At 45.9% G+C, this 71005-nt stretch overlaps 5 protein-coding genes, 1 long non-coding RNA gene and 1 other non-coding gene across 9 annotated transcripts in view; 3 read left to right on the forward strand and 4 right to left on the reverse strand.

Annotated features, from left to right (window-relative positions):
* Nucleotides 1-6432: 6432 nt before the first annotated feature.
* LOC120693105 lies at nucleotides 6433-7929 on the reverse strand. Its single transcript, XR_005682861.1, has 2 exons — nucleotides 6949-7929; nucleotides 6433-6644 (listed from the first exon to the last, which is right to left on the reverse strand). It is a non-coding gene; the product is annotated as an uncharacterized LOC120693105 (long non-coding RNA).
* A 5891-nt stretch (nucleotides 7930-13820) lies between these two features.
* On the reverse strand, nucleotides 13821-17797 carry LOC120693102 (lipase 3-like). Of its 2 annotated transcripts, none has more exons than XM_039976507.1 (5): nucleotides 17033-17785; nucleotides 14931-15023; nucleotides 14746-14813; nucleotides 14534-14672; nucleotides 13821-14360 (listed from the first exon to the last, which is right to left on the reverse strand). In XM_039976507.1, the coding sequence occupies exons 1-5, from the start codon at nucleotides 17705-17707 to the stop codon at nucleotides 14283-14285; spliced, it is 1053 nt and encodes a 350-aa protein (XP_039832441.1). In that variant the 5' UTR covers nucleotides 17708-17785; the 3' UTR covers nucleotides 13821-14282. The 2 variants fall into 2 exon arrangements, with proteins under 2 accessions (XP_039832441.1, XP_039832440.1); XM_039976506.1 differs by having other exon boundaries at nucleotides 13893-14360; nucleotides 17021-17797.
* An 11648-nt stretch (nucleotides 17798-29445) lies between these two features.
* On the forward strand, nucleotides 29446-38962 carry LOC120688990 (monooxygenase 1-like). Its single transcript, XM_039971333.1, has 8 exons — nucleotides 29446-29530; nucleotides 31800-31959; nucleotides 32525-32671; nucleotides 32895-32945; nucleotides 33203-33220; nucleotides 33363-33513; nucleotides 37964-38192; nucleotides 38352-38962. Exons 1-8 carry the CDS (start codon nucleotides 29446-29448, stop codon nucleotides 38897-38899), a joined length of 1389 nt encoding a protein of 462 aa, XP_039827267.1. The 3' UTR covers nucleotides 38900-38962.
* Nucleotides 34849-36543, forward strand: LOC120687748. Its single transcript, XM_039969777.1, has 3 exons — nucleotides 34849-35335; nucleotides 35426-35649; nucleotides 36038-36543. Exons 1-3 carry the CDS (start codon nucleotides 34977-34979, stop codon nucleotides 36244-36246), a joined length of 792 nt encoding a protein of 263 aa, XP_039825711.1. The 5' UTR covers nucleotides 34849-34976; the 3' UTR covers nucleotides 36247-36543.
* Nucleotides 38963-53035: 14073 nt separating the features above from the next.
* Nucleotides 53036-54206, reverse strand: LOC120687649 (aquaporin PIP2-5-like). Its single transcript, XM_039969678.1, has one exon. It carries the CDS (start codon nucleotides 54133-54135, stop codon nucleotides 53287-53289), a length of 849 nt encoding a protein of 282 aa, XP_039825612.1. The 5' UTR covers nucleotides 54136-54206; the 3' UTR covers nucleotides 53036-53286.
* Nucleotides 54207-65313: 11107 nt separating this feature from the next.
* On the reverse strand, nucleotides 65314-65420 carry LOC120693712. Its single transcript, XR_005683166.1, has one exon. It is a non-coding gene; the product is annotated as a small nucleolar RNA R71 (small nucleolar RNA).
* A 2363-nt stretch (nucleotides 65421-67783) lies between these two features.
* Nucleotides 67784-71005, forward strand: part of LOC120693238 — a 9426-nt gene continuing 6204 nt past the window's right edge. For both annotated transcript variants that reach the window (XR_005682937.1, XM_039976648.1), the window contains exon 1: nucleotides 67784-68506. Coding sequence is in view for 1 of the 2 variants with exons in the window: in XM_039976648.1 (XP_039832582.1) it covers nucleotides 68116-68506 (391 nt within the window). In the remaining variant the exon portion in view is untranslated. The remainder of the gene's footprint in view (nucleotides 68507-71005) is intronic.

Below are 71005 nucleotides of genomic sequence, written 5' to 3' on the forward strand. Positions count from 1 at the left end.
CCATCCGCACTTAGAGCAAATCTTATATTCCTTGGATCGTTGTCAAATTGAGGATACTCTCGGTTAAGATTTCTCCACTGGGACCCATCTGCTGGGTGTCTGATCATGTGATCGTCCTTACAGTCTTCTTTGTGCCACCGCATCAACTTAGCGTTATCCTTGTTTTTGAAAAAGCGCTTCAGACGGGGTATTATAGGGAAGTACCACACCAACTTTGCGGGAACTCTCTTCTTTACCGGCTGCCCATCAACATCACCTGGATCATCTCGCCTGATCTTATACCGCAATGCGCTGCAAACAGGACAAGCTTCCAAGTTCTCGTATTCAGCCGCGATACAGGATGCAGTCGTTAGGACATGCGTGAATCTTCTTCACGTCCAATCCAAGAGGGCAAACCATCTTTTTAGCTTCGTATGTTGTTGACGGCAGTTCATTACCCTCAGGAAGCATGTTCTTTACAATCTTTAATAGCTCATCAAATCCCTTATCGGTGACACCATTAGTTGCCTTCCATTTCAGCATCTCCAGCGTGGTACCCAACTTCTTTTGCTCCGGTTTACAACTAGGGAACAACGGCCTTTTGTGATCCTCCAACATCTTCTCGAACTTTAATGCCTCCTTCACAGTCTCACTGTCTTTCTGTGCATCAAGTAACGCCTGACCTAGCTCATCAGGTGGCTCCTCTTGTGCAACATTTGCTTCACCCTCGTCCATTGGTTCATCTTGAAAGCCACCTGCTTCATGAACCCATGCCCAATCTGGAAGGTTGTTATCATCATCGGCATTTTCTTCATTATCTTCCATCATAACTCCAACTTCGCCGTGCTTGGTCCAAAGGGTATAGTTACTCATGAATCCATTCAAGGCCAGGTGATTCCATAGAGTATCTCTTTTCAGGAATTCCTTTTTATTTCCGCAAATACTGCATGGACAACACATTAAACCCTTTGGCGACCTATTTGCCATTGCCGCCTTGAGAAAAGAATCTAAACCCTGAATCCACGCCGAGGTGCTCTGGCTGCCGTGCATCCATTGCCGGTCCATCTGTAATTAATTACCGTATAAAAACAAAAATCAATTCTACATATATCAAAACAAGTTACTATGAAGTAATTCGAAAAAAATTGTAAATGTGTCATAGGCCACCTATCTAGTAAACCTAAAGTAAATAGCAAAATAAATTAACACAATAACATATACACATGTCACCATGAAATAATTCGAAAAAATCATTCTAAATGTGTGATAGTCAAACTATATAGTAAACTTTCTCTAAAAAACAACAAATAATTCTACCTTGCTCAAATTAATGAACAAATTGATAAATCATGTTCATTTTCCCTCATCCTTAAAATCCTTAAAATTTTGCATAATAACATATAGACATGTCCCCGTGAAATAATTCAAAAAAAAATAATCTAAATGTGTCATACTCAAACTATCTAGTAATCCTTCTCTAAAACACAACAAATCAATTCTATTTTGTTCAAATTAATGAACAAATTGAAAAATTATGCTCATTGTTCCTCAACCTTAAAATCAATATTTTCTTTACCTAGAAAGCATGAAACGAAAGAATAAACACCGTGAAAGAAGAGTGGAAGAAGCTGCTAACCTTTGGTGCACTTGGATGGGTGAAATCCTCACAAATTTTGGAGAAAATGGGCAGCACCTCCCCTCTAACACGCCATGGGAGAGAGGAGAAGCTCGGCCAAATGGATGGGTCGGGCTGGGGAAGAAGGGAGGCGCCAGTATATACGGGGCAACTTAGTGCCGGCCAGTAATTTCAGTCGGTACAAACTGTAGACTGTTAGTGCCGGCTGGAACCTTAAGCCGGCACTAACCTGCACCGTGCCAAGTTAGTGCCGGCTGGGAGGTCCAGCCGGCACTAAATTGGCTGCTGACCGTTAGGGGCTTGTCTGCTGACCGTTGGGGGTGACACTTTAGTACCGGCTAACGTGACCGTCGTGTACTGTACAAGCACGTTAGTGCCGGCTCCTATGTGACCAGCACTAAATGGCTGGTACCGATAAGCATTTCTCCAACAGTGATTGGCTTGGCCTCCCCTAAATCCATCATTCCCCCTTTATTTCTCCCCATATTTGCTACTTCATTAAACATGTTGTGATCATTTGTTTTGATCACTTGCTTCGTTTCTCCCCTTTTATCAAAGCCACTTTTTTTATCCATATTTACCTTGTTTTGATCCAAACTTCTTCCCCTTTGGAATCAAATCACCTAAAAAGGCCTTGCAAAACAATATATCTCAAAGGGAAAAGTTAGTAGCCTAGGGAGTTAGTCCCATGAATCATGATCCAATTGTATGATATCAATGAAGATACCAATTGAGTAATTACTAAAGTGGATCACAAAACATGAAACTGCATGATATGAGCTAAGCTTTCCACAAGTGTGTGCACAAAAAGATAATATGAATCAAGTGCACAACTAGATATTTGAACGAGAAAGCTTAGATCATATCATTCACGGAGGTAGCTCTAAAATAATAAAGAATTGACAAAGATACCAAATTAAGAAGTTTTAGACCATGCATACCTCCGAGGGATATAGTTACCTTGCATGTACCAATTTGAAAGCCTTGAAGTGAAGAACACTTGGTACACCAAGGTGAGCAAATGTATGAACACATAGCCTATGAACTTAGATATGGAAATTTAAGTTCAATAGAGCATGGCTCAATATGCATGAACGCACACTACTTTATCTAATCAATCTTGTAGAGTAGTTAATTTACATTGAGAGTGAAGAACATTCTCTTAGAGTGCTAATTCCAGAAAGAGACTACAAAAAATAAACTTGTAAACATGTTAGTGTCCAAAATCACAAACCATAGGATGAACTCCCCCCTAAATATGTGCATTTAGTGTTTGAATCACCAACTAAATGTATGCACATTATTTATGACAATTGAAGTTTACCCTATAGCTTGTGTTCATGGTACAAAAATGAAATACATACCTCTTGAAGTCTATGTACCATGAAAAGTAACTTTGTATAGCTTTCTACACATTTATAAAACCATGTAGCTTGCTCATGGATTAGAGCATGACACAAGCAACCCACCATATATAACACTAGGTGATGCAATGCAAACAACCTAGCAAGGCAATGGAGCTACATGATAATTGAATTGAAATCTAGCTATCATTACCTTATGGGGGACTTGGGCAACAAATGTCCAAAATGTGAGCTTGGCTTCTTTAGCTTGAATCCTTCATCTTCTAGTTAGCCAAGCATCCAAATCCCCCGAAACTATTCTTGGGCATCAAGTCTTCTTTGGAACCCACAATATTTGAGTCCCCTTCATATTGGTGATGACATTCTTGGGAACCCAAATGGAGTGATTCCAACTCCTTTCCTTCTTCCCAACCTTGTGAGCAACCACATTGCCATTGGTTTTCTTCTTGATCACATAGGAGGTGCTATTGCTTTTGTTCCTTCGGTTGGGTTTGGTGTAGATGAGAGAACTTTTGATTGTGAGCTTCTTCTTGTTCTTCTCATTCGAAAGCTTCTTCTTTGGTTGAGAGCACATGTTGGACTTGTGGCCTTTTTTATGGCACTTTGAGCAAGTCACGGTGGACTCTTTCTCAAGCTTCTTCACCATGTCTTCATGGTTATCTTGAGAAGATTGGACATTGCTCCCTATGCTCTTGCCCTTCAATATTGCCAAGTCCTTCATGAGCCTTTCTACTTCTTGTTTGAGCTCATCATTTTCTTTGGCAATGAGGTCATCACATGATTCTACAAAAATATTATCATGGCATTTCTCATTGTAAGGGTTAGAGCAAGATTCATCAATTAGATCAATGCAAGAAGTTGAAGCATCTACTTTAGAAATTGAGTTTGTACTAGGGGTAGATTTCTTAGGTTCCAAAGAGTCATTAATTTTTGTAATGTCCTCAATTTTTAATTTGAGCTCTTCATGCTCCTTGCCAAGCAATTGGAATTTGCACAACAAATTATCATAATTTGTGGCAAGAGTAGCATTAAGATCATTGAGTGCATTACATTTTTGAGATTGTTTTTTAATTACTCTTTGGTGCTCATGAACTAGGTCAAGAAACTCATCATATGAAGGAGAATGGGAGTCATCATCACTTACATCACTTTCCATACCTTGGACCATAAGGCAAGTGTTTGATGATGATCCCATGTTGGTGCGGGTGGTGAATTTCTTGTTTGATTCATCACTTGAGTTTATGCTTGATTCTTCACCACCACTAATCCATTCACCAAAAATGACAAATGACTCATGTTTGGGCTTTTTCTCCGTCTTTTGTTGCTTCTTCTTGAACCTCTTCTCAACCTTCATGTGTTAATGGTGATGCCCATCTTTGAGGAAGACCATATACCCCATTGAGTTGATTTCCTTCAAGCATTTATTCATCTTTTTGACTTGCGTGTAAAGGTTGGGGTCCATTGGCTCTTTTTCATCATTTGAGTAGTTTTGACATGCCTCCTCTTCTTCCTCTTCATTTGAGCTACCTTTGATGGACATCTCCTTCAACTTCTTGATTTGCTTGCATACAAGTGCATTATGTGTTGGTGAAGGAGGTGGCACTCTTGGCTTGATATCATGGCATAGCTCATGGGCGATCATCTTATTGAGGACTTGATTTTGGTGTCAATGTATCTAGTTCCTTCTCATAAAGAACCGTGATCACTAAATCATATTACGGCGTCCGTAATGAGTGAAGGATCTTGCGAATGAGTTCCGTATCATCAATTTGCTTCGCACCTAAAGAATTGATCTCATTCACAAGAGTGTTTAATTGTGAGTACATAGATTCAATGTTTTCATCATCAAGTTGCTTAAAACTATTAAGCCTATCAATGAGAACATGATATCTTTCATTGGCTACATCCTTCGTGCTTTCATGGTTCTCAATGATAGTCTTCTATAGTTTTTTTTAGCATTTTCACAAGAATAAACACAATTGAACACATTTTCATTTAGAGATGACAAGATAATATTTTTGGCGGTGGCGTCATATTATCACTCTTGTTGACTATTGCTTTTAGTTCCTTCACTAACTACTCTCCAAACATTTAGGCCCGTTGCTTGGAGATGAGCTTCCATTAAAACTTTCCAACGTTGGAAGCTCGTGCCATTGAATCATGGAGCAATTCAAAAAGGATCCATCTCTTCCCCAAAGAGCTAACTCACTAGGCGGTGAAGCCTAACCGATCAAATGAGCCAGTAAACACAAATTGCCAATGGAATTTGCTTTCTTTGTGAGAGAAGTGAGTCCCAGCTCTGATACCAATTGAAAGTGATCGGATGTTCTAGCCTAAGAGGGGGAGGGGTGAATTAGGCAACTTAAAACTAAAACCTATGGCTCCAACTAGTTTGCACAAAACTTAAACTAAAACGTGCAATCTAAATGTGCAACTACGGTTTTTATAGTGTGAAACTCCAATCCCAAAAGAGTTTAGCAACCTATAGCCAATCCTATCAAGAAACTACTCTATGAAAGTAAAGGCACGCAAAGATTGCAATACATAAATGCGGAAGTTTAAAGGAGAGATGAGAGGAAGCATACTCTTTGACACGAGGATTTATCCCGTGGTTCGGTTAGCCACAAAGACACACCTACATTCACGTTGTTGAAGCATTCACAAAGAGCATTGCCTCTCGGCAATCAAGTCTCTCCTGGGGACACCGAGTCACCTTGATCCCGATTTCCACTAAACCAAGAAGGGTGGGGGTCTCCACATCGCACAATGATGTTGATACCGCTCCACACCAAATCGGAGGGTCGTTGACGTGCCGGCGAGCCACCAATGCTCCAAGAGACCGACGCACCGAGATACAATGTTGGTTCACTCTAGAACCACAGCACAAGGCACAACACCTTGCTCTCTCACTCACTTAAGAGCTAATCTAGCACTAACACTCACAAAGTTGTGCTAAGGACTAAAGATTTGATCACTATGCACTACAACATACTATTTATTCTGCGACGGAATCATTCTGTCGCAGATCGTTGAAAATCCGTCGCAATTCAGTGTCTGCGACGGTTTCAAATTTCGTTGTTGATTGTGCGTCATTGATTAAATCAATCGACGGATCTTCAAAATCATCGCGGATTGAAGCCATCCATGATGGTTTCTGACCGTCGCAGAATAACCCAAAGCCCAGTTAGCCCAGTCCAAAGCCCAATTTTAGTGATGAAAATAACCATTGTAGATTGCTGCTGACATGGACAATGATGTGGCGCCTACATGGATGACGTCGTGGCACCTACATGGATGACGACATGGCACCTACGTGGATGACGACGTGGCACCTACGTGGATGATGACATCACCATAGTTCTAGCTTACCAGATGTACACAGCCTGTAAAAAAGCAGGCCCACAATTTTTCCAACCCATTTCAAAATTACAATTCAAGAACATGAAGCCCAAATTCCAAAATAGCAATTCCATACATCTTCGTAATTTTGTACACACAACTGAAGTGAACATAAAGGCATCACATCAAATACATTAAGATCATGTAAAGTTTCCCTCCAGCATTACATTAAAACCATAGAAAATAGATCATCTTAGCGTACAACTTCTTCACTGCCAGGCCTAAAGCAACCCCTCTTTGTTCAGTTCTAATTCTCCTAGTTTTTCCTGAAATTAAGAGGCCAAATGTAATATCAGTGTTTATGGCACGAGCTTGAATCTAGTAATTAGCAGTGTATCCATATTGCAAGAACATAGTTTCGGTGTTACAAAAAATATAGTACCTCTGCAATAACCACCAAAAAGCTCATGCATTCAGGATATATAGTTAACTAATCATTCCAAATTTTAAGCACATAGTCCCAAATCAACGAGATAGAATCGAACTATTGGGAAACATTTCTACTCTAGAAACACTAACCAGGCAACCGGAAAAACATACATAGGTATAGGAGGACAATCAAATTTGTACTTGATTGTCACTGAGCTGAACAAGTGTGAAAATGTTGGCCTGCTGCCTCTACTGCTTCCCTGCACAAACATGGAGTCTTTGTCTGCTAGTCTTCTGCATAATCAAATAGGCAGCATACAGATTCATAACCCCAGTTGTATGACCCAATTCCCCGCAGTGTAATTCAGGAAGGAGCTCGAGTGAGAGATGGAAAGAGATAAAGGAAAATAAGATGGCATGTACTCTGAACAGTAGCTATGAGCTGCTTCTGTCTGACGAAATGAAAACAAAGAAAGAGCACAGCTGCTGCTTGAAGTGAACAGAAAGCTTGCAAGCTGAAGCTAGGAGGCGGCTGCTGCTGCTGCAATAATACGGACGAAAGGGCTTCTAAATGCTTGAAGAGACCAGCAGCAAAAGCTCTACAACGCCAGAGACCCGATGCAAGACTCACCGCACGAACAGCAGCGGCCAGCTCTACAAGAATTCTAGGAATACCAACTGAACAACTCAAATCAACAAGAGAATCAAACCGCTACCTCACCACATCATAAGCAAACTGATCCGAGTAGAGGAACCTCAAAAGATTGAGAACTCATCACCAATTTTAGAAATTCGTGGAACCCTAGAAAAGGGGGGAAATTTTGGGGAATCATCAAATCCGTATGTTCAAATGAGGAATTTGCTAATGGATCATCCTAGACTCCATCACAAATGTCCTAGCACCGATTTGCCCCCAGAAATCTGCCCCAAATCGCAATCAAAAGCGACGAACGAAAAATCACCAAAAAACACTCAGAAAATAGAGAAAAAGAAAAAAACGGCCGGCGGGAGGCGGATGACGGCCGGGCTCCGACTGCCGCTGGTGTAGGCACGCCCTATAGGCGCGGCCATGGAGCTGCAGTTACTTCTGCTGGCGGCCGGACGGTCGCGGTGGACTGGGACGGTGGTGGGGAGTGGAGAGGCAGCGCCGCAGCGCAGAGGGAGGGCAGCCGCAGCTGCGCAAGAGGAAGAGGAGGGATATGTGGCTAGGGTTTTGCAGGTGCTGGAAGGATCGAGTATTTATACAGAATGGGTGCAACATCGACCTTCCAATTGCAAATCGACGGGCAGGGATGATTGGGCCGGTTGGGCCGTGTACTCCTTTCGAGAAAACAGCCTAGATGCAAGGTTTTTGGCCCGTTTATTGTTGTTTTTGCATTTTTCAACTAATTAATGCATCATTTGTGAAACAACTTAAACAAATATTTATCTTAAATGCCTAAATACATTTTAACATGTAACATACAACATATAAGTTGTCATCTAGAAGTTTCAAGAATTTCCAAATAGATTTGCTATTTTCTATCATTTAAATGAATTTATGCGTGTTTACCAAAAGTAATTCTGCGTTGACATATATGCACCACCGATAAGATTTGAAAAATTGCAAAAAAAAAACTATATTTAGGCGCCTATGTTCTATTCTAGCCCACTTCTTGGAGATTGATGAAAATTTCAATAGACTTATAGGGAAAATTCAAATTTCTACTAGCCGTCTTATTATAAAATAATGATAATAATACCTAAAACTTCTCCAAAAATTATGTAAATTGGAATAGAATCATTTTATGAATGTACAAGCTTGACATAAAAGGTCCATAAGATTTTATGCAAATTGGAGTATACATTGTTCATAAACTAAATTGTTCTCTCACATTGTTTCATACAACTCAACTCAAACTTTGAAATTTCATACAACTCAAGTCTTATATTGCTCATATACACTTACAAATTGGACACAACCTCACATTTACCCTCATATCAACATATGTGGGTTTTTCATTGCCACTTGTTGTGCAAAAATGTTGTTTTTGTATTACTTAAGAATAACTACTTAATACATCATGGTGAAGTAACTTGCAAACTAATTATCTTATGTACCCAATTCAAAAAAACACTATTAAATGAAAGATCTTAATTTTAGAAAACTTTAGAAAAAATCTCATCAAATTTGAAGTAACTATGATCGACCAATTTCAAATTTTTATTATAGATTAAAAATGAAAATATGAAGTATACACCAAGCTCGACGCGCCACGTGCTCATCGCGCGCGGACCCGCTGGCTTCGAGCCATCACCCTCGGTGCATCCTTTTTATTTTTCCGAATTGAACATGAGACGCTTTGTTAAATAAAATAATAACTAACCACAAACACATACTAAGCTGTAGTGGAGTGGTGAGGCGCCACGACCCTCCTCTGTGGGACCTGGGTTCGAATCTCGCTAGCGCGCATTGCTTTTTTTTTTAATTCTGGTGAGTGCGGGCGCGGGTACGTACTGGTGAGCTGGCAGCCTTGCGCGTCGGCCTGTTGACGACTTTTTCTAATTCTGGTGAGTGCGGGCGCGGGTACGTACTGGTGAGCTGGCAGCCTTGCGCGTCGGCCTGTTGACGACTTGACGTGGCCGAGGCTGCTGGATGATGTGTCACCGGTGAGCTGTATCTGTTTTCAATAAATATATTATGTTACTAATACAACAACCCAATGCATGGTGTAGTTGTTGGGCATTTTATAGTTGAAACCCAAGACCAGGTTCAAACCCCCCTAGTGCAATTTTTTATTTTTTCATATGGGAACACGATAATTTTTAATTTATGTTCGTGACGGGTTTGTGTAAATATTGCAGTGTTCTGGGCCGAACTGTGACAGAATTGATAATCTGTCACGGTTTTCAGGGTGCGGGCGCGGGTACGTATGGGTGAGCTGGCGGCCTTGCACATCGGCCTGTTGACGACTTGATGTGGCCGAGGCTGCTGGATGATGTGTCACCGGTGAGCTGTATCTATTTTCAATAAATATATTCTGTTACTAATACAACAACCCAATGCATGGTGCAGTTGTAGGGCATTTTATAGTTGAAACCCAAGATCAGGTTCAAACCCCCCTAGTGCAATTTTTTATTTTTTTCATATGGGAACACGATAATTTTTAATTTATGTTCGCGACGGGTTTGTATAAATGTTGCAGTGTTCTGGGCCGAACCGTGACAGAATTGATAATCCGTCACGGTTTTCTGGGCTTAATATCCATAAGAGCAAATCCCTAACATTTTCTGAAACCGTCGCCATAGTTCCATCACAGAATAAATAGTATGTTGTAGTGATGCTCTAGGAACTCCATCAACTCCAAAATGGCGGGGGAAGCCATATATATAGCCCACAAATTTGAAGTAGCCATTTGTAGCCGTTGGGGGCATTTCTGCATAAGCACCGGTCCAACCGGTGCCAAGTCACCGGTCTAACCGGTCACTAATAGCTTGAACTAGCCGTTGGCCCTTTCTGACAAGTTCTGCAGCTGAAATATGGTACCACCGGTGTATACAGTGATAGCGTCGGTCTATCCGGTGCTAAAGGAACTTTCTAGACCCAAAAATATGCTCTCTGGTCAATACTACGGTGATTGCACCGGTGCTTTTTTTTTGTTAGCACCGGTCTAACCGGTGCTAAAGGAATCAGCTTCACAGTGCTTCGTATTTTGCTCATAACTCTTTACTCTGAACTCCGATTTCGATGATCTTGTACTCTATGGAAAGCTTGTGAAATTCTCTACAAGATTTTGTTGAAGATCATCTCATTTGACCAAAGTTTGAGCTCCAGTGTAACCGGTGATCATCGGTTGAACCGGTGCTTCCAGAAATCAGCTTTCACATTGCTTCGTATTTTGGTCATAACTCTTTACTCCGAACTCCGATTTTGATGATCTTGTACTCTATGGAAAGCTTGTGAAATGCTCTATAAGATTCTGCTGAAGTTTGAGCACCGGTGTAACCGGTGATAGAGCACTGGTGTAACCGGTGCCACACAGAAAACAGTTTTCCCATGTTTTAGTCATAATTTTTTGCTCTAAACTCCGATTTTGATGATCTTGGACTCTATGGAAAACTTATGAAAATCTCTAAAAGGATATCCAGAAGTCTTTGTCATTAGATCAATTTTTGAGCACCAATTTAATGCATCAATTTAACCGGAGTTACTATTTCATGTGAAACTTCAACCAATTCAGCATTTCTTTGAGTTTTTTCTTTGATTCTTGTTTTGCTAGGGCTTTGTATTCATCTTTGGGACCTAATATGATTCACTTGAAAACTTATTAGTTTCATTGATTATGTTGTCACACAATTACCAAAATCACAAACAATGACCTAATGGGGCCATCTTCCTTACACTCCGTCATTCGATCGGCCTTGTATTTATTTTTTATTTGTGGATGCAGTTTTTTTGTTAGCTTTGCAAATGTTTTCTTGTTGTTTTCTGATAAATACCACCAAACATTATTGTGTTAAGCAATCTGCTGAAATTAAATCCATGCCACATGGAAATAACTTTCTCAAGTAAAATCAATATAATGTTTTAACCAGGAGATATTTATACATAGGCGAATACAGCACGTAAAGTTTGAAGAGATCAATAGTTACTATAATAGTGTCACTATGATCGAGTGCAGAAAGCACGTGCCATCTTGTTTCTAGATCTCAGACCTCTTTGCTCCATGATAACCGGTCGGGGCCACGGCTATGGAGTCGATCTGCACAGCTACATTTCACATGGATTCATTCAGACCATCTGTTTGCTTTTTGGAATCGTTCAGCATTTGTAACAATTATATTATTGATGCGGTGAATGCGCTAATTGACCACCTCGCTTGGCACCTCTTGGCTATGCTTCAGCCGCCTGATTAAAGTCATTAAAGCTGCAATGACTCGTATTTTCGACTTTTTGCATGCAGTTTAATTTTGATAATCCCTTATTTTTGTAACATTATATTATTGATGCGGTGAATACGCTAATTTGTTCTAGCGGCTATTATATTGTACTGACAAACAACCTTTCAATAGTCAATTATTTTTACAAAGTTGCATTTAGCCCTGCAAATGGGTTGGGAATCAAACTATACCCATATCAATCCATTCTCATGAGGAAAATTAATATTATCTACTCCACTCCAGACCACCACCACCACACAGCAACTCAACCCAAATATTTGAGCTCATAATGTAATAAACTATCAGTCAAATTATGGTTACAACCTAATAAGAACATATTTCCCAAAAATAATTATAGTATACGTCTTGCCACACTATTTTGCACAGAATAGCTACCAGTCATACTGAGTCATCTCAAAAAATTTCAATCAATTTCGATAAAATTTTATAATGTGAATGCGAGGTTTTAGTTCCAGGGTCCAGCTCTTTACGTAGCTGCTAGTCATACTGAGTTACCTCCAACAAATTTCAATCAAGTTCGACAAAATTTTATAGTGTGAACGCAATGTTGTATTTCTAGTGTTCGGCTCTTGATGTAGGGTCCACGTGTAGTTCTAGTCACACTGCTTTGCACAGAGTAGCTGCTAGTGATACTAAGTAATCTTTAATAAATTTCAGTCAATATTGATAAAATTTTATAGTGTGAACGCGATGTTTTATTTTTAGGGTCTAGCTCTCACTACTACAGTAAATTTAACAGAGGCGGTCAAAATATATTTTCTGAGGCGGTCATAACAAACACTTCAGACCTATCGTCACTGTTAATCTTGCATTTACTGAGGGTTAGCCAGGTTCTCAAAAATCTCTGCATCTTCGGGCCCAAAAAATCATCCTGCTCATCATCACTAACCCCATCACCATCACTGCCTCCCATGTCTTGGAAAAGATCTTCAATGTTGATGTAATCACGCTGCGCAAAATCGTCGCCCGTTGTTGCTGTTGATGATGAGGGTTCTTGTCCTCTTTCATTCACTGACGAGGGCGTCAAAGAGTTTCGTTCAGATGCACCGGTGACACTCAGATCTGCCTCGCCGTGAAACTTCCACACGGTGTCCATAGCGGATCAAGTGAGATTTCATCACGTCATCTTCGTGGAGAAGTTTGTTCTTGCAGTCACGGGCACGGACAAATGGTCAGCTCCACACCCTGACTAACACGATACTTTTTCGTGATGGCAACAAAATTTGTCACATGATTCACGAAAGACATATCGTTGCCAACCCTCGGATCTTGTACATCCACTCTTCCCTCGGTAACCTGTCCATGAACACAACCTTGCACACACAATGAGAAATTAAAGTGATGTCAGCTCTAGATCCAGTTTTCTCTTTCCTCATTCTAGATCTAGATCTAGAAAAAACACCTAAATCATGGAAAAGAGAGAGGTTGAGAGTTGGAGAGTAAGAAATCAACCTCTAGCAGTGCCCCATTCACCAAATCCAAGAGCGAAACCTCCCAACTATAACGGCAAAATTTCATGTTTTGAGCTCAAAACACGAAATAATGTAGGAGCCGCGGGGAGGAAGAAGAAGACTGTGGGATATTTATAGAGAACTTAACAGAGGCGGGCAATCGTGAGAAAACTGCCTCAATTAATAAACATTAACAGAGGCGGTTGTACGGCCGGCGGCACGGCCACCAATCAGGCAGCGAGCATCTCACATCACATGGTCTGTTGCGCGTGGGTTCAACCAATGGGGGTCACATGGACAAGATTTCAGTTTGATTATGTGTATGTAGCTAAAGCTTTGTTAGACTATTCCAAAACCTTATTGTTTGTTTGTTTGTTTCCCAGGAAAACATTTTGATGTTGGAGGCTCGTATATTGCTGCTACCAAACGATCTTCATTTTGTTAGAAAACGAGATTGCACTATGGAAAACCCTAGGAAAAAAAAGGCTTTGTTAGTTTCTCTGATTTGCCTAAAATTTTAAGACATATTCTTAGAAACACTATTTGTTTCAGGACATTGGATACTTGTGTTCTTGATATTGACATTGTGCTCGCAAAGGCTGAAACATAACGAAATCTCAGTTACATAAGAATAGAAAGAATTCCAGCTGGAATTTGAAGTTCTCACAACTTGCAAACATATTTCCATGGTCTAGTTGCTGCCCACTCGGCCACTTTTCTTTCAGATCAATGTTAATATTTTCTTACTAAGCATTTTTTAACATATCCCAATCGATGCCGAATCAGTACATACTCATGAAAAGAAAATGTCCTAACAAGGGCAGTACAGCTCGGCCTACATGATGTAGCTGTATATACTCCTATACATATGCAAAACCTTAAACAAAGCTAGTGTACATGATACAGAACGGTGAAATGTACACTCCATCAGAATTTCATCTGATCCCATGTAACAATCGGATAATCAAATTAACTTGAATCTCGTGCACCGCTGAAGGCACTTACTCTGTTCGGCTGGCATATCAGCCAACCAGCCAACAATGTTTTTCTACACCAGCCACCAGCCCACTAGCAGTACTTTCTCTCACAATAAATCAGCACCAGCCACCAACCACAACCAACCGAATAGAGTATATTTACATTCTATAGCAGCGGTCGTGAAGAGTCCACCTTTCTTAGGCTCGATCCAGCAAACCTCTTTATTACATTCTTCCAAGATCCCTGCAGACACAAGAGGCATTTTTCTCTGAAATGTCGGTGAAGTAAAAAACAAATGTGACACGTGGGGACCTTGAATTCAGGCAGGTGCAACTCTTCCCTATACTGCTCCAAGGGTTTCAACGTGTACTGGGTCAATATAATAAAAATGGTACAATGATTATATAGTTATGTACCTTGCGGTCTTCCCGATATTTTACTGTGGGATCAATGATGTAGTTCCTTATAAGTCTGCAAAGCTCTGCTGGCTTTTCACGGTTTATGGCATGACCGGCATTCTTGACTATGACTAGTTCTGAAGTATCTCCTAGATGCCTGAATTCGAATACCAAAGCTTAATGGATTATGATAAAGACTCAAATACGATGACAGATGTGAATAGACAAACCTCTTCAGCCATAGGCCAAGTTCCAATGGAAAGACCTGGTCTTGCTCTCCCCAGATTATCAAGGTTTGCTGCAAAATCAATACAATATGCAACAATTATATTCTTAACAGAGAACACGAGCATTTTTGCTTGAGATCTAGAATGCTCTGATTAAAGTCAATCGCTTGTGCATTGCAAATCATTACCTGACTAATTTTAGGAAGATCTGAAAGCTTCCTACCATTGATCAATGCATATAACAGCTCAGTCTTCTCTTTCACATTGTCAGTGCACATAACCTGCAATATGATATAAATAAAATGTATAATCCTATTGTGCATATAACAAAATTAAGCAGCCACTTCCTTTGTAAAAAGCACACAAACCATGTATGAATCTACTCAATTTCCCTCAGGCTGTTTATTACAGAAGATGAGGAACAGCAAGACAATGACCTGTCCAAATCAAATACCACTTCCTCCATGCATAAAATTAATTATTAGGCCCATTTGTCGGTTGTCTCTAGTAAGGAAAAAGACATGATTATAGTAATCACAAAATTGATGGCATTCACCTTCTAATAACAGTCAATGTAATGATGATACAGCCAGAAGAAGACAATGGAGATTGTAGAAACGTTTTCAATGTAAAAATAGATGCTTACTGTTTTTGAGCACTAAATATCAATTTGATTAAATTGCTAGGGAAAGAATGAGGAACTTAAGGGTTCATAACTCCATCAAAATTATATTTTGTTTCCCATTAAAAGCTTCCAACCATTGATCAATGCATATAACAGCTCAGTCTTCTCTTTCACATTGTCAGTACACATAACCTGCAATATGATATAAATAAAATGTATAATCCTATTGTGCATATAACAAAGTTAAGCAGCCACTTCCTTTGTAAAAAGCACAGAAACCATGTATGAATCTACTCAATTTCCCTCAGGCTGTTTATTACAGAAGATGAGGAACAGCCAGACAATGACCTGTCCAAATTAAATACCACTTCCTCCATGCATAAAATTAATTACTAGGCCCATTTGTCGTTTGTGTCTAGTAAGGAAAAGGACATGATTATAGTAATCACAAAATTGATGGCATTCACCTTCTAATATCAGTCAATGTAATGATGATACTGCCAGAAGAAGACAATGGAGATTGTAGAGACGTTTTCAATGTAAAAATAGATGCTTACTGTTTTTGAGCACTAAATATCAATTTGATTAAATTGCTAGGGAAAGAATGAGGAACTTAAGGGTTCATAACTCCATTCTAGCCGGATTGGTTAGGTGGCCTCAGTAGCACTCCTCAGGTCCTGGGTTCGACTCCCGGTGGGAGCGAATTTCAGGCTGAGGTTAAAAAAATCCCCTCGTCTGCCTACACGCCAAAGCACATGGAAATAGGTCCCGGCTCACCCCGGCCCGCTCTCACACGGGTTACGGTATGGGCTACGGCGCCCCTGTGTAAGGGTGGGGTGGGGGTTCGGGGGTTTTCTCGGCCTGCGTGAGAGGTCTTCTTACATTAATGCCCGGGGGGCGGCTTGCCCCTCGCAGGTCGAGTTTTTTTTATATTTTGTTTTCCCATCGACAATCCTTGGGTTAGGTACAGTACAATAGATTAATATTTTGCTATTGCAGGTTCAACCAAACAAGTCAGTATTTAAGCCACCAATTCCTCTTGCCATGTTGAATTTATAATGAAAACAAAATGCATACTGAAGCCATAAGTATCAAATACATCTGCAAGAGTAGTCTTAATAGTTGGAACATCTTGAAGCAGCATATCAATTAATCAATCTATAACAATCAAATTCGAAACATTCTCCAGGATTTTTACGACATTGACCAATTAGGCTTAATCAATCTACAAACCTGAACTGATATTAACCATTACTAAATGCCTTCATCAGGATTTCTTTCATTCACAATATTAACTACAAATGCCTCAGCTATAAATCCTCACTATTGATTGTTTAGATGAACATAGGAATCCTGAATTGCCACCGAATTGACTCTCATATCCTGAACTCCCCTTATATAATCCTATAAGTGGCGTTTGGAACTTTGGATGGGCTTTAGGAATGGGGCTGGAATAAGAGGGAGGTTATATAAACAGGCAAGTTTGGGTTGGATCTCAACAAGTTTGCTGAATTGCTGTAAGCCTGCAACTACTAAGCTATGCACTAACTAACAGCACCTGCAATGCAACGGATGGACCAATCAAGGGAACAATTGTGGATCTAGAAGCTTTTAACAGGTGAAATTAGTTGGCACGACCCTGAATTTACCTACCCTGATGTAGTCCCTGATGAAGCAGGACGGCATGAACCGCGGCGGGCGGCAGAAGGTGAGCCCCACGAGCCTCCTGAGATCCTCCGGCCGCTGCGGCAGCAGCAGGCTGGCGGCCTCGGCGATGTCCTCGACAGCGAAGAGCCCCGCTGCCAGGTCTGCGTCCTCGAGGCACACTCCCGCCGCGACGAGCACGAGCCGCTCCACCGCCGCCGGGAACGCGTGGGCGAGGTGGTATGCGACGAACCCGCCGTAGCTAACGCCGACGACGGCGTACCGCTGCGGTGCCAAGGGGAGCGCCAACATGGCCGTGGCGATGCAGGCGGCCTGGTAGGCCGGGGAGCGGTCGGCCGCGGGGGAGGAGGAGGCGCCGAAGAAGATGAGGTCCGGGACGTATGGGGCCAGGTCGGCGGCGAGGAGCGGGCGGAGGAAGGGGGCCCACTGCCAGGTGGCGCTCGCTCCGAATCCGTGTAGGAGGAGGACCGGGTGCAGGGGGGCGGCCCCAGTAGTCGCGGCCGGCGGGAGCCAGAGGTGCACGACGGCGCCGTCCTGGAGTGGGACGGCGGCCCGGCGGAGCCCCGCGGAGTGGAAGCAGCGCGTGTAGCAGCGATCACGCACGAGCGTAGGGCTGAAGCAGTTCTGCCACCGGCGGCGGGGAACGGCGGCGGGCGGTGGCGGCTGCGCGGGCATCTCGCTCGCCGGATCGCCGGAGGCGGGAGATCCCGAGGGAGGACGAGCGCGTGTGGGTCCAGCCTGCAGCGGCAGGTGTGTTTAGTTGGTGAAATGAAATTTTTTTTGAATGTTTGATCAGATTTTAAGAGGGATTTTCGAACAGTAATTAAAAATTAGTTTCAAAATTCATTTGAAAACCGCGAGACGAATCTTTTGAGGCTTTTGACCGTATTATTAGTACATGTGGGTTATTGTAGCACTTATGGCTAATCATGCACTAATTAGGCTCAAAAGATTTATCTCGATGTGTACATCCAAACTGTACAATTAGTTTTACTTTTCAACTATATTTAATGTTCCATGCATGTGCCAATGTGAGGATCAAAACTTTTTGGATGAAAATTTCTAAACGGGGCTTGTCGAACGAGGCACAAATCACCAGTGTACCATGGCATTGTTGCCGGGTACACAAGATTCGAAAGCATAGCATTAGTTCCTGACGTTTTACCAAATTCTGCCAAATAAAACTTATCTTGTAACCTGCAGGCTGCACCTCTACGTTACAGGCTAGAGGAAGAGGATCAACCACGAACTAAATATATGTGAGAGAATGAGAGATATTTAAATATAGACGCACAACATAGAAACACAAACAAAACTATATGAAAAACTCGTGACTCGGTAGTTCGGCTGGGCTCGGCTTATTAAAAAGTATTAACAAGCCAAACCAACAAGCCAGCTCGAGCTGGCTTGCGAGCAACTCTGGAACTGAAACGAGCCAAAAATTGTCTAACACTTGAGCCCAAATAAATTTGTCTATGTTCTTAGGTCCAGTTCTAACAACTATATAAAAAGTAACTCAATCAACTCCCTATTAAAGATGCAAGTGGTTACCTAATGATGCTGTTTTTTGAGTCTGCTAATTAATTATGATGGCACACTACTCTAGTTTATTTCTCCTGTCAAATTATTTACACAAAATACCATTTTAATTCAGTTTATCAATTTTTTGAGTCAACCTAATAATCCAAAATATGTCTAACTTGCATCCCTACTCCAAATCCAATTCCTTTCCCTCCCATCTACCCCCGGTCCTACCGCCGCACGGCATGGGGAACATGGCCACCACCCGCACCTAGCACCACACGTTGCCCCCACGCCCTGGCTCCGCACCACGACTGGCCGATGCCCTCGCCATCCCCTCCTCCAGGCTCCACACTGCACCACGATAGGTTGCCTCACGCGCCATCCTCGCGCGACACCCCCTCCCACGGGCTCCACACCGTACCGCGCCGGTGGCCTGCATCGCAGCATCGAGGGTCGCTCCCGCCACCAGTTTCCACCGCCCACTCATGTTTGACTCACAAGCTAAACGAGCCGAGCCAAGCCCGAATTCTCATTATCTTAACGAGCTAGCTCAATATCCAGCCTGTCGGATTGCTTATCCGGCAAGTCTACCATGGGGTACCCGGCGGTAGAGTTTTAGAAGGGGAGATCTCGGAGCCAAGAGCTTGATGGTAACACGAAGATGCAAGGGTTAGACAGGTTCGGGCCGCAATGAGCGTAATACCCTACGTCCTGTGTTCGATGCGGAATTAGGGTTTCTGGTGGTGTTTACAATGAGCGTGGAAAAAGAGAGTTCGCCTATGGGTCTACACACATCCCCATTATATAGGTTGGGAGCCATGAGGTACAAGCAAAGATCTAGATCTACTCAGATTGTTACAAGGAAGGAGATCGGATAAGATCCCTAACAATTAGGGTGTTTTGTTGGAGCCTCCGTCCTGATCCATAGAGGACCATTCCGTCATGCAGCCGAGTCCCTGCGTGCCGGATAGTTGATGCAGAGTCACTGAGCAGGATAGTCACCCGGATACGGGGACCCCACTCGGTAGGGAGGCACCTAGATCTACCTCTGTCAAGCCTCCGAGCGCCGGAGGGCCGAGTCGAACCTCGACGTCTTGGACAAGGTGTTTCTGTGCTTTTGAAAATATCTCGAGTCATTATAAGTCTTCAACGGGACGCGCCCCTGAGAGCACCTGTTGGGTGTAGCCCCCGAGCCTCGGAAGGTTTCGAAGAAGCATTTCGAGGGTCAATGAATGAAACCCTTTCTCTCGTTCCTAGGATGCCAAGGCACCCTGCCTTATATACAGAGCTCCTGACCACCTTTGCGAGGCAGTCAGCCGGGCCACAGAGACAATGTCAAGGGCATCACATTGCAAGCTGTGATTCCTCCATGCTTCTGGCAGTTTGGGCATCTCCGTATGAAGTCCTTAGTGTCTTCATACATTGACGGCCAAAAGAATCCACTCTCTCAGATTTTTGCTTGTGTTCGAAAGACACCATAATGTCCTCCATATGGTGCTAGATGGCATTTTTCAATTATCTGTTGTCCTTATACCGTGGGTACACATCTTCGTAGTAACCCATCTACACATACTCGGTATAGGTATGGTACATCCCATGGATGGCATTTGCTCTCATAGGCACGTAACCAGAAACCATAAAGTTAACGATGTTTGCATACCAGGAGTGCGAAGTTTCCACCTCGAGAAGCATGTCGTCTTGAAGGAAATCATTTATTAGTAGTTCCTTTGTTTTAGTGGTGCTCATGCGCGATAAATGATCCACTACCGAATTCTCTACTCCTTTCTTGTCTTTAATTTCCATGTTGAATTCTTGGAGTAAGAGAATCCATCTGCTAAGCGTTAGTTTAGCGTGCTTCTTTGTGAGGAGATACTTCAGTATAACATGGTCTGTATAAACCACGACCTTTGCTCCCACTAGTAGGACCTAAACTTGTCAATAGCAAAGACAGTTGCTAGGAGCTCCTTTTCCGTAGTGGCATAGTTGAGCTGAGCTCCTATAAGTGTCTTGCTAGCGTACGCGATCGCGTGATGATTCTTATCTTTAATCTGCCCAAGTATGGCCCCCACCACATAATCACTAGCATCACACATGATCTCGAACGGGAGCTTTCAATCCGAGGGTTGTATGATTGGCGCTGAGATGAGTGCCTTTTCGAGGTTGTCAAAGGCTTTATGGCACTGATCGTCAAAGTGGAAAGGAAGCTCCTTGGAAAGTAGGTTCGTTAGGGGTCTGGCGATTTGGGAGAAATTTGCAATGAATCACAAATAGAATATGTTATATTGTGATCAAAATTCATTGCACAAGAAAAGGCCTACTTCCAATGGAGCGGAGCGGAGGCCCCGTAAAGCCGAAGGCTGGGCCAGAGTGTAGTGGAGGTAGTATACATACCCTTTAGGGTTTGCTCCTCGCTGTGTTATTCCTCTTGTAAGCCGCCGTTAGGCGTTGTAAACACACACCCGATATAGTGAAGATTTGCTGGCTGGCGCCCGTGGTTTTTACCCTTCATATTGGAGGGGTTTTCCATGTTAAATCCTCGTGTCTTCTGTGGTTTGATTTTGTTGTTCTTCGTCATTTTCCCGCCGTCGCATCAAACAGAATCCTGCGTGTCCTAGGAAGTTTCAGATTCCTTTCACATTGGTGGGAGGCGGAAGTCGCTCAGTGACTTTGATTTTTGCCTTGTCCACCTCTACTCCTCTTTCGGACACTAAGTGTCCTAGAATGATGCCTTCTCGGACCATGAAATGGAACTTCTCCCAGTTGAGTACCAGGTCTTTTTCTTGGCATCTTTGCAAGACTCTATCCAGATTAGCTAGACATTGATCGAAGGTCTTCCCATAAACCGAGAAGTCGTCCATGAAGATTTCCATGATTTCTTCGATCATGTCTGAGAAAATGGACATCATGCACCTTTAGAACGAAGCGGGTGCATTACACAGCCCGAATGACATTCGTCGATAGGCATAAGTTCCATAAGGGCACGTGAACGTTGTCTTGCTTTGATCATCAGGATGGATAGGAATTTGATCGTAACCAGAATAACCATCAAGGAAATAGAAGTAGGAGTGCTTTGCTAGCCGTTCTAACATCTCATTGATGAAAGGCAGTGGAAAGTGATCCTTCTCTTATGGCCTTGTTGAGTTTTCTGTAGTCGATGCACATGCTCCATCCTGTGACGGTTTGTTGTGGAATTAGCTCATTCTTGCTGTTTTCCACTATCGTCATGCCTCCTTTCTTGGGCATAACCCGAACGGGGCTCACCCACTCATTGTGCGGGATAGTATAAATAATCCCAGTATGCAAGAGCTTTAGGACCTCTTTCTTTACCACTTCCCTCATAGCATTGTTTAACCTTCATTGGGGTTCCCTACAAGGTGCTATGTCCGGATCAAAAGGGATTCAGTGTGTGCAAAGACCAGGGCTGATGCCCTTGAGATCCTGAAGAGCGTAACTGAAAACAGGTCGATGCTTCTCTAGAATAACAATGAGTTTAGTTGTCTCCTCTTTCGAAAGTTTGTCATTGATGATCATGGGAGACTCTACATCACTATTTAGGAAGGCAGATCTGAGCCCATAAGGTAAAGGCTTGAGTTCAATTGGAGGTCGTGATGGCTTTTCGAACTCGCGGAGTTCAAGAGTTTCATCTTCAATGTCCTCTCTCTCATCAAAATGTTCAGCATCTCTTTCGAGAGCCAATTCGAGTGAGTCAAACACTGAGACTACCAGGACTTCCTCAAGTGGCTCAATAGCGGGAAATTTTTCTGTCGCACAACTTGCTGACCGAGTAACTGGGACAAAGTGAGATTCTTTCCCGATTTTGATGTTAAGGGTTCCGGAATCCAAGACATCCTTAAGGAGTGCCTTAATGGGACATCCTATGAGGAAATCGAAGTTGAGATCCTCAAAGATATGGAAATCTAGAACGACCTTGATATCATCGTGTCGTAGAGACACATTTTTAATCACCCCATAGCTGCTCGTGTGAGATCCGACGGATCTTTTGAGCTTTCTTTCTGTCAGAGTTAGAATTTGGTCGCCTATAAAGGCTAACAAAAATTCATCTGATATGAGATTTGCTCTAATAGTGGGGTTGTAGAGAACATCCGTTTCCTGATTTTTGATGCAGCAATGGAGGGATGAAGAGGGGGAATTGATTTGAATGGGTTTCAAGGATAACTCTCCTTCTTTCAGCCATTCATTGATCATCATTATCGTCAGCCCCTTTATGGTGTCGTGGAGGTATTCCTTCTCTGAGGGATTCAAGGGAGTGACAGGGACTTATGGTCGTCTCTGATAAGAGTAATTTGAGGCGTTTCTGAAATCTTCAAAGAGATCTTCCTCAAAATTATGGAGAAACTTCAGAGGTTGAGGATCCTCTTTCTCTGGTATCTCGGGTTTAAGTTCAGGAGAGGGTTCAGGAGTCGAATCTACAGATTGGCTTTCTAGTTGTTCAGACTCGATCGTAGGAACTTCCTCTTGATGTACCTTGAGTTCTACTGAGAATGGTTCATGCACACAAACGAAAGAGGTTCAATCCAAGATTTTGTTGAGGATTTCCCTTCCCTTGGTTGGGGTTAAATGTGCAAAAGAACTCTAGAAGTGATATTGAGGTGGTGTGTAGACTCCTTGTCAAGCCCCGTATTGAAATGTTGAAGCAACATATATTTGGGCAAGGACAAGTTAGGACTTGATTGAACCAATAAGGTAAATCTGACCCATGCTACTCCAATTGATTCCTTCTCATTCTGGCAGAAAGTCAAAACTTTCGCCCGCGGAGCACAAATATGGGGAAGCGGGAAGAATACGGAACAAAATTTGTCCCGAAGTTCAATCTAGTTCCCATGTACGCTTCCTGCGATGCGAGAGTACCATTGTTTTGCATCCCCGAAAAGAGAGAATGGGAACAACTTCCAATTAAGAGTCTCGTGTGTCATGCCCGAAATTTTCAGACATGAGCACACTTGGTCAAATTCGCGCAGATGATGGTAGGGATTCTCAGAATCCTTCCCAGAAAAGGAATTTTCCTGAACTAAGGCTATAAAGGCTGAGCTGAGTTCATAGCTGGATGTGCGAATTGGATCAGAAGGTGAAGGTGGCTCATAGAACACGCTCTTGGGTGCAGAGAGCTGATGAAGGGACAACTGCTTCATGGGTAGCATGGGTAGAGATAGAATCAAGGAAAAAGAAAAGAACATGAGGATGGCTGAGTCCGAAGATAAAGTAGCTGCCACTCCCACAGCAACAGTGCTAGAAAGTTTGTTGGCGCTTTTTAATGTCACTAGTAGTTTAACCAGAACAACACCAGGAAGCTGCCTTGGGTATGGTAAATCTCACGAAAGAATCCGCAAGCGTACGGATACCAATGTAGCTTTCACCTCATAGTATTCCAAGGGTTATCGAATCCAAGGGAATGTGAGTATGATATCTAGTAGACAACACTGGTAGGATCAAGGGGTAGAGAGGACTATTCAGATTCAAGGTAAGATCAGACTAAGAATCAGCTATTTACGTCGGGCACCAGTTTTGCCTGGTCATACCAGAAGTTATAGCATAGGCTGCTGTCATGCAACTGAACGTGGAGGATTACGATGGCATAAAACAGGATTGTCACCACATAAGGGCTACCTATACAAACTGTGGGGGCACAACAATCGAATGGTAAAGTCTAGCCTTGGGACCATGCCTACACTATCGTTTACTAACTCTAGTTCTGGCCAAGAACATCTGTCTCTATCGGGAGTCTTAGACTAGAGCTAACCACTAATACTAGTGAACACTCAATGTTGTCATTTCTTAACGTCGCTACTAGGAGGGGTTAATTCTCAGCAACGCCGCCAAGAAATGCCGGTTGGCATTCCATAGCTCCGCCACTATGAACGGGTTAGGTTCATAGCAACGACACCATGAAACGCCGTGCGGTATGTCTTAACGATTACAGAAGGATCCACAAGCGCACAGATATACCATTGTAGCATTTCACCCGAAAGTATTCAGGGTATCATTATTTATATTTTTCCAAGGGATGGCGAGGTTGTGTAAAGATGTTTACTAGTTACATAACCATGACATTATGAAATAAGGTGCAGACTGCTGATTATACAGGGGTAAGTGATAATAAATGATAATCAGGAGTAATGTGACACACACAGAATAGCTAACTCTCATGAATAAAGAATAAACAAGCACACCTAACATTAGCGGGAGCATAGGCAAACAAGGTCCTAGTATACTATTCATGTTAGCAGATAAGTTATGTTAGCCACATGCTTATAGCTGCAGGTGCCGGGAAATTAGGGACATCGGGGAGAATGACCCGCACTGGAGAACATCTAGTCCCGTTTCATCTTTGCATGAACTCCTACGCGATACCCGAACGTCGGGGAGTACGCTAACCAAGAAGCAGCTTCCCGGCGGACCGACAGGGCTGTCACCACCTGCGGTCTACCCTAGTCAAACCATGAAGCACCGTCATATTCGAGGGATCCCGCATACCCGGGCACCATGCCCGCATATGAGGTCACTACCTTAGCACCCCCGGGTCCCCCACCCTTCGGATGGACATGTAAGATGCTAAGGCAAGCCCGAAAGCACAACGAACCGATATCCTTACCCAGATCATCTAGTCTAAGCAAGCAACTAAAACAACTTGATGAAGAATAGAACATGGCTAAGCAAGCTAAGAACATAGCAAGATAACCATGAACGAACTCTTTATAAATAGCATAATGAATGTTGGAATACAAAGCCATACCAGAGGCCGAGAATTGCTCGCCGACCCCGAGGACGACTGGATTCACTAAGAAGATGAAGTACTAGCCTAGCTCCACTACCCTAAGGAGTACAAGTCACAATGAGAGTGAGAGAGAGGCTTCTCCAAGTAGTGTGTGTAGTGTGAGTGGTGGGAGGCCCCTTATATAGTCTCTTGAGGTCGGTTCCTGCCAAGGTTATACATGGAAACGTTTGTAACCGCCTTCAGGAGGATCAGAGCAAGTTTTCCGCCAAAATGCACCTGGACAAATGCCTGTCCAGGTTCGGCCGACCCATGGGGTCGGCCGGCCCCTGAAATGATCTTTGGATGTCGCAAAGAGGGGGGGTGAATAGGTGTTCTAAAATTTCTGCAAAATTCAACACTTCAAACAAAGTCAGTGTACAAACCGGTCAAACCGATCAGACCGGTCTAAGACTTAACTGCAGAACAACGCAGGCAACCGGTAAGACCGGTTGGAGCGACCGGTCAGACCGGTCCTATGCAGAACTTGCACACAATCAGAGTTTCTCCCCTCTTTGACTCTAGCACAATTGCAACTTGGTGTAGTGCCTTTGCAGGTGATAACAGATATATTTCTAATCCCTGCACACATAGAAACAAAACAACCAAGTAGATCGAAGCGGAAGCACAAAGTAATAGCTAGAGAAATGAGTAGTAAGGCAAACCACAAGGAGACACGAGGATTTGTTTCCCGAAGTTCAGATCCACCAATGTGAATCCTACGTCTCCATTGAGGAACTCGTTGGGCTTGAGTCTCTTGCAACTCTATCCCTTGAGTTGGGTCTTTTTCAACCACTCCTCCTTTCCACTATCTTGATTCTTTCCACCAAGGGGGCAACATCACGACCGCACAAACTTACCGCTGCTCACCACACCTTTGGGAGCTAGCCGGTGACGCCTAGCCGTCTAGGAGGCTCACCTCCAAGAGTAACAAATGCAAATTGAATCTTTGATGGAATCAAGAGTGCTCAAACTATGGTTGCTCTCAGCTGCTTGAAATGCAGCTCTCACAATTGTTACTTTGCTCACACACACTCAATCTCTCAACCCAATCAATGGATATACAATCTATTTGGCACAACTCACAAAGAGTGTTGAGGAGAGCTAGCTGGTCAAGAAATCGCCTCAAGAAGCTCAGAAATATTTAAGGAACCAGCCGCCCTCGCAAGAGAGGGCCAAAGGGTATAAATACCCACCACTCAAAAACTAGCCGTTGAAACTGTCAGACTAGACCAGTCAGACCGGTCTGGCTAAACTAGCCCCGTTACTCCCCAGACCGGTCAGACCGGTTCTCCTGACCAGTTAGACCGGTCTGGGCTAGAGAAACCCAAACCCCTGTTTAAGAGACCCTATTTGATCCATCAAGCCAAGACTTGATCATTCAAATATTTCTAAATTAGTTCTCAGAGGTTTTCTCTCAGGATTCTCACTTGGGTGACCTATGAGCACTTTTGACCGAGTCAAATAATTAATATTGCATCCCTCTTGATAGTATGGCATACCTATAGCCAAGATTAAATATAAAACACAATTCTATCACTTGAGCTTTGAATCACTTTAGTCTTGCCATACTTTGACTTTGTCAATCTTGGGATTTCAACATTGCATTCTCTTTTCTTGAGCAAATCCATACTTGAGCTAGTGACTTAGGAATTCCATCTCTTAGGAAAATATGTCCTTGAGTCCAAGTCACTCCATAATAGATTTGATGCATTGCATTGCTTCACCCTACAAGTCTTAGATATGATACTTCAAAAATCCCACAGATACTAGTAACTTCACCCTAGCAATTCGCACATGGTAAGCTGTTGCTTCACCATAGCTTGCTTAGTCCCTCGCACTAATCATCTCGGTTGGTTTTTTCACCACTTGCCATATTGAGTTAAGCTTTGCACATCAACAATGAATTCCATTTAACTTTCTCTTTGATTGCTTGAGCTTGATCTCATGAGTGATATTCCATATCTCAAGCTTCCACCAATTATTAATGTCTTGATTAAGAAATAATCTCATACACATGTCTTGCTTTGCAATCATTCTTTTAATCAAACACTTCTCAATTTATGCCAAGCCATATATAGAAACCACTTGTTGTCATTGCATGAATGCTTGTCTCTTGTTTTTCATCACCACATGCTTGACTTTCAACATTATTTGCCTTTTATTTGATTCAATATCACATGAGCTAATGTCAATAAATGATTTGTAAATAAATCCCTGCTCATGACAACTTCAATAATATCGTTAGTCCTTTAATCAGGTTGTCAATCAACTCACCAAAACCCATTAGGGCCTAGATGCACTTACAGCCCCACATTGGCGGCTCTGGCCACCGACTTTCTCTGGGCCCTGATCTCTGATATGTCGGTGCCGGGGCTTGGTTGGTTAGTTTGCTCTGACTTGTGGGCCTCTTTTGGATATGTTACGTAGGATGCGATCTTTTGTAGTTTTGTCTGTGTATTCTTTCATGTTTTCTTCTTATTCTGGACTTTGTACTCCTGAAAACATAAATCTTCCAAAACAACTATGGAGCTAGGTTAGTGATACAAATATGTGAGTAAGAGGTATGATTTTCCTTCTTTAGTGAGTATAGTTGACGGTCATGTTTTGCACTTAACGACCATCAACACTCAATCCAATAAACAGCACGAAACTACTACTGAACTTGAAATAAAATTATGAATATTGAATAAGTCATGAACACTTACAGACCGATAAGCATCCGTCGAGGTACAAGCGAAGAAGAGTGCCGACAGGCCTGGCACTTCCCCCGGCTTCTCCTCACTCTCTCCTTATTTCTCCTAACCTCCTAGGCTGCCTAAGCACCTAAGGAGAGCTCCCTAGCTCTAAGAGAGGTGAGAGTGGAATGGTGAGTTGATGTGTGTGTCTTTTCTCTAGTCCCCCTCTCATATTTATAAGGAGGTGCAATGGGGTCTTCATCCGGCGTTTGTAGCAGGGGAGGTAGTCCAAACTGACTTAAGGAAGCTCCTTGTAAGCTGCTGGCCAAGGCTGGAGGTCGGTGGAGAAACCTTCTGGTCGGCCGACCAGTGGGCCCCACCTCTAGCCACCGCCTTTGGCCAGGAAGCTTCCTGGTGGGTCCCATTGGTCTTGGCACATGCCTAAACTTCTGACATGTGAGTTTTTTTTGCGTTGGTGGGCCCTTTGATCCATGTGACGACACATGTTGCCTTCGATTCGCTAAACAGTTGTACCTTGGATCATGACCTGCCATCTAGCTCCAAATTTAGTTTAAATTCACCTGCACACAAACTCAAACAAGAATCTGTGGAAATTGTTAGTATTTAATCCAAAGCTATGATTTATTCCACTTTTATGCATGGTTTTTATGCCGGAGTTGAAGATCAAAATGGGTCAAATTAGACCGTCAACAGCACCTCCCCGGACGCGGATGTACTCCGTATGGTTGGAGCGGTCATATATGATGGTCGAGTCTGATCATCGGAGAAACGAGGGCGTGGCCGATTTGGCGGCGCAGATCTCACGGTGTGTGAGCTTCTGCTTGTGCCGGGATTTGTACGTCGATGGACCACCGAAGATCATGAAGCACTCCGGGAGAGGAGAAGGGTCTATCTCCCGGCAGCGAGGGGGCGCGGGCACGCCACTCCTCCTACACGCGAGCTTGCGCACCACCATGAGGCGCTCCCTCCTCAGTCGGTGTAGAGTCTCGCCAACTTTCCTCTTCTGAGCTCTCAGCCAGTCGAGCGGCAGAGCCCGGAGAAGGCCGGCCTGCAGCATGGCCGGACCCTCCCGTCTTGGAGCGGGGCTAGCCGTGTGAGCCATCATGGTGGTGGGCTCGGTGCCCGCAAGCATGGTGACGTCGTTCGCCGTGATGCTCCACCGTGCGTCCTGCGTGACATCACGTAAGAAGAAGGGGAATGCCATGTAGGCGTGCCATGCTACACCCTCTGGTAGTGTCGGCTATCGGGGATAGAGCCCGGTGCTGGCTGTCCTAGGACGGTCGGTTGTCCCAGAGCATGCCGAACGGCGACCGCTACTACAGGCATTGCAGCTCTGCTTCCCCATGATCAGCAAGGGGACACTGGATACGCCTAGGGGCATTAGCCCCAGTGCCCCCAGCCGCAGCACCCGCAAGGTGTCGATGTCGGGGCCGGAGCTGGCGGTGTCGGGGAAGCAGTCAAAGGTGCAGACACGCTCTAGGCCGTCCTCCGTGGTGACGACGAAGCGTAGGTCGCCGAAGCGCACATGCGTGTTCGCTACCCAATCTGCGGAGGCAATGGCTATCCACCACCTGGTGGAAAAAATGAACGAAACGCGCAAAGTACCCTACCTGGCGCCCCAACTGTTAGTATTTTTTAGCGCCGGCTAGTGATTCTCGTGGATGCGCGTTTAGTGGTGGATGGTAATGCAGGAAGACACAAGGATTTATACTGATTCGGGACGCCGGGAGGCGTAGTACCCTACGTCCAGTTCATGCTACTCGTGTATCTTGTACTGGTCTGTAGTAGGGGGTTACAATTGGTTGAGAGAGGGACGGGAATCCCAAGTCTCTAAGATTGGTGGAAGGGAAGAGTGTTCGTGGTTCATGTCTGGTTAGGCAGCTGCCAGCGAGAACTGCCCGAAGTTCCGCCTGCCGCTTTCTCAGCGGCGAGAATGTGCTCGTGTTTTCTGGGGCGTTACCAGTTGTGTGCCTGACCTCCCATAGCTCTCTTGGGTTCAGATCTCATCTCTGGTTTCGTCTATTCGTCTCTTGGTCTGACCCCCTCGCATAGGACCCTGTTCTCTCTCCTTTATACGATAGTCGTAGAGAGAGAGAGAGAGAGTATGTCCTCGTGGCGCCTTCTCCATCGCGCTAGTCGTCGTGGGACCTCCTAACCCTGCCCTCATCTCCCTCCGCCCCCGCGGCCGGGTCTGTCTGACCCCGTGGTCTGCGGAGCGAGATACGCGGCGGCATCTTGGTCTTGGTGCAGCACGCCCGGCCCCTACCGTACGCCCTACAACACTGTAGGACATGACGGGAAGGGGCGCTCCACTATGCACCGTGTCAGTGCAAGTCGTGGCAGAGCACACCCCGTTCCCTGTCTGACTGTGCCGCTGTCACTCCCGCGCGGCGCGGGTCGTGGTGGGCCCTTTCTACAGGACAGGGCAACCCCCTCGTCCATCCGTCGTCTGACGAGGCGGGATCCGCCTGATGGGTCGGGCGAGGTGAGGGCTTTTCCGTTAGGTCAGGCGGAAAGAGCCTTCCCCTTGGGTCGGACAGGACGGAGCCCCCCCCACACACGTAGGTCGGGCTCATTGACGCCGCTATTAGCTCGCCCGACGGAGTGGTTTGGCCCGCTAATCCTCCGTCTTTGGGTATCCAGGACATTTATACCCAACACCTACCTAGGGATACCCTTAGGTAGTATTTAGTTGAGCAAGGGATCGCCAAGATCAGGAACACGATGGTGCAAGCAACCCGAGGGTTTAGACAGGATCAGACCGCGGGAGTTGCGTAATACGCTACGTCCTGTGTGGTTTGTATTGCTCGAGGGAGTCAATCTGTTAGGTATGCTATGTTTTGCCTTAGGCTCTGCTAGGTCCTGCCTTGGATGAGGGGCCCTGCCCACCCTTATAATACAGGCTGGGGGAGCAGAGTTATATGGAACCCTAGGTCGGTGCAACGCCTAGAGTCCTCCCCGAGTACTTCTCGGGTGGTTTCTATCTAAACCAATTGGTACAAGATTAGTATGAGCAGTCACATGGAGTAACTGTACATGACATATCCTACCCTACATCTCGTACAGGACCGTGCCATGTCAGGTATCCTGTAGCTCCGGTCTAACAATATGCCATACGTGTGTTAGTGAACTTAACAAGATATCAAGACTATGTGTCATATATGTTTAAGTTAAAATAAGCATATCATATGTGTTAAGCCAATATAGGTTCTCAGCAAGTGAAAGGTATGTAGCAAGCATGTATCATATAGGTTAATAAGCGAAAATAAGTATCAACAACTACTTTCTTGGGCACCAAACTGAAGGAAATGTGCAATTTTCTTGGCGGGTAGCGAAACAGCTAAGGAAATTACATATTACTTGGCGGCTTAGCCGAACTGGCAAGAAAATTGCATGTTTACTTGGCTACTTAACCGAACGGCCAAGAAAATTGCAGTTTACTTGGCGGCATAGCCGAACTGCCAAGAAAATAACAGGTTTCTCAAATCGTCAAAAAATATAAATTTTCTTGGCTGTTTATTAGTACAGCTAAGAAAAAAAAATTATATTTCTTGGCGGTTCGGATTCAGCCGTCAAGATAATTCTGCTTTGGGTAGTGTGTGAAGACTTCCCGCCTTCCACAATGGTTCACGGCATTCTGAGTTGCGTCGTTCACGGCTGGCTTAGTGATATCGACACCTCTTCAAGTTAAATATATTCAAGCTCCAATTTCAAAGGTGTTGCGTACGTGACCCTGTTACTTCGAGCAGCTGTTACTTTTCAAAGTCAACTGCAGATCTCGACAAATCTCTGCAGAGGCAGCAAGAGACTTGCAGTAGCGTCGTCATACCCAAACGGGCTGGTGCAGTCGGAGAAGAGGACATGGAAGAGATCCATGGCATCGTCATCGTCGGGGGCGGCATCTGCGGCCTCGCCACTGCTCGCGCTCTGCACGGGTGAGGCAGCACTCGATCATCCATTTTCTTTCCTGCCAGTGTCGCATCTAGTTTGTACAATTAACTTGTGGTTGGTTCATCAGTAAAGAGTTCAATGACATTTTCACTTGATGATGTTAGAGTTAGATAATAGATCTTTAAATGAACGAAAAGGGAAAAGTCTGTAGCTAATTCTTAAACCTCTCAGCACTGTTTTAATCTCCACTTAAACCTCTCAGCACTGTTTTAATCTCCACTCAAATGAGGGAAATAAAATTATCTGGTTATCTTAGATTCAAGTTCAGGCATAGGGAACGGAGATAATTAAATCAACAATTATACTTGCGGCTTCCTTAGGGGTGCAAATAGGTGTTCTTAAGGGATCCACCGCCTTTTTAGTTCAAAAGTTTGTACTTATTTTCCAAAGTGAAAACTTATTTTAAGAAACTAGTACAATTTTTGAACCAAAGAGGGGTAATGGGTACCCTAAGGGGCACCCATTTGCACCTCTGGATTCCCTATTCATCATACTATTTGAAATTATTTTTAATTAATCTTGTATTGTCTATTGTCTCTAATAAAGCAGGAAAGGGATAAGCAGTCTTGTGTTGGAGAAGTACGAGACTCTACGAATCGATGGAGTGGCCATTGGTATTCATACCAATGGATGGCGAGCTCTGGAACAGCTTGGTATCGCTGCGGAGCTCAGGGACACTGCGACCTTAATCACCGAGTAACGTTCTCAGCCTTGTGACATTTCAGTGCATCATTTCGTTTCTCTTTGCACTTAACGGTGCGAAATTAAATCTGGTAAACTACATGGAAATTAAATAGGGATATTTTCTGTTGCCAAGGATACCTTAATTAAATTTTCTCGAATCAAAGGTTGGACTTTTTTTGAGATTACAGAAACCACTTCAGACTCCGTCATGTTTGTTATACGCTGGAATTTCTAGGTACCACAACGTGTGGCAGAAGGACAACAAGTCCACCCATATACCTGTAAGGTTAGTACATACTGACATACATATGTATCCGTACTCCTCCGTGTTGTTACTGCAAAAAGTAAATTGTTGAACATTGGACATTGTATTATAGTAATAACGTAAATAAATATGTACTATCAAAGAAAATAAAGTAAATAAATATGTCCAGATAAAATCGTTGCAGTATTATTATGATACTTTCTCAAATGTATTTTATATTAAAAAGATACGAAAAGATACTTGGGAAAGCACAAATTTGAGCATCCATCATTCACTAGGAAGGAGCTGCGATGCGTAAAAAGAAAGGGAAAATTCGATTCATGCCACCACAACTCCGTGAAATTGAGTTTCACGTTGAAAATCATGCCACTCAATGGCATGGATTTCAACATGAAATCCAACTTCGTGAAATTGTAGTGGCATGGATCCAACTGACCCAAAAAGAAAGGATCTTGTGGAGGCACTGGCGAAGAATCTGCCTGCTGGAACAATCCGCTTCGGCTGTGGCATTGAAGCAATTGTGGCGGACTCCGCCGACGGCCACTGCACCGTTCTTAGCACAGCGGACAGCAATACCATCAAGGCCAAGGTAAGTAACTATTTAAGTATATTTTTTTTGAACAAATCAGGATTATTAAAAAGAACATGAGGTTTAGATTGGGCGAAACAATAAATAAAAGGGAAACAACCAAAACAACTTTGGAGGTGGGATTAGAATATCAACACACGTCAAACTCAAACTTAAGAAAGAAATATAGTTTTGGTCTGTTGTATTGAGACATCGACACAAGCAACACAAAGCCGAAGCTCAACTCAGAACACCGAACACCGGTCGGTCACCAAACTGCACCGCCAACTCTTGTAGAACAAAAACATCAAGACGAAAACACCATCCCGCCGCTGTCGCCGTAGTTGCTTATGAAGTCCCACACCAAGGTAGCTCGCTGCCAAGCAGGGCTAGCCACCGTAGTCCACTGCAAGCCGTATAGTTCTCCTGCAGTCGGATCCGGTGGCGCCACTTCTGAAGACGTTGTCATACACCGCGGAGTCTAACGTTGCTAAACGGGGCTACCCGCTACAGTCTGCTGCAAGGTGCTAAACCAAAGCGTGAGCAACTTCCTCTGGCAGTCACAAAGCCAACCTTATTATCTACTGAGATTCACTCACGCACATTGTAGCTTCTAGCAACCAAGCTATCTTATCAAAGGTAGAAGTGTCACACGCCTTCTCCAGCCGGTAACATAATGTTGACAGCCAAAATTGGCAGGATCAGCAGCCAATTTTCCATGAGCTGTCATCCGCCTACCCAAGCAAGCTATACCACTGACCATACCACCATGGCACCACCGCGTTGCGGCATCGCTAGCACAGTGCAGACCAGGCCACATAGCTTGGCCATTGTCAGCGCCACTCCTTTTCTATCATCAACACCTCCAAAGCCGACCATCCCCCGGCGGCGGCCGTGGCCGCCATTGGCACACGGACTCCAGAGAAGCACCCTTGCGACGCACAGATTGCAGTGCGGGAGCCCCGGATCCGTCCACCGGGCACCTGACTCCCCAAGCACCACCGCCATCTCCCATGCCCAGCGCAACCACCGGTGAGGACGACATCGGCCAAAGATATGCCTTGTTGCCATGCCACGCATGGCCACCATCTCCTCCGACACGCCTCTACGCTGATCCCGCCGCGGCCACGCGGAGCCTGGGAGCTCCAGGAGGAAGGCCTCGCCGTGCCATCCTAGGGGGCAGTGCGCCAGTGCCATCCTCCAGTCCTGGCGGCCCCCTCCAGCAGCACTGAGGTGGAGGAATGGACGGCTGGTTGCGAGTGTTTGTCTAGCGTTCGATGCACTACTTATTGGGGGCCGAAAAGCATGTAACTATGTATTTGGTATTTTAACTACTATGCATCAGCACTATAAAAATCACTGTGTTTCAGATAAAAAAAGATTCGGTGTAATAGCCATCCTGAATGTCTCACTGCACCTGCTACAACTACATCCTCCCTCCGGATCTAAATATTTGTCGCCATTGACTGTTGGCACCATATCCTATGGAAACCAAAGACCTTGTGCAAACTTTGAAAACTCCAATGGAGGCCATTGGATCTCCATCCGAGGGCACGGAACAAAACCGGGGGATTTTTTCATTTAGCCGCCCGCCTCTCACCCCACCGTTCCCTGCGCCTTTTGCATTTGGCCCCTCCGTTCCGTTCCGTCGCCCCTCCGTTCCCCTCCATTCCGTCCCGAGCGGATCCGTTCCGCCCACAACGCCGCCGCTTCCTTCCCTACCACCGCCCACCAGATCGTCCAGCGCCGCCGCCCTCCAGCTCTTTCGGGTCGCCGCCGCCCTCCAGCTGGTCCACCGCTGTCGCCCTTCATGGAGCGGCCTCCAGCGCCGACGCCCTCGTTGGTAGGATCGCCGCTGCCCTCGTCACCGCATAATTTTATCTGTACAGAGTTTGCTGCGTCTGAAACAGCCATCTGTGCTTCTCCGCTGCAGGAAGGAGAATCTTGAGCTTGTTGATTCAGTTTTGGACTCGGCAAGGAATGAGTATGTCTATCTGCCATCTGCATTTGTATGTCCTCCTGAGATAGTTGTATGTCCTATATGCAGGATGTCGTGCGTGGGTTTGTCATCAGTTGACTTCACCCGTTTATTCAGACTAGGAGGCAAGCAGCTCTGCCATCTGCTCCCAGTCATTATCAGGCACTTGATCCCTCTTGGTAAGGCCTGCAACCTTTCATGAGACCAAATCTCTTTTGATGATATCCACTGCCGATTGTTCATACTCTACATTGCATGCTACTAAAGTTTTTCATTTTAGTGCTATCTGAAGTTTCTGTCTTAATACATTTAGCTTGCAAGCACATGTTTGGTGGATTAGAGCTTAATTTTGTTGTGTTACTATTGGACTAAGACTAAATAAACTTTAGAGTTAAACACCCGATTTTAGTTTTCTTGTTGATGCATAGGACAAAAAAAAAACAAGACATGTAATGTGCAGAGCTGAAACATGTGGAATTAGTTCCTTTTCATGGTTGCATTTGTGGGTTTGATTATAGTTCGAGTGTGTCATCATGAGTTACTGAGAAATCTTTACTTGTGGAGCAGCGGTACCTGTTGAAGAAGAGATTTGGACTTCTGCCAACCCAGAAGCCAGCACCAAAGTACTGAAGTTTCAACTATCCAACCATATGGATGTTCAGGAGAAAATCATCTGTTTCGAAGAAGAGATTTGGACCACTGCCAACCCAGAAGGCAGCACCCAAGTACTGAAGTTTAAACTTTCAACTATCCAACCATATGGATGTTCAGGATAAAATCATCTGTTTCACAGCTTGTTGGTTGTAATGTAGATTAGCTATCTGAGAAAAGAAATCAAACACTACTATGCTGACAGAGTGACCATGTACAAGAAATATACTTATTCATATTTTGATATATGCAATAGAATGGGAATTTAATTGTACACTGGAACTTGTAATCCAGCCATCATGTGGGTGTATATTGACTATGATGATTGTTTCATTGAGGTAGCTCCACATCACTGAGAGCAAACCAGTTTCATGTATTTACTCAATCTGAAAATATGTAATGTAATTGTGTTCTGTTTTTTGATGATGAGATTGACTCAAGTGCAAACCAGTTTCATGTATTGCATGTTTTCAGATTCTGTACTGGAACATTGCAGGTTTCAGAAAATGGAAAAAATTTGCTGTCTGGACCATCAGTTGGCTGTACTACCAAACTACCTTGAATATTGACCACATGTACTGAATACCATTGCATATTACATCTTAGAAGATTAGAAAACATGGGACCAGGGTGCCCAACATCTCATCAAAGCATCCACCAAGATGCCAGCATCTGATCCATGGGTGAAATTATTTCTTCATGCAAATATGAGACCACAGACTGAACATGTTAAGCCTGAATATCTCATCCACAGACTGAAATACAAATATGGTTCACAACTCACATTCAAATAATTATTACAGATTGGCTCACTTAGTAGCAATAAGCTTACTGAAACTTGAAATATCAGCTAAGCGACATTGTTTGGGCAATTGCGTCGACTCCCGATGATGCAGCTCCCAACTCCATGGCGTCGCGGGCGGCCGCCGGCTCCATGGCGGACGGCAGGACCACGAGGCGTGCGACGAGGGCGGCGGCGACATGTGCGATGAGGGCGGCAGGACCACGACACTGTTGCACGGGTCGAGGCCGGCGGTGCTCCACGGGTCGAGGCCGGCGGGCGGTGCTGCACGGGTCGAGGCCGGTGGTGCTCGTACGTTCTGGTGGCCGTGCGATGAGGCCAGTAGCGGCGCCTAGGGCAGGCACGTTCTGTGACTCTGCCGCCCTTCTCGCCACGGACGACGCCTATCGCGGCTTCGTTCTTCCTGGCCAGTTCTTGCCGACATCCGGGGTGAGTCGTGCTGGGGCCGTGCTGGGGATCGAGGCCAGCGGCGCCAAGGGCAGGAAGCGGCGGTGCCTAGGGAAGGAAGCGGCGGCGCTGTGGGCGGACGAAGAAACGACGCTGCGGGGAGGGCATCGCACAGATCCGCTCGGGACGGAATGGAGGGGAACGGAGGGGCGACAGAACGGAACGGAGGGGCCAAATGCAAAAGGCGCAGGGAACGGTGGGGTGAGTGGCAGGCGGCTAAATGAAAAAATCCCCCGGCTCTGTTCTGTGCCCTCGGATGGAGATCCAGTGGCCTCCGTTGGAGTTTCCAAAGTTTGCACAAGGTCTTTGGTTTCTATAGGATATGGTGCCTTGACTGTTAGTCATAAGTTTGACCCTTCATCTTATTAAAAAAAGGAGGTTTCATTTATCTTATGTATAACTCATTTCATCATCTAAGATAATTCAAATATGGACTATCTTTTTTAATGTCTGCAGAAAATTATGAATAAGATAAGTGATAACAATCAAACTTGTGACAAAAAGCGAACGGCGATAAATATTTAAATTCGGAGGGAGTATGCTTGGGGAGTCTGCTTTTAATTGGCTGATGCCAATATATACACGTATTGCAGGTCCTGATTGGTTGTGATGGGGCGAACTCCGTGGTAGCCAGATACCTGGGACTAGGTAATCCATCATATCTTCCTCGTTTGGTTACCCTGGGCTTGACGAGCTACCCGAACGGGCATCCATTTGGACCGCAGTTTCTGCGCTTTGCAGGCGACGATTTCGCCATCGGACGCTTGCCTGTCAGTGAAAATCTTGTTCATTTCTTCGTGAGTAGGCCAAGTCCATCCACAGGTATTTGTATCATCCATCGGTTCATCTACTCATCATTGCTCAGCTATATATACTTCTCATTAATTACCATGTTTGCTAACTTATCATTTTAGACTTTAGAGCAACATATGATATAACTTAACGTTGTTGATTTTGGAAGAATAATATATATATGTACAGCAGGCTTCCACGACGAGGGTGCTGCGCAGGAGTACGTGCTGGAGAAGCTCCCGGAGTTCCCCGCCGAGATCGCGGAGATGGTGCGGCGCTGCGAGCCAGGGAGGGAATCGCTCAAGACCCTGACCAGGGTGTGGTACCGGCCTCCCTGGCAGATGCTGCTCGGCCGGTTCCAGCGCGGCGCGGTAACGGTCGCCGGCGACGCCATGCACGTCATGGGGCCCTTCGTCGGCCAGGGCGGCTCGGCGGCGCTGGAGGACGCCGTCGTGCTCGCCAGGGCGCTGTCGCGGGCTGTGCCGCCGGGTTGGGGCGGCACCGGTGACGCAGCTGGGACAAGTGGCGACCACGATAAGAGGAGGATCAGCGTGGCGTTGGGGAGATACGTCGGGGAGAGGAGGGCCCGGCTGGTGATGCTGTCTCTCGAGTCCTTCCTCATCGGCACCTGGGTCACCACAAAGTCGCTTGTGAAGAGGCTTGTGTGCGTGGCCATTTTGGCGCTTCTGGGCAGCCACTCACGCCGCAACGCCAACTACGACTGTGGCCGCCTGTAGCAATACAGGTTGTTAATTTGGAGCTGCATCAAGCTCTTCCTTTGCTTCATTGTTGCATCCAAACCAAAAGATAGGACACCACGACTACGGCACAACAGATGAAATGGATTTGGTCGGTTTCAATTTAAAGCAAAGGGTAGCATATATCAAAGACATACGAAGATTTATAATACTCCCCCATCTAAATATTGAATTCATCGCAGTTGACTATTGATTATGACTATGACTTTTTGCCTTATAAAAAATTGTAAGTTTCATTTATCTTATGGGTGGCTCATTTCTTTATCTAGGCCCTCTTTGGTATAGCTTATTTTGCAGCTTCAGCTCCAGCTTCTTGAGGAGCTGTACCAAACGGCACACCACCTTCGGCTCCAAGGAAGGAGCCCAGTAAAACACACAGACTGAGCAATTGGAGGGGGAGGTATAGTTTTCCATTAGGCCCGAGACCCGTGGGCCGGCACGAGGCACGAGTTTTTGGCCCGATACAAGGCCCGGCCCGGCACGGGCATCGTGCCGTGCTTGGGCCGCGCCTCAGGCACGTGGGCCGGCCCGGCCCGGCACGAATATGTATTCAGCCCACATAAAAATACAAAGTCCATGTCTCAAACCCTAAATCTAGCAGGCCATAGCCCACATATGCCACAGTGCCACCCCACCGGCCCACCCCTCCCTCCCTCACGCGGCTCACGGCCTCACGCCGCCCGCCCCCCACCCCTGTCCTCCCTCACGCCCCCTCCCCTCTCTCCCTCCGTTGGGCGACGGCGCCGCCGCCCCTCCTCCTCCGGCCGGCGATGCAGCAGATCTAGGCCGCGGCCGCCTCCTCCTCCTCCTCCAGGCTGCGGCCGCCGGCTTTGCATCCTCCTCCTCCAGGCCGCGCCACCTCCTCCCCCGCACTGCAGCCGGCGGGCCACCTCCTCTCCTCCGCATCGTGGCTCCTCCGCGTCGGCAGCTCCTCACTCTCTCCCTCCGCTGGGCGACGGCGCCGCCCCCCCTCCTCCTCCGGCCGGCGATGCAGCAGATCCAGGCCGCGGCCGCCGCCTCCTCCAGGGCGCGGCCGCCGGCTTTGCATCCTCCTCTAGTCCTCCTCCAGGCCGCGCCACCTCCTCCCCCGCACTGCGGCCGGCGGGCCACCTCCTCTCCTCCGCGCGGCGTGGCGGCCGGCAGCTCCTTCGCGCGGCGGCGGCTCCGCGCCGGCTGCTCGGGCCGTGGAGCGCTTAACGGGCCGGTCGGGCCGGCCCGGCACGCTAAATTGGCCTCGGGCCGTGCTCGTGCGCAGTGCCTCGGCACGTGGGCCGGCCCGGCCCGGCACGATTAGTTATCCGGGCTAATCGGGCCGGGCCTAATCGGGCCCGTGCCGGGTCGGGCCGGGCTGGGCCCGTTGGACAACTATAGGGGGAGGAAGCCTGTGAAATCGGCTCCACGCGACTTCCTTCCCATCCTGCCCTCTGTAGGTCCCATGGTGGGATGGGGACAAGATAGAGGGGCGGCATTGAGAGCTAGGTGATGATGGGAGCCGGGCGGCAGTGGGAGTCGGGTGGCCGGCGTAGGGTGGTCGATGCAAGGGTGGCACCAGTAATTGGGAGTTGGGAGGCGGAATCGGGGGAGCTGCTGGACGGGGGCATCTCGAGTGGAGGGCGGCCGAGCCGGCGACCGGGTGGTGGGTCTCACCAGCAGGGCGAAGGTGTTGTCGGGAGCGGGAGCTGCTAGACGGCGGGTGGCGTTGTGGAAGTGGGCGGTGGAGGCGGACCTGGCGGGTTGTGCCAAGAGCAACAGGGCCAGCGTGGTGGAGGAGGGCGGTGGAGGCGCCGAGGAAGAAAGGAGACGTGGTGGAGGTCGGCGGCGTTCAAATGAGCAGGGGAAAATGCGAAGAAAGAAAGAATAAAGGAGGAAAAGAAAAAGAAGAAGAAAGAAAACAAAAGGAGAAAAATATATGAAAGGAAAAATAGGTAAAAGTAGGTAAAGGTAGTTTAGAGAATAATCTATTATTATTAATAATTATATCTAAATTATCAAATAAGAATAAACATGCAATTTGTCTTTTTAAACAAATCCTATAATCATGGGCATAAAAGATTATTTGACACACACATTCATTCTTTAAGATACAAAGAAACCACGACTGGAGCCATTTGCTAAACGCTTTCTCTAAATAACTTTAGCTCTATCAGAAAAGCTGCTTCACCAAAGAAGCTATAACAGAGCCACTTCTGCTATAGCCATAGCCCCACCAAACATGTCCCTACTACGTTCGTCGTCCCGCTAAGATTGTGATTCTAGAAAATTTAGGACACATCAGCTATGAGTAAAAATGACTAAGATGCACCTACTTATTTCAAACACGTGGCCATCCAGAGCCATCCCTTGGCATGCTTGAGTCCTATATTAAATCGGCATGCTTCGGTACTATGTTCGTCAGGAGGCACTGTTGGAGAAACGCTTATCGGTACCAGCAGTTTAGTGCCGGTCACGCAGGAGCCGGCACTAACGTGCATGCACAGTACACGATGGTCACGTTAGTGCCGGCTCGAATATCCAGCCGGCACTAAAGTGTCACCCCCCAACGGTCAGCAACCCACTCCTAACGGTCAGCAGCCAATTTAGTGCCGGCTGGACTCCCCGGCCGGCACTAACTTGGCACGGTGCAGGTTAATGCCGGCTTAAGGTTTCAGCCGGCACTAACCATCGACAGTTTGTGCCGGCTCAAATTACTGGCCGGCACTAAGTTGCCCCGTATATACTGGCTCCCCTCTTCTTCCCCAGCTCGACCCATCCATTTGGCCGAGCTTCTCCTCTCTCCCATGGCGTGTTAGAAGGGAGGTGCTGCCCATTTTCTTTAAAATTTGTGAGGATTTCACCCATCTAAGTGCACCAAAGGTTAGCAGTTTCTTCCACTCTTCTTTCACGTTGTTTATTCTTTCGTTTCATGCTTTCTAGGTAAAGAAAATAGTGATTTTAAGGTTGAGGAACAATGAGCATAATTTTTCAATTTGTTCATTAATTTGAGCAAAATAGAATTGATTTGTTGTGTTTTAGAGAAGGATTACTAGATAGTTTGAGTATGACACATTTAGATTAATTTTTTTTGAATTATTTCACGGGGACATGTCTATATGTTATTATGCAAAATTGTAAGGATTTTAAGGATAAGGGAAAATGAACATGATTTATCAATTTGTTCATTAATTTGAGCAAGGTAGAATTATTTGTTGTTTTTTAGAGAAGGTTTACTATATAGTTTGACTATCAAACATTTAGAATGATTTTTTCGAATTATTTCATGGTGACATGCGTATATATTATTGTGCCAATTTATTTTGCTATTTACTTTAGGTTTACTAGATAGGTGGCCTATGACACATTTACAATTTTTTTTCGAATTACTTCATAGTAACTTGTTTTGAGATATGTAGAATTGATTTTTGTTTTTATACGGTAATTAATTACAGATGGACCGGCAATGGATGCACGGCAGCCGGAGCACCTCGGCGTGGATTCAGGGTTTAGATTCTTTTCTCAAGGCGGCAATGGCAAATAGGTCGCCAAAGGGTTTAATGTGTTGTCCATGCAGTGTTTGCGAAAATAAAAAGGAATTCCGGAAAAGAGATACTCTATGGAATCACCTGGCCTTGAATGGATTCATGAGTAACTATACCCTTTGGACCAAGCACAGCGAAGTTGGAGTTATGATGAAAAATAATGAAGAAGATGCCGATGATGATAACAACCTTTCAGATTGGGCATGAGTTCATGAAGTAGGTGGCTTTCAAGATGAACCAATGGACGAGGGTGAAGCAAATGTTGCACAAGAGGAGCCACCTAACGAGCTAGGTCAGGCGTTGCTTGATGCACAGAAAGACAGTGAGACTGTGAAGGAGGCATTAAAGTTCAAGAAGATGTTGGAGGATCACAAAAAGCCGTTGTTCCCTAGTTGCAAACCGGAGCAAAAGAAGTTGGGTACCACGCTGGAGATGCTGAAATGGAAGGCAACTAATGGTGTCACCGATAAGGGATTTGGTGAGCTATTAAAGATTGTAAAGAACATGCTTCCTGAAGGTAATGAACTGCCGTCAACAACATACGAAGCTAAAAAGATGGTTTGCCCTCTTGGATTGGACGTGCAAAAGATTCACGCATGTCCTAACGACTGCATCCTGTATCATGGCGAATACGAGAATTTGGAAGCTTGTCCTGTTTGCAGCGCATTGCGGTATAAGATCAGGCGAGATGATCCAGGTGATGTTGATGGGCAGCCGGTAAAGAATAGAGTTCCCACAAAGTTGGTGTGGTACTTCCCTATAATACCATGTCTGAAACGCTTTTTCAAAAACAAGGATAACGCTAAGTTGATGCGGTGGCACAAAGAAGACCGTAAGGAGGATCACATGATCAGACACCCAGCAGATGGGTCCCAGTGGAGAAATCTTAACTGAGAGTATCCTCAATTTGACAACGACCCAAGGGATATAAGATTTGCTCTAAGTTCTAGCCAAAAAACAAACTTCCATAAACTTGGGCCTGGAGGTTATAAGGTTGCTATTCCGAAATGGGAAAAGATGGAAAATGATTTAATTGCAAAAGGAATCGTACCGCAGACCTTGAGTTGGCCCAAACGAGCAAGGTATTACTTCTATGCTCATGGAGGCACACTAGACCCCGAAACTGGAATGTTTGTGACTAGTGACGTACTAAGAGAGGCTACCCAAAGACTCGACGACGCAATGAGGCGTACGGAAGAAGGAACCTTCCAGCCCAACAGAGAGAATGACGAGCTAACTTACGCTCTTGGGAATGCGGAACACACTGGACGGACCCGAGGTGTGGGCGTAGTTCCATGGAAATATGGCTTTTCCGGAGATCTCGAAACCTACCGAAGCCGATGCAGAAGCAAGGCAGTAGTGGCAGAGAAGATTCGTAGCCTAGAAAACCGGATAATGTCACTTGAGGCAACAGTTGGGCAACGCTTGGACCAACCAGCTGCCAATGTGGAGATCAGCCCCCCTTCTCAGTGTCGTAGCAGTGTTGCTTCCACGGAGCACCCTAATTTGGGTGCCGACAGGCCGAGGGACCCCATTGACGACATCACCGTTAGGATCCAATGTGAGCTTCTGGTTCTTTATGGGAAAAAACTCAAAGTTTGTGCTGAGGGTCATGCGGAAGTCAAAGAAGAAGGCGAGACAATACATTGCCAGCCAATTCCTAAAGGATTCACCAAAGTCTTTGTTGACCGAATTACTGAAGAACGCTGGGAAGACATGGACCTCCCGATCCCTATAGGTCCTGAAGAAACAGAACTACAACATACCGCACACACATGGATCGCGTGGCCAAAGCGCGACATAAGATTGGTGCAAGCAGCCACAGATTCCGCTCGGTGCTCAAGGCAAAGATCACCAACGCCAGCTGACAGGAATCCTAGTGTTGGCCCACCTTCTCCACCACCTGCACGGGGACCCAACATGGATCCGCCATCACCAGCCGTACAAAGCGAGCCAATTCCGGCATCATCACCAGCCGCACAACAGAATCAGAGTCAACGACAGAAGGCATACACGGTACCTTCGGTCCAGTCATCTCATAAGCAGCAAAGAAAGAAGAAAGCGAAGGCTCCAGAAGAGGAAGAGGCAGAAGAATCGTTTCAAACCTTCTTGCTGAAGCGCAAGCTACTGAGGGAGGCTGCGAACAAGAAGCCAGAAATAGATCCGGTTGCAAAGTCACACTTCATTAAACACTTCATTAAAGATCCCACCATGGAGAAATAAAGGGAGTCGGATTATGATCGGCATATCAGAAAGTGCTACAGCAACCCCAAGAATCGGCGGATTAATGCAAAGACCGTTCCCCAGCTCGGAGAGTAGTCCAAACAATCGATCCCTCCGTTGATAGTGCCGCGTGAAGAATGTCCTGATGAATCAAGAGATCCATTGACCATGGCTGGGATGATATTGCGAACTGATCTAACAAGGGCTCAATTGATTGGGGAGGCCCTACAAAATGCACGCGGCAAGAAAAAGTTTGTATTTGGTGAACCTTTGATATGGCCAGAGTTGCTACCATTCCTACCAACGAGAATGGCCGAGTTACATAAATGGTATTCCGTGCAATCTAAAGCTAATGAATTAGAGATGTTCCCAGCTCGGATTAAAGATGAGCATTTCTGGCGGGGGGCGGGGGGGGGGGGGGGGCAGATGATGTATATATCGAGTTTGCAGCACTTTACGATTTATACCATCAAGATGCCCTTCACAAGTCCCTCATGAGTGTATGGTGCATATAAGTATTGTCTCTCGTTTCGTTATTTTTAGCCTTGTGTGTTTACTGATCCCCGTTTTTCTTGTGTCCCATAGGTCAAAAATTCAAATTTGCCGAAAGAAGAACTTCCATAACGTCGGGTTCTTCGACCCCGATATTATACATGAGAAATCGGTAGCGCAAAAGCCTGAAGAAATAGTCGATGTTATATACAGGGGGTTGCGTAAGAATAGCATGTGTCCCTTCATTCTCTTGCCATACAACCATAAGTGAGTCGTTCTTTGTTAGCCTCTTTTTTCAATCCCTTCGTATTAATAATACTATTTAATAACTATTATAATCAACATTAATTGGTTATGCGTATGTATATGCACAGCTTTCATTGGATATTGCTTTGTATTCGGATTGAGGAGCACAAGGTCTTGGTGTACGACTCGTTAAGGCAAGATAAATCAAAGTACCAAGATCTCATCGAGGTGGTAAATACTCCACGGAGTCGCTACCTCCGCAAACACATAGGCTTGCCCATAGGTCAAATCGAGCCTCTTCGTTGGGTGACTGATTTTCCGGTATGAATATACTCTCGCTACTAATGTCATTCGCAATAAACATCAGAAAAATTCTATATCGTAACCCACATTTGTCCATAGTGTTGGAGACATGAACAAGGAAACAACTTATGTGGATACTACGTATGCGAGTGGATCAACTCTTTTGCAAGTGAAAAAGGGCAAATGACAGTGGAGGCATTCAATGTACGTGAGCACAATCACATCTGCTCATTATTTTAATTCATTATTTTTTATTCTCATGTTTTTATCGAAAAATGTGACAGTGTTGGTGGATGAAAGAAGAACTCATTGAAATGGCTCGGATCAGGGCAATTCAAGAAGCTATATGCGGATTCCTGCTCGATGAAGTCATAAATCCTAAGGGCGAATTTCATGGCGATCTCCGTACAAGCGTCGCCAAAGAAGATCCGACGACGGGGAAGCTGATAAATTACTATAGTTGATGTGCTTAATAATTTGTAATATCTCAAGTACTTTTGAACTCCTAAGTGTTCCATACATGACGAATATATATATATATATATATATATATATATATATATATATATATATATATATATATATATATATATATATATATATATATATATATATATATATTAGTGTAATATGTTGTCCTAATATTACTGTGCAATGCAAAGAGTACGACTATGTAATCACATACGGTAGAAATATGCATAGCCATACGTATAAAAACGAAAAAGAAAAGAAACATAAAGAAGAAAAAACCTTGCTGCCAGGAGACAGGCGGGGTCGGGCACGTTAGTGCCGGCTGGTATTTAGGATCGGCACTAACATGCGCATGTTAGTGACGGTCAGAGTAGCCGGCACTAACGACTGTCACGTTAGTGCCGGCCATTTAGTGCCGGCCACAGGGACCGGCACTAAGCCGTCCTGTGACCGGCACTGATGTGCCTTTCTCCAGCAGTGAGGACTCCATCGCTTGGCCGCAATTCGCCATGAGAAAGCGACCAAGGCTGCACGCAGTCGAGAGACAGACTTGACACCCAATGTTTTGCTTTATTTTAAAATTCACTAAAAATGTGAACTTTTCAAATTTTATAACAAATTACCACTAACCTCACAAAACTTTCAAAATTTCGAAATATGCATCAAATGTCAACATATATATTTCGAATCTTCCTCGGAATTTGAGCGTGTGTTCAAATTTGAATCTCATTTAACTTGAACTTTGAACCCGTTTCTTTCTTCCAAATGTTTGGCCCAAAATATCTTCAAAAACCACAGCTCCGTCCTCTTCCCCTTCTTCCTTTCTTTTTTGGTCCAGCAGTCCACCATGCAGCCTGTCAGGCCCAGCGGCCCAGCCCAACCTGCCTCCTGTTAGACTTGCCAGATTAAAGTTTGAACAGCCATGACTTAATTGACTGCATGAGATTTGAAAGTCTAACCAATAGATGTTTATACAAACTATAAGTGCTCAAGCGACCAAAGACTCTTTGTTAACCAGCTAATACAATGTTTTTGTCAAGACCATGAAGATTATAGATTCTGATGATAATCATGTTTTTTCTCCTATTATTGTATTGAAATTTCTTGACACGGGCCGTGGGTAGAACAGTTTTTGCTAGGTTCTACCTGCTGTAAGCTGAACTCATCTAGCACCTTTTTGATTTAGTTGTCTTTGGTTTATGGTTGTGTAATTCATATGCGCTTTTTTAATCTTCTTAGATGAATGTGAGTATTTTTACCCTGATAACTGGGCGCGCGAATCAATGATACACTGAATCATTCTCAACTGGATATTCTTACTGATAAACAGATAAAACCACCCTGATTAATGTTGAATATCTTATCTGTTATCATGTTTACTTGTATCCAATTATAGGATGAAATGTAGCTTTATGTATTACTCATGCTCTGTGTATTGCACAAAAACTTTTATCACCCTGGGCTTTTTGTTTAGTTCCTGATTTGCCAGCTGTGAGGGAAATGTCTATTGCACTAATATCATTTTTTCTTATGTACTGACATAGGATTAAGATATTTTTGTAGATGCCTTTTGCGCACACAAGGTCCCTAAGCAGGGTGAATTTGTTCCATATAAACTGGGAGTGTAGCGCTTCAGATAGTTTTTAATATCGTATACACACATGTAATCAAAAGTTACATTTGGCCATACATATTTGTGTTCAATCTTCTACAATGTATCGTCTGAGCAAACATTTAACGATATATACGATGAGTATTGTTATTTTTTGGCAGATTTGCATCCTTTTACACTTTATTTTTAACTCCCGTAGCAACGCACGGGCATTCAACTAGTATTTATAAAGAACTAAGATTTTCTTTAAAATTGTTTTAAAAATAACTGGTTACATATAGGTGTTCCACTGCATATAAAATTGTCTCTCCGCCAAAATTAAGCCCATAGCCTTCCCTTGAAATTACCCCTAAGCATTTAATGAAGCTTGGACAGTGTTGAGGCTTGCTGAGTACGTTTGTACTAAAATCTTTTCTCTATCTTTTTCAGATGAAGCTCCTAAAGTATGAATGCATCGACTGTGTGGCGTCGGATAAGGAAGCGCGGGCTGCGTCCGAACCCCAAGTCGCCCTGTGGCATGGAAGCTGACTGTGTCTTTTCCACTATGTTTTCGCTGGTGTTCTTTCTCTGTGTGTAGGCCTCCAGGCCCAACTCTGTAAGAATCCAGTGTTGTAAGACTATATATGTTTGTATCGTGCAATGTTATATGGTTTCTGTTACCATTCGGTAAAATTATGCATATCAGCTACTAATTCAGGGACCAATAGAATGAGCAGTTGAGCACAAAAGACCCTGAAAGTCGGGGCCTCACACAGCCAGACAGCATAGTGCATCTCTTCGGGCCATCGTCTTCTCCGAATCCAGATCCACGGTCACAGCAGCTGAGGGCTGATGAGGACGGCGGCCAGCAATAGCGATGGAGAACGAAGCGGTGGGGCCTACGTTGGGAGCCTGGAGCAATGAATCCTGTCTTCATTCTAGTGCTCAGCCTATCCCATATGGTTCCTAACGCTGGGCTCACCGAGTTCTTCCTCCAAAGTATCGTTCATTGTCTTCATCCCCTGGTATTGGATTGGCATTCATTCGAAGATACACTCCCTCGCAGCGACAATGGGGAAGTGGATGGCGGAGGACTTGAGATAATCTAGATTATTTTTTGTGTACAGTTTGAGAATTTTTTTCTAAATTTTCTTCGAAAGAAAAATGATAAATCCGATAAATTTCCAAAAAATTCAATAACATGTTTATCGGCTACCTTTAGTTTTTTCCCTTACTGGTAAAGTAAACCCTGCATATTTGCCACCCGTAGAGGATGGATGCGCGCCTACAATGCTGCCGCACTCCACTTTCACGGTAGCCACGCCAAGCTCAACTTCCCCCGGACGTTGCCGCACACCGCTTGCCGAGGTGGTCGCCGCCACCAGCGCACAGGGCTGCCCCGCCGAGCTGCTGCAGCCACAGGCTGATGGTGACTCCAAGGCCGGCTTTCTCGAGTACTTCCAGGACCCTAGAAGAGGCCGTTGACCTTGGACATAAAACGTGACCACTCATCTCACGAAAAAAGTTAGTGTATAAAGCATTAAAAATAAAGTTATACTTAAAATATATTTAATAATAAAATAAGTTATAAATTAATGATAATTATTTTTTAATAAAATGAATGGTCAAACGTTAAGTTAGAAGTCAACACCGTTATACAATTAAATATGGAACAAGTACTTTTAGAGCTTGTGTGACATTGCCACAACACCATATGGAATTCTTGCATCGGCATGGATAAACCTGTGGAACTATGGTCAATTTTGTGATGAGTGATTCTTCAACACAAGGGCATTCCGGTAGTTTGGTTGGTGAATGAGCACTCTGTGGTTAAGCGTGATTAATCTGGAGCAATTTCGGAATCGGTGACCAACCGGGAAATTCTTTCCTGGTGCGCACGAGTGAGGACAAAGTGTGAAGAAAAAGCTTCGGCAGCATCAGAAAAGGACTCAGAAAGGGATGAGAAGGAAGTTCAACGGCAGTCGGCAACTACCGCTATGAAAGCAACTAAACGTGGTGGACTATGAAGGACGGACAAGACTGTCACCACTTGTCATCTACAACTGCGGTACCGTGAGGTGGAACACACTTTCTAACTAACACTAAGCCAGACACCACGTTTGCACTCGGTGTTAGGATTTCTCTTTAGACCTTCAAGAGAAATCCCTCTAAACCTAGAGCCAGGTGAGAAAACCCGCAAGGAAAGATCCCGATAAACAAGATAGATAACTCAGCTTGAACTAGAGGACTTACTTCCACACACAAGTACTCGTAAAATAAATAAACGCGATAAGTAAAGCTGACTCAAAAAGGTAGAAGACAACTAATATTAATAAAGTCAAAGGAAAAGATATAAAAGCTTATACCGAACTCCAATAAGGACTCCGGAATTCTGAGACAAGCTCGACTCGACTCTAACTCCCAAACTACTAACCTACTATAGAAAGTGAAAAGTGAAGAGCTCCTTGGTGTGTTTACAAGTGAGGATGGAATGACTATTTGTACTAGTTGGAGGTCGGTACATGGCCGGTGCAATAGTCCCAAGCAGGTAAATCCGTTGGCGTAGCTTCCATGCAAAGGAGGTGACCAGGAGGACGACTTGTGGGGTCGACCGGCCTCCCCTAGGCCGGCCGGCCTAGGGATGCTGGCCATGTGCCACCGACCTTTGGTGGACGTCTTGAATCAGCCCTGGAGGCGATTGGACGTCACGTTGGTCTGAAGCTGTGCAGTTGATAGGCTGGTCGGTCTGGCTTCTGGTCCATCTCGTCCTCTGTTTTTCCGACGTTGCACATCAATGCTTGAGATTTGTTCAGGGTAGTGGATCACTAGTTTTTGCTCGGATTTTTGCTGACTTGTGGGTCAATTGATCCATGGCTGATGCCTTTCTCCATTCGATCAAACCGACCTTCAATCCACGGTTCAGAGGCAATGTCAGGGTGTCACTTTGCTCTTGTATTGAAGAAGTGGCATGGTATGTTGAGGTGCCTGGCCGGCCGGCCGGCCTATGGGAGGCTGGACGGCTAGACATTTTCCCAATTTTACCTATTTTAGGTACATTTGTTCCTGTAATCAAGGCTCATCCAAAACTTGTAGAACTCTTTAGAAATAAATAAAATATGTATGGAACATAGTACAAAGCTCAATTTATTCCGAGAAGTTGACGCTCAAGATGTGAAAATAATGGCTGTCAACAACCCATCTCTAAAAATACATTTTTTACCCGTCTCTAAAGTCTTTTTCTTTGTTGTAATGAGAGAGATATCTAGCTTCGCTGTCGCCTTCTTTGTGACCCCGCGGACTTCCAGCAACGCGTTCAGGTGCTGTTGAGGGAGAGAGGAGGATAAGAGGGCCCGTGGCCTGCGGCTAGGGGTTCTGCTCGAGGCGCCTCCGAGGGCCACATGGGAACGTGGGGGCTGCCAATCATGGGCAAATGGAAAAGCAATTTTTGCTGTGTCCCAAGTTTTGGTATTTGGAACCCATAGCCCTTTGCTATATTGCGCCGTGTTGGTCACTAGCTGTATGGATCACCCTTTAGGCTTTGTTCACTTAATCCCCTCCAGAAGGGGGATCCATCAAGGTTGGAAGGGATTGAGAGGGATTTTAACTTGTTTGAGATTTAATCCCTCCCAACACCGTATAATCCGCTTAAATTCCCTTGCAACCGAACAATCATCAGTGGTTTCTCCCAGCCAGCTTATGACAGGAATACCACCACAACCCATGGTTTCTCTGATCAATTGAAGTCTATAAACGTTTTGCCAGGGAATGTTATCCTTGGGACGTTTCCCAGGTAGCTTCGTTCTCACGGTCTCTCCCAAGCTTTTTTTTTTGAAAGCACCCAGGAGCCACCAGGCCAAAAACGATTTGTGGTGGCGGCCAAATCGTATTTGTGCTGGCGGATACGGCATCCGCCAGCACTCATGTGCCAGGACAAATGGCCATCTGTGCTAGCGGGCGTCTACCCGCCAACATAGATGGTGCTGTGCTGGCGGGCGGCTTAAGCAGCCGCCGCCACAGATGGGTTTTGCGCTGCCGGGTCAATAACGACGTCCGCCAGTACAGTTCGTTGTACGCAGAAAAAAAACCTGCACGGCCCGCCGCTCGCCGCATCGCCGTTCCTCTGCTCCTTCGGAATCCGACCGGGTCAGGAAGCTGCGAGAACAGATCTGCAAGCCCGAGGCCAGTTCTGGGAGACCCGAGGTCGGATCCAGCCTCCCGCGGCCGCCGGGGGCCTTGCACTCGCATGGACGACCTTGTCGTCCTCCATGTCCACCGATGGGGAGGGGCGCGGCCGCCGGAGCCTCCCGCCGCCGGGTTCCTCCCACCATCGGGGAGGGGCGCGGCCGCCGGGGGCCTCCTGGCGGAGAGGGGCGCAACTGCCGGTGCCTCCCGCCGTCGGGGAGGGCGTGGCCGCCAGGGGCCTCCCGGTGCCGGGGAGAGGCGCGGCCACCGCGGAGGGGCTCCTGGACGGGGTGGGGCGCGGCCGCCCGGGGGGGGGGGGCTCCCGGCGAGCAGAGGCACGACCGCCGGGGGAGCTGTTGTCGGGGAGGGGCGTGCGCTCGGCCGTCGGCCTCATGCCGCCTGGGCCCTGCCCTCTCCGGCCGGCCGCGCCGCTCCTTGCTGCCACGCAAGGCCTAGCCCCGCCGGCCACCAGGGAGAACAGAGAGAGAGACTGAGTGGAGAGAGAGAGGCGATGGGGAGATGAGAGGGCAAGATAGATAATAAAGAGGCAGAGGGAGCTGGTGGCGGGTGATGAAATTGTTGGGACATTGTGTGTGCTCTCCATGAAATTTTTGGGACACTGGCGGGTGCTGACATGGCCCGCCAGCACAAATGAAGGCTATTTGTGCTGGCGGGTGCTTCTGTCGTAGTCCCATATTCATTTATGCTGACGGGTGACAACAATGTCCGCCAGCATGGTAAATAGCTGGCGTCAGCACTAATCGTTTGTGGCCTAGTGAGCACTGGAGAGTCATTTAAGATTTTGGACGCCCACGCTGACCGGACTCAACACAGACGAGGTTGTTCGAGAAGTCTCGAAACACGCCATACTGAGGCACTCACACCACACGCACGCGCACACACACTCACGCACGCCTCAGCATCCGGTGGGAAAATCCCGCGCTGAGCAGAGCTCGAACGCGGGACCGGCGGCCTCCACACCTGGAGCGCGCGCCAACCGAGCTAGGCTCGGTCCCCTCTCCCAAGCTGACAACGAGATCATGAAACAACTAGCATCTCCCGTTTGTACAGGAGCATTCTAAAAGCAGTGTACATTGTTTCACATAGTAAATTTAGATCAGTACATGGGTGCAGTAGTGTAGTAGTAGAATTTAACGTACGGAAACAAAAGAGGCACTCTTTTTGTGACGACACGAAGGGCACAGTGGAATGGGAGTGGCCGTAATGCGTAATGGGCACGGATGCACATAACCTAGATATCGGAGACAGAATACAATACACGCGCGCCTAGAATTGGAACAATCCAAGTATCATCGTTATGTCGACTGAAAGATCGATCAGATTCAGATGTGGTTGCTGTTGCGCCAGGATACGAAGGCCTTGGCTGCGCCAGCGCGGAGGACCAGCTGGTGGTAGACCATGGCGGCTGCGGCGCCGATTAGTGGGCCGACCCAGAAAATCCAGTGATCCTCCCATGCCTTCCGCTGGTTGTACACCACGGCTGGTCCCAGGCTCCTGGCCGGGTTGATGCCCGTGCCAGTGACGGGGATGGTGGCCAGGTGCACCATGAACACCGCGAACCCGATGGGCAGCGGCGCCAGGACCGGGACGTGCGTGTCTCTGACCTTGCGCTTGGGGTCGGTGGCCGAGAAGACGGTGTAGACGAGCACGAAGGTGCCGACGATCTCGGCGGCCAGCCCGGCTCCCTTGGAGTAGCCGGCGGAGAGCTCGTTGGCACCGCCGCCGTAGCGCAGGTAGTTGGGGCCGCCGTGGAAGGCCCTGACGAGCCCGGCGCCGCAGATGGCGCCCAGGCACTGCGCGACCACATAGAGCACGGCGCGCACTAGCGAGACCTTGAGCGCGAGCAGCAGGCCGAAGGTGACCGCCGGGTTGACGTGGCCGCCGGAGACGCCGGCGGTGCAGTAGACGAGCACGAAGATCATGCCGCCGAAGGACCAGGCGATGCCCAGCGCGCCGACGCCGCCGCACGTCTGGGCCTCATCCTGGCGCTTGTGGCCGATGACGGTGGCCAGCGCGACGTAGACGAACAGCAGCGTGGCGACGAACTCGGCGATGACGGCGCGGTAGAGTGACCACTTGCCCAGCTCGCCGGCGTTCACCAGCGGTGCCGGGGCAGGGTCTTTGTAATCCTTCTTGGCTCCCACGGTCTCCATCGATTGGCTAGAATTCATCTTGCGGACTACTGAAAGCAAGGAAGCCTATAGCTACTGTACATGTGCTGGCGGTTGGCGCCTGTTGTGTAGTGTTGATCGATGGAGCACCTCTGTCCACCTAATACAGTGTATATATATAGGATGCGTCGTGGAAAAACAAAATCCTAGCTAGCGCATCACTCATTGCACTGGTTTTTTTACTCTTTTGTTCGACCATACACTACTAAAAAAATGTCCTTGGGTACCAGTTGAAAGTGCCCTTTGGTACCGGGTAAAACAATCGGCACCTATGGCTAAAATATCCTTTGGCTAGGATTTGAACCCGCGACCTCTAGCCTCGCGCGTTGCTACTTTACCATCTCACCTACGCAGCAGTTCTGATTGAGAAGGAGATATTTTTCTTTTGAAGTAACCCATGGAGAGCCTTAGATACCGGTTGGTAGGCTCCTAAGGTACCGGTTGGTGTTAACAACTGGTACCTAAGGCTCGTCTATAGGTACCGGTTGGTGGTACCACCCGGTACTAATATAAAAATTACCACCCGGTACCTATGGAGAGCCTTAGGTACCGGTTAATAATACTAACAGGTACCTAAGACTTATTCATAGATTATATCCACCCTAAGGTACTGGTTCATCTCTATACTGGTACTTTTGGTGGACCTAAGACTTGTTTTCTAGTAGTGATACCCTGCTTGCTATGCATGCTATAGCTAGTTACCGTCTGCTCCCATATTCCAAATTTTGGTCTATTAACACTACTAGAAAACGTGCTATGGGAATCGGTTGGAAACGGCCTTAGGTACCAGTTTTCCAATCGGTTCCCCCAAACCGAGACCAATGGCGTCACCCTAAGACCTCGGGTTTTTCACCCGGTGCCTTAGGCTTCCATTGGTACCGGTTGGAAAGACCAACCGGTACCACAGAGGCTGCCACGCTGATGCAAGCTGGCAGCCCCTTTGGTACCGGTTGGACCAACCGGTACCAATGACCTTTCCCCTTATTTTCCCAAATCCAATTTTGTTTATTACTATTTATTCTTTTATAATTGCTAAGCGCACTCGAGCTTTACAGTACTATACGTTCATTGGTTGTACGTTCACAGAATATTTGAAACTAATTAAAAATCAAATGCGAGCATATAATTAAGCTAATTAGATAAACTAATATATTTACAAATATACAAAGATCAAGGCATTACATTTAGAAATATTTACAAATGTACAAGTTATGTTTGTAGTTAACTACTGGGCCCCTCAGAAGCTCGATGGAAGTCCTCTATGGATGTGACCGTCGTGGTAGAACTCGCCTCTAGGATCCAGGATCTCGTTCAAAATGAATCCGGCCAGCTGCTCGCACACGGCGTTGATCCGATCGGTAGAGTAACATTCATCCCTCATTCGAGACATCTATCATTTATGAAAAAAGGATTAACATCATGTGCGTTAGTATAATTATGAAAATGTACTAGTGAATGGTTTGTACGTACTCTTAAGTCCTCCGTAGTAGGCTTCCCGCATGGAGTCATGATGTGCAACTAGTCGCATATGTAGTACCCGCACCAATCAGTTCCTTATTTTTGTCTTGCACACTTAAGGAGAAACAAATAAATTACTCAATTTAGAACAATTTGGGATTACTTAACTAGACAAATCTTTGTGAATCAACATACCAGATAATCCATTTTAACGTTCAGTTCGGGCCTCCATTGACCACATCTTTTGTTCGTTTTCACATATTTTTTCCAAACCCTGTGCTCAAAGTTAAGTTTGATATTCAGGAATTGTTATTAACAGAAAAAGGATTTGATTGTGCAAACTGAACTTATTTGTTCAAGGGGTCTATGATATGTTGGATTGCGGACTTTGGATTTCTCATTTTGTCAAAGACTACAAGATTTTCGGTCTCTACGGAAAGTATGAGTAAAATTCAATAATAACTGCAGATATAGATAGGATATATACATACAAGTATTAGACGACTTAGTATTTATTTAGTAATATAACAGAGGATTGAGTCGACCAAGACTTACCCAAAGTTGTATGGTATGTATATATAGGATTTCTAATTTTGACTAGTCAACGAATCGTACATATTTTGGCACGTGTCCTTGTAATTTTCGTTGAGCATTTTCTGGTTGATTAGCAACGGAGACATGAAGCCGATCTGATGGTGCCATCCATGTTTTCGGCTTCTTTGAATCTCCTGTCTAAATGATACAATAGAAATTATATAATGCACACAGGTAATTACGTTCTTGTTAACAAAAAGTATTAATGTAGAGGTAAGTGATACTTACAGAACCCAAATGGTGATGATAGAGGCGTCGAGGGCTTGTCGATGGTAAATGTGATATAAATCTTCGAAGTACATCCAGAAGTCGTCCTCCCCACGGAAGAAATCGTGGTCACGATACTTGACTCCAAACATCTTCCCTTCATTATTCGACATTCGCAGGTACCATCTATGCAAATTGAACATCTGCGTGCCTAGACTTTTCTCCTCTTCCTCAGTGACAAAAGGTTTTCCATGCTCGAATGGAGTAAGAACGGGAGCAACAGGGATATCTGCCTCCTCTTGCCCCGTTGCCTGCTCTAACGTTAATCCAGTTTCAGAAAGAAATATCGCCGCCTGTAGGTCCGCCTGGAATTGTACGTCCGTCGGGTGTAGGAGTGGCAACCCTGACACCCGGAGGGGCTTGAGTTCTTTTTGTTGTGTGCCAAGCTGAGGAATGGTCTTGCACATTTTTTCTTCACATTTCTCACCTTGTGTGCCTTTGTCAGAGTATGATCATAGTCCGAGGGTAAGCTTTTCGGTTTTAGTGGGTTGTCTAGGTTCGCGAGAAGCTTTTTCCCTAATTCTAGAGGTACATTTTCCCTCGGCGGGGGGACTTTAGGCTTCAACAGTTCTTTTATATATCGAGCAGTCTCCTCTTCCAACTCCTCAGCGGTCTTCTCGTAGGTCAATTTTCTTTCGACCGTTTTCTGCTTCTTCTTTGAGGGTCCAGCCGCTGGGAGGGATGATGTCTTTTTCTTTCCTTTTTTTGGAGCAGGGGGAGTTGGAGTACTCATGGCCCTTTGCCCCGGCGGAGGCGGTGGTGAGGGAGGTGGTTGTGGGGATGTCGGTGAGGGAGGCCGCGGAGACGGGCCATCCGTACTTAAGCCGAACCTTATATTCCTCGCATCATTTGTAAATGTTGGAAATGTTCTGTCCACCTTTCTCCACTGCGACCCATCAGTGGGGTGTCTCAATATATTATCTTGCTTACATTTTTCTTTGTGCCATTGCATAAATTTAGCATTTGTTTTGTTCATGAACAAATATTTCAGACGTGGTATTAGAGGGAAATACCACATCACCTTGGCAGGCACCCTCTTCTTCACACGCATCCCCTCAACGTCGCCTGGATCATTTCGAGGGATCTTATACCGCATGCGTTGCATACAGGGCATGGATCCAAATTTTCATACTCACCTCGATATAGGATGCAGTCATTAGGACAAGCATGTATCTTCTGTGCCTCTAATCCTAAAGGACAAGCAATCTTTTTTTGTCTCGTATGTTGTCTCCGGCAAGGTGTTACCCTCAGGGAGCAAGGTTTTTTATAAGTTTCAGCAACTCCTCGAATCCCTTGTCAGACAAACCATTTGATGCTTCCATTGCAACAATTCCAATGTGATACCCAACTTCTTTTGGCTTTGTTTGCAATCTGGGTACAACAATGTTCTGTAGTCCTCCAACATACGCTTCAGATCTCTCGATTCCTTTTCTGTTTTGCAAACTTCCTCAGCTTCGCGCAGCATCTGACCAAGATCATCTTCTACATCATGTCCTTCAGCATCTTCTTCAGGCTCATCCATTGCAGTGTCATCAAAAAAGGCACCGTAATTGCCTGCAAAGTCAGAAATCCTGTCATCTTCTTCTTCATTATTATCCAGCATTATTCCTCTTTCTCCATGCTTGGTCCAAACATAGTATTTCGGCATGAAACCACTACTGAACAAGTGACTGTAGATGGTTCTTGATGATGAGTAATCCTTCTCATTCTTGCAGTTTTTGTATGGATAGCGAACGAAACCACCGTACTTGTGGTTCTCAGCAACTTTTATGAATTCATGCACACCATCGATGAACTCTATTGAACGTTGGTCCGTCATGTACATTCAATGCCGACTCATCTGGGTTCACATTTCATTTATTAACATCAAACGAGTGTCAACATAAACCATTTTTAAATAAACATTGGAAGTAATAATAATAAATTGAATGAATCAATGATTGATTACGAAACAAATTAAATTGGAGTGTCATCAAAATTATATACTATAAATATATATATTTTGCATGCCTAATATAAAATTAAAATAATCCAAATCCTAACTATATATAAATAAATAGTTATCTTATGCCTAATAATTTATATAACAATAATATAATACCATAAAACTAAATCGGGTCCAAAATACATCTACAAATATTGATCATGTGTATAAAATAAATCAAATGCTAACTACATCCTCAAAATTAATTTGCTAAAGTATTGAAAACAATATTACTAACCTTTTAAAAAAATTGAAAAAATTCGCCCCCCTCCCCTCACTCAGCTGCCAGGAACAGTGAGTTCACGACAGCTTGGAGGGGGGAAGGGGGTGGGGTATTTATAGTGGCCGCACAAAGGCACCGGTTGGTGCCTTACAACCAGTGCTAAAAGTAATTGATCAGCACCGGTTGAATTTACCAACCGGTGCCTATGTCCAAGGCCAGCACTGGCACCAGGTCATAGCATGACCCGGTGCTAATGTCTGCTCCATAAGCACCGGGTCGTGCCTCCACCCGGTGCCATTGATGCATGGTCCATTTGGTACCGGCTCATGGAATCAACTGGTGCCTTTGTTTGTGCATTGGCACCGGTTTGTGCCGTGCCGCGCCTTGCCAGCGCTCGGCGCAGGCCAAGAGTACCGGCTATTGTTACAACCGGTATAGATGCTTTGTATCATTATCGGTTGGTGCAGTGGCTGGTACTTTTGGCCTGGATCTTTGGCTCATTTTTTACTAGTGCAAGGCACCAAAAAATACCGGTATGAAGTATGAACTAGCATTACCACTACCGGTATCTTTAGGGTGGATGGAAGTTACTCAGAACTTGAGTCCGATGGAAGCCTACGGAGACCTTTAGCACCGGTTGGTAACACGGTTATCAACTGATACTTAAAGGTCCACATTAGTACTGTTTGGTAACACCATCCGGTACAATATTTTAGTACTAGATGGTAACAACACCAGGCTCTCTAAAATTACTTCAAAAAAAAGGAAAGCATCTCTTCAAATCACAACTGTCGTGTAAGTGAGTTGATAAGGGAGGTACATCCGAGGCAAGAGGTTATGAGTTTGAATCTCATCCACCGCAAAGAGTGCGTATTTCGCACGAACAAATCACACGAGCGTGGACCTTATATATCCTGAATTTGATCTTCATGATCCTACTAAAAGAACCTTTAGTACTAATAACCGAGACTTACTAGTCGACTTGCTAGTCTCGGTTAGTACTTAATAGTACAAGTCGTATGACCCATGCTAAAGGGCGTTTTTCAACCGGTATTGAACGCCCATTTTCTACTAGTGCTAGTTTGAACTCGTTATATCAAAGTATTCCTTGGGTGGGCGTAGTAACGGTAACTGCTTTATACTGCGAATCAATACAAATTTCTGGATATTGATCAATAAAGTTTAAATTATTTGACCAACATGGTTGTAGCTCGCATATGAGTTGTTCATGCCGATGTGTATAGTGAGGTGATATGTTTTCTATGTCAACTCAAACTGTTGGATGATGGATTGAAGGTGTGATGCGTTTGTCGTTTCAATTCGTATATGAAAATATGGCATACCATCCGTATCTTGGTACTTTATATTCTCCTATTTGTTTGCTGGAGAGGTTGAATGGTTTAGTATAAAGTACCATTATACGCAGAACAGAAGGAAAAGAAAGAAAGATGTATATGTACGTGTGTGAATGGGCCGCATGGGTATAACATATATTTATATAAGTATACTGGCACGTAACATGTTTGCTTATGGGTTAAGCAATGGGACTTATATAGGTTATATATCAATCAATCGATCCAGCCCTGCTCTGCTGCTCATGTGAAAAGATAACTGACACAATTATAATACAGAGCATGCATGCAACGGGTAGTACTATTATATAGCATGTACGTCGTATGTGCCACTACTTTGTCATCATGTATAGATTAGTGGAAGTGCTTGAAATATATTGCTAGTATAAATCTGCGCCCAAAGTTTCACAAGCATCCAAGGAGAGGCATTGGTATTTAGGAATCAAATAAGCTTTGGTAGTGTCCTTTTGCATCACCGGTTAGGAATAAAGTGATTTTTTCTCATTCGACTTTAGTCCTTTTCCCCATCATCATATGCATCCTTTTTTTCTACACTACTACAAAACTTATCATTGCAAACACCTTATCACCACCAGTTTGAATGAAACCGGTGGTGATAGTCTACCACTGCCAGGTTCAAATGGAACCGGCGGTGATAGCGGACATCACTGTCGGGTCGTAATGCAATTAGCCCCCATTTTCTTTGTTGGTGTAAGATACTCTTCGGAGCGAAGGCGTATCACAACAGCTCAGGTTTCGGAGGGCGAAGCCTCCGAAGTGAACAGCGCCAAGGACAGCGGCACGAAATCAAAGCACGAGCAATGACTGTCTGTATCCAATGTCCCATCAAACACAGTTACACGGGTATTTATAGCCGGCGACTTAACTACCCGCCGGTGTAAATTCTCCGTAATGCCCTCTAAGTTGGGCAAAGCCCTTTGTGATCGAATTGCGTCTCATACCTGTGCAATTAATTTATGTGCGAAGCGCCGCCCCCCTTTTGTACCTTGTGTTTGGCGATATTTTGGGGGTGCCCGACTAAGGAAGTACGCACTACTCATATTCGCGAAGCACCACCTCCATATCCCTTTGCATACTTGGAGGGCGTGGCGCACCAAAAATCGTCTTCTTGGGGGTTGTTCCCCAGAATTTTGAGATGCGACGTGAGTATATCAAAAAGGTAATGTGCCTTCGGCGTTTCGCTCAGAAGGACTTCTCTTTAGGGGGACCTTCGGCTCTTTAGCGCGCATAGGTGGGCCCTAGCCTTCGTCTTTCGCGCAATAGGACTTTCCATGCCTCCGGCAATTTTGCCCGAAAGGACTTTTCTTTAGGGGGGACCTTCGGCTCTTTAGCGCTCATAGGTGGGCCCTAGCCTTCGGCTTTCGCGCTATTGGACTTTCCATGCCTCCGACTCTTGACGCAAAAGGGCTTTTATGATTAGTGTTGTGTGAGGCCCCTCAGAGAGAGGACGAGGGCTTTGACCATGCAGATGGCACCTCCTCCGGTGGCTTCGACTGCAGCTTCGTACTTGAGAAGGAACTCACGCGGGTCGGAGTCTCCGTCGTACTGTGGGAGGATGGCCAGGTTGAAGCGCGGCGGCCATTGGAGCTCTTCGAATTCCACGGAGAGAGGTGTGCTCGGGCCTCCGCGGTTTTGCCGATGCTACTTTTGCATCATTCTATACTCGCCTGGCAGGCTGGTGGGCGAGCTGTATGACAGGTACTGGCTCAGGGCGAGGGGCCTGGTCTTGCTGTAGCATCGCCATGGGCTCGCGGATTTGCTGTCGCATCGCGTTGCAGTGAAGCTCTTCCTCTCTGAGCTTGTTAAGTTGCTCCTCCAACTCTTCAGTGGTGAGTGCCTTTTGCTTTCCTTCGCCTTTGTCGTCATTGCTGCGGTCGATTGGTCGGCCTGGGTTGCTGCTTGCCTGGCTTGGCACGACCACTGTGCGAGGCATGCGAGGCACGCGTCGATTCGTCGCATGGCTTGGATGTCTTTGGTCAAGATGCCCATGTCGAGGAGCTTGACCTCGACCTCCCCATCGGTGAGGTCATCGACCGAAGTGTCTTCGCTGTTGTCTTCACAATTGTTGTTGCCGGTGTTGGTTGGGATGATGGCGTTGTTCACCGTAGCAGGGCCCTCCACCAAAGTGGGGGGCTCCATCGAAGTGTTGCTCTTCTTCTTCACTACCATGTGGTCGTGTCGGAACGAACTGCGGGTGGGCGCCAAAACTGTTGGTGTAAGATACTCTTCGGAGTAAAGGCGTATCACAACAGCTCAGGTTTCGGAGGGCGAAGCCTCCGAAGTGAACAGCGCCAAGGATAGCGGCACGAAAATCAAAGCACGAGCAATGACTACTATTGACGGTCATTATCTCACATCCTGACCGTCAACTTCTCGGGAATAAATTGAGTTTTGCACCATGTTCCATGCATATTTTATTTGATTCTAATAAAGTTGCACAAGTTTTGGATGAGTTGTGCTTGCAGGAATCCACTATCCAAAGATGGTCGAAATCAGAGAAAATCCCGGCCGCCCGGCACATTCCGTGCTGACCGGCCTGAGACCTCCACATACATGGGTCCAATATTTTCACTGGAGCATTGTGACATGTTCATGAGGTTCCAGAACAAGACGAACATTTCATATCCTGTCGGTGGACCCGGAAGGCACAAGGTTTAACTCAAAAGCCCACATACCAGTGCCAAGATCGTCAAATGGGGAAACCACCCATTCCAGAAGCAAAAAGTGGAGTGATGTTGCACAATGTCGGCGAAGCGGAGGGCCGAGGGGCTCTGGAGGCAGGCCGCCCGGCCTACCTCAGGCTGCCCGGCCCATGATGAAGGCATCCGAGGAAACCACCTAGAGAATCGACGTTCTGGAGAGATCAGGAGCCGTCCACGGGAGGTCGGTGGCCAGATGGCACACCCCTAGGCCGGCCGGACTAGGGAGGGCCGCCCGGCCCCACCTTGCAGAGATACAGCTCCCGGCTTCGCGTGGAAGTTAAGCACCGCCTCTACAGTTGCGTGCACCTGGCGCTAATGGAATTACCGGCCTTCTACCGACCTTGGAAGCCTATAAATAGCACTCTCCCCCTCACTTGTAAACACATACTCAAAGGAGCAATTCTCTCTTCTCAAGTCTAGAGTAGGTTAGTAGTTGGGAGTTAGAGTCGAGTCAAGCTTGTCTCGGGGATCCGGAGTGGCATCTGAGCTAGGTAAAGATCTTGTATCTTTTCCTTTGACTATTTTCAATATAGGTTATCTTCTGTATTTACTTGAGTCAGCTTTACTTTCCGCAAGTATTTACCTTCCCAAGTACTTGTACTTGTCTGCGGGAGTAGGTTTTACCTCTAGTTCAGTTTAAGTCCTCTTTCTTACTTGTCGGAGTTTGTCTTACGGGTTTTCTCGCCCGTACTAGTGTAACTCAAGTTAGTTCACTAGGTTAAGGGGGATTTCTCTTGAAGGCCTCAAGAGAAATCCTAGTACCGAGAGCAGACATGGTGTCTTACTCAATGCTAGATAGAAAGTGTGTTCCACTCCACGGTACCGCAGTGGTAGGCGGCAAGTGGTGACAGTCTTGTCCGTCCTTCGTAGTCCACCACGTTCGGATGTTTTCATAGTAGTAGGATTGCCAAAAGTATATTGGGCCCCCTCTCACCCCTGTCTGCGCCCTTCGCTTAGGCCGCCGAAGTAAGCTCCTAGTTTCAATATCAAGTTAGAAGCTTAGATTAGTTCTAGTGAGGCTAGCTCAGTAGTTTAGAAGTGTTTCAGGAGTCCTTTCTCGCTCGTTGTCCTCCCAGCTGCTACTATTCTAAGGTATAGAATCTCCTGTGCATCACACGGTCATAGCTTGGCCATTTATCTCATCAGTTATCTGGCTTACCCTTTCTGAATTAGTCAGTCGATAACTTTAGTAAAGGTTGTCACTACAATTTATGATACACTTTACTATCACTGCTAGAAAAAGAGTCATTCGCCCACCTCCAATTAGTATCGATTGCTTTAAACCCGGTACTAATGCCAATTTAGTACCGGTTCTATAACACAGTGCCTTCCGGAGCCATTTAGTACCGGGCCATAACACCACCCGGTACTAAATGCTATCATTTAGTACCGGTTGGTGTTATGACCCGGTATTAAATGGCTCCCGGGGCCTCCCAACCATTTAATATCGGGCTGTAACACCACCCGGTACTAAATGCCACCATTTTAGTACCGGGTGGTGTTACGGCCCGGTACTAAATGGTTATGGCCCGGTACTAAATGGTTCGTCCTGGTTACATCAAAAGGATAGCATCTTCTATCCACTCACATGTGCTGTGTGGGTGGGATGGTAGAGGAGACTACACGCGAGGCCACAGATCACAAGTTCGAACCCCAGTGCACGCACAGTTATCCCGATATATTTTTTCTAAAGATTGGTACATTTAGTACTGGATGCTGCTACTAAACGGTTGTCCATTTAGTACCGGCCAGCCGGTACCGGCTGTCCCAGCCGGTACTAACGGCGGCATGCGCCCGGTACTAATGGAGCTTTTTCTTGTAGTGTATAGTGCTTCCCTGAGGATTTCACGATACCCTGGAATACTACAAGGTGAAGTGCTACACTGGTGAATTCTATGCGCTTGCAGAATACCTATCAGATTGAGCATAAGAGACACCAACAACCATTTCTGGCGCCGTTACCGGGGAAGCAATTGGCTAAAGTTATCATATAATTGAGTGGAAAACCTTACTGTTTTATCACTGCTAGTTTTAGTGGGATTATCATTGCTCGCTCTCTCGTTTATTCGATGCAGAGCAGTGCATGACCGGTTTTGATCTACCATCCAACTTTGATCCGAATCCTCAGAGAATTGGGCGAATTGTGAGACGCCGCGTCGTCCCACCCCAGAAGAAACCCACTTGGAACACTCGTTTGTCAGTCTCAGCACCACCTATGGCCAAGACCCTCAGGCAGTACTCGGCCCCGTCCAGCAGCCACATTCCTACTGGACTGAACAATGACCAAGCAATGATGGCTTTGAGCTCAAGTCAGGACTGGTGAACATGGTTCAAGCGAGTCCATTCTGTGGCAAGGCATCAGAGGATGCCAACGCTCACCTCCAAAACTTCTTGGAAGTGAGCAGCACTATCAACCCTAGAGGTACCACGATGGATAATGTTTGTCTTCGACTGTTCCCATTCTCCTTGCTAGGCAAGACGAAGACGTGGTTCTACACCAACAAAGCAGACTTCACTACATGGGAAGCTTGCTCCAATGCATTCCTGACAAAGTATTTTCCGGTGGGCAAAACCAATGCCCTCCGAGGCAAGATCTCTGGATTTCAACAGCTCCCCGATGAAGCTATTCCGGAAGCTTGGGAGAGATTCCAGGAATACATCGCAGCATGCCCCTACCACGGCATGGAGGAATGGCTGATTATTCAGAGTTTCTTCAACGGCCTGAACACACCAGCTCAGAACCACATCGATGCAGCATCAGGTGGTTCCTTCCTTTTGCTCAGCGTGGCTGCAGCAAAGGTGTTGGTAGAGAAGATTGCTTCCAACTAGAGTTGAAAAGGTGAAAGGTAGCAACAGCCCCGCAAGGGAGTTCATCAGATCGACAACATTGATATGCTTGCTGCCAAGATGGACCTTCTCATGAAGAGACTGGAGTCTCCGCACCAGGAGGCCAACCAAGTTATGGATTCTCGCATGACATGCGAGGTTTGTGGAGAAACTGGACACATGGGCAACTCTTGCCCGATCACTCAGGAGGAAGCTCATTTCGTTGGAGCGAACAACTCCAACAACTCAGGCTTTCGTCCTCAGCAGGGTTGGAATTCCAAACCCAACCTCCCCTTCAGTCAGCAGCAAGGTATGAACTTTAATAACAATTTTCAGCCTTCTTTAAAGGACCTTGCTAATGATAAAATTTTGGAGTCTTTGGCCGGACAACTAGAGGGCATAAATTCAGTTATTAAAAACCAGTTGAGCTTCAACAAAATGATAGAAACTCAGGTTGCTCAATTAGCCTCATCTTGTCATAACAATAATTCGGGAAAACTTCCTGGGCAACCGGAAGTTCCACCAAAGGAAAATGTTAGTACGGTAACTACGCGGACAGGTAAGTCCACGCAAGAACCACCATACCCTACAGATGCAGGATCTCGGCGGGAAGCCGTACCTGCCAGCAATACCTCTGCTGCAGACGAAGACCAGGAGGAGGCAGAAGAGTCCAACACAACTGCTGCCCAGGAGGAAACCGTGGAACCCCCTAGAACTTAACGGGAGTTTCACGGCACTACTGCCTTACCGTTTCTGGAACGGTTAAGGAAGCCGGTGGCCGACGAGCAATTCGGCAAGTTTGTCGAGGTAATACGGAAGTTGTATGTCAATATACTGCTTCTTGATGCTATGCAGGTCCCAAACTATGCGAAGTACATCAAGGATATACTTGGTAACAAGAGAAGCCTGCCCACCACCGAGGTCGTGCAACTCACAGAGGAGTGCAGCGCAGCTATACTCGATCCTCTCCTGGAGAAGAAGAAAGATCCAGGATGCCCCACGATCACATGTTCAATCGGGAGTCAACATTTCTCACACGCTCTGTGTGATCTGGGAGCAAGCGTCAGCATCATGCCCAAGGTAGTTTACGATAAACTAAACTATCATAAGCTTGCCCTACTGCTATGTGCTTGCAGCTAGCGGACCAGACGGTCCGTTACCCCGCGGGAATTGTAGAGAACGTTCTGGTTAAAATTCGGAACTTCTTTATTCCCGTTGATTTCATAGTCCTCGACATGGAGGTCGACGCCAAGACGCCTCTCATTTTGGGAAGGCCGTTCTTGAGTAATGCAAATGCACACATTGATGTCGGAGCCGGAGAAATTCAGCTCAACATCAATGGGCAGACAGAGAGGTTCGCCTTCCGACCAAAGGTTGAACAATGTTCCCAGGTCAAAGCATTCAACCGGAAGAAATCCGAGAAAGAGCAGGAGAAGCCATCAACACCCATGATCGATATCCTTGCCGAGCTCTTGGAACGACTAAGAATCGATAGGGAAATCAGAGTGCATAACTACAGGAACGCAAGACGACGAATCCTTCACAGAGAATTTGAGGAATCGGAGGTGAAAGCGATCAAAACGAAACCCGTCACCAAGAAAGAATGGCGGAGAAAAGTGTCTTCGTCTGGAACTCCATCAGGCGACGACAACAGAACCCGAGGTATGGAGAGTCCCGCTCCGGACTCAAAACCCAAGCTATCGCCATGAGAACCATGGTACGTATCCATTCTTGCATTTGCATATAGGATAGTTTAATTCCTTGCATAATCTTTCTTTTCTAAAGTCATGGCATGTTTACAATTCTAAACCAAAATTTAAATTTTTGATTTGCATCAAATTTTGTTACATTGCATGTAAAAAAAATCAGCCAAAGTTTAGGCCGGCCGGCCCCACATGCTCTCATTTGGCCAGGGGGCAGCAGGGAACCAAAGCTTTGAGTGTTCAGGGAGCAAGGCAAAGTGGCCACGATCATTGTGTAGAGGGGGGGGGGGGGCAGGACGGCCGACCTAATCACGGCCGCCCGGCGCCTCTCCACCGCTCCCGTCGCGTCGTCACCCACCGGAGCATCATCACCAACAGGTCTACGAGCTAGGCGACGACGTGGAGCAAGGAAGGCCGCGGGAGGTGCCGGCCGGCGCCATGCAGGCCGCCCACCCTGGCCCCTGCGCCCCTCTATAAAAGGCCACCACGACGTCGTCGATCGTCGCACCACCACTCCGAGCACGCAGGTCACTTCCCCGTACTCAAGTTCTCTCTTCCCTCTTCTGAGTTTTCTTGCTTAATGAAGCTCTTAGGAGTTAATTAAGTTAAGAAACTCAAGTGCTAAGCCCCACAAGAATAGTAGTGCTGAGATTAGCTCAGTACTAATCCAATAAAATTAGTAGTAACCCTCTCCTAAAAATGAAAACCACAAAAATATATCTCCAGTAGAATAATCAAGCTCTGAGCGAAGAAACTTTGTGGTGGACTGATCCCCACAAGAACGACTAACCACTGACCCCTCCAATTATTTTTTCCTGCATATTCTCTGTACTAATCTTTTGCAGGAGTTATGTCGCTGTGGGGGAGCATCAAAGGCAAGGTGAAGAAGCTAGGCTCGTCATCTCGATCCCGTAGTTCGCGAGCATCATCAGGCTCCCAGGATGACATGTCGGTGGACTCTATCCGCCGACCATCACGATCCCTGGAAGAAGAGGAGGAAGCCCCTGCCTCTCCAGCAGTCCTGAGGCCCCGTCTCAAAATTAGAGTTCTGACGTCGGTCGATCAGATTGTCGTCCGGACTGATTATGAGCGGGATGCCCTCGAGCTGTTGAAGAAGCAGTCGTACGGCCACGCCAAGCGGTTCGATACAAAGTTCCTCATGATGACGGGACTCCGCCAGGACATGAACTGCGCGTTCACAACTGTGGGATGGTCACGCTTCGCCGTCGTCACCGAACCAGGTTCGCACCTTCTCACCATGGATTTTTTATCAACACTTCATGTCGAAACCGTTGGGAAAGAAACTAAAATCCACTTCTACTTTTTCAACGAGTTCTTTGAAATGCTACCCAGAGACTTTAGTAATGCACTAGTCTTCAGTAAGAAATGCCTATTAGAAGCTAATGCATTAATAGATGATCTTGAATATGATCGTAGTGCTTGGTGGAATGAAATCTCAGATGAACCAGTGAGTAGTAAAAATAGCATAGTCTCCATCCATAATCCAACTCTGAGAGTTCTAGCTAAGTACCTGGCTATGGTAATATTTTCCCGAGCAGACCTCAGGCTATGTAGCTCCTCGGAGCTCATGTGCCTTTATGCTATGGCAAAGAAGATTCGCTACTCACCCGTCATGGGCATGATCGCACATTGGTAGAAAATGATCACGTGCAAATCTCCCATCGACATAACCTCACTAGTCACCCGCATTGCGCGGTATGTCGGTGTTCTGGAGAATGCACAAGTCACATATCTGCCCGCGACAGATGAGTACCGAACCTTCATTGGTCTGGACCACTTTGTTCACACGCACATAATGCGTGAAGGTCCCGGGAACTCAGTTTTCATGTGCTATTCGAGGTATGAGAGGGAGTTCGAGCTGCCATGCCCGAAACTCTCGCTCTACTCCGTGAAATGTCTAACCCTCCAGATGGAAAAGAAGGAGCCTGCATGCCACAGCACAGCTGGACCTATGACACGTGGGAGAATTCGGCGTGATGCACAGTTGGCCGAGGGTGGCACATCACGGCAGGCAGGAGTTTCCCGTCAGGCAGGCACATCCCGCCAGGGGACTTCTCGCCAGCTAGGAGCTTCACAGCAGGCCCGTGCTTCTCAGGAAGCTGGACCATCACACGCTGCACCCTCGCCAGATGCCTCAGCATAGCCTCACCCAGAAACCATTCACATGAGCTTCGAGGAGGCCTACGGGTTTTACGACCATGGTGGCCAGCCCTCGTACCAGCCTGATGGTAGCACGGGGTATGGGCACTGCCAGGGATTTTACTATCCCTCAGGTATGGGGACCTACCATGGCCCGCAAGTTGGCCCATCTGCATCAGCACGCTTCGAGTACGACAACCCACTCACACGGGAGCTGTCGGGCCTCACTGCCCGAATAGGCACCTTAGAGTTACGTCAGGAGGAGTTGGGACACAGCCTCGATCACAACACCAGTCTCACACAGGAGAGTTGGGGGATGATATCCTCCATGTCCTACGATTGGCACCACGGTGCGTACTACCCCCCGCCATAGCCAGACCAGTAGCCCTGAGCTTCGTTGAAGCTTAGGGGGAGAGATCGTCAGTACCCAGGTAAGTCGTCATACCCGCTCATTCAGCCTAGTTAAAAAAAAAGAAAAAAAGAAAGAGAATTGCCATGCTTAGAATAAATGTGTGGAAATCCGTGCAAACTCTTATCTTGGAAATGATGAATAGTTACTCTCTTTGAGCTTTGCATGTGCCCCATTTAAAGCTTTTTACTCATCTAGTACCAGAGCTAGTTGGCATATAATAGACACAATTAATCTGTTTGTGTGGGAGCATTAACATGATTTCTATGTCTAAGTTGTTGTGGGATTCGAGATGGCCTACATTGGAATCAAAACTATTTACCTCAGTAAGGGAAATTCTCGGAGTAATATTAAAATATGGTTAAAGGTTTCCCTGTTGGTTTACATATCCCATCCAGAGCCATAATGACATTTCTTACATGAGCTACTATAGGCTATCTTGATTTACTTTGAGCTTTGTCGAATGGTGAGTTCACTTGAGGAAAGGTACTTGTCATCTGCCGGTCTTTCTCCTTTGCGTACCCATTTCTTTGCTAGCCTCAAAATGTCTGGTAAGACAATTACCTACTCTGGGCATTGTCATCCACTTTCACCAGACAATTCCACCACAGTGTGCCTATCCACTTCCAAAAGGGCCAGGAAAATTCTTCAAAAGCTCCCTCTGAAAATACTAAACTCAGGAAGGACATGGGGTTATCTTCTTTAAAAAAAGAGAAAGAAACAAAGAAGAATTACCCATGATCCTTGGCAAAAATAGTCCAAAAGAGGAGTTCAATAAAATGACCCAAAAACATTTCCAAAAGTGTGAGTCCATTTCTCCCTCTCCCCTGAACATTTGTGATTCCATAAGATCGGAATTTGATCAAGTACCTACCGCTTGCGAACCACTCTTCGGCTCGGCAACACAGGTAAACAAGGTATGCCACACTCTTCCTACCCATAGCTCCAGATATAAGCCTTAGATTAGGAAGAAGTTGGTCAAGTTTTTTGTGGCAGAACCGTCAAAATTAATCCAGATCAAATGCTTTAACCATCATTAATACTGATAAAATGGTTAATACACACTTAAAATAGAATAATTTGAAAGTCTGTCGGGTAAAATCCCGATAAAACTACTGTATTACGGATCGAAACAACATACCTCACGTGAAGGTGAGTTCAGAGATTATGA

This window comes from Panicum virgatum, chromosome 9N (assembly GCF_016808335.1).
Source record: "Panicum virgatum strain AP13 chromosome 9N, P.virgatum_v5, whole genome shotgun sequence".
Classification (NCBI taxonomy): Eukaryota; Viridiplantae; Streptophyta; class Magnoliopsida; order Poales; family Poaceae; genus Panicum; species Panicum virgatum.

Coding starts and splice junctions, on each gene's coding strand:
- LOC120693102 (XM_039976506.1), bottom strand. CDS start 17,707: ATGCCCGCGCAGCCGCCACCGCCCGCCGCCGTTCCCCGCCGCCGGTGG. Junction 14,814..14,930: donor ATCTTCCTAAAATTAGTCAG/GTAATGATTTGC, acceptor TTGATTTTGCAG/CAAACCTTGATAATCTGGGG. Junction 14,673..14,745: donor CTTGGCCTATGGCTGAAGAG/GTTTGTCTATTC, acceptor ATTCGAATTCAG/GCATCTAGGAGATACTTCAG.
- LOC120688990 (XM_039971333.1), top strand. CDS start 29,446: ATGTCGGGGCCGGAGCTGGCGGTGTCGGGGAAGCAGTCAAAGGTGCAG. Junction 29,531..31,799: donor CTCCGTGGTGACGACGAAGC/GTAGGTCGCCGA, acceptor AGTCAACTGCAG/ATCTCGACAAATCTCTGCAG. Junction 32,672..32,894: donor ACTGCGACCTTAATCACCGA/GTAACGTTCTCA, acceptor TGGAATTTCTAG/GTACCACAACGTGTGGCAGA.
- LOC120687748 (XM_039969777.1), top strand. CDS start 34,977: ATGGAAACCAAAGACCTTGTGCAAACTTTGAAAACTCCAATGGAGGCC. Junction 35,336..35,425: donor CAGCGCCGACGCCCTCGTTG/GTAGGATCGCCG, acceptor TCTCCGCTGCAG/GAAGGAGAATCTTGAGCTTG. Junction 35,650..36,037: donor CAGGCACTTGATCCCTCTTG/GTAAGGCCTGCA, acceptor CTTGTGGAGCAG/CGGTACCTGTTGAAGAAGAG.
- LOC120687649 (XM_039969678.1), bottom strand. CDS start 54,135: ATGAATTCTAGCCAATCGATGGAGACCGTGGGAGCCAAGAAGGATTAC.